This window comes from Mya arenaria, chromosome 6 (assembly GCF_026914265.1).
Source record: "Mya arenaria isolate MELC-2E11 chromosome 6, ASM2691426v1".
Classification (NCBI taxonomy): Eukaryota; Metazoa; Mollusca; class Bivalvia; order Myida; family Myidae; genus Mya; species Mya arenaria.
In genome coordinates this window covers 48,372,736-48,444,824 of record NC_069127.1, presented here as the reverse complement: position 1 = coordinate 48,444,824, position 72,089 = coordinate 48,372,736, and the positions used below count along the sequence as shown (strand labels likewise).

At 37.0% G+C, this 72,089-nt stretch overlaps 2 protein-coding genes across 6 annotated transcripts; one reads left to right on the top strand and one right to left on the bottom strand.

The window, feature by feature from the left end:
* Positions 1–26,102: 26,102 nt before the first annotated feature.
* LOC128236823 (telomerase protein component 1-like) lies at positions 26,103–48,204 on the bottom strand. Of its 2 annotated transcripts, XM_052951940.1 has the most exons (21): positions 48,115–48,195; positions 47,313–47,368; positions 46,263–46,362; positions 45,947–46,066; positions 44,698–44,853; positions 43,842–44,026; positions 43,408–43,518; positions 41,502–41,619; positions 40,076–40,171; positions 38,118–38,247; positions 35,681–35,800; positions 35,455–35,475; positions 33,675–33,793; positions 31,012–31,120; positions 30,590–30,720; positions 30,061–30,264; positions 29,358–29,570; positions 28,781–28,972; positions 28,308–28,456; positions 27,708–27,780; positions 26,103–26,761 (listed from the first exon to the last, which is right to left on the bottom strand). In XM_052951940.1, the coding sequence occupies exons 3-21, from the start codon at positions 46,335–46,337 to the stop codon at positions 26,420–26,422; spliced, it is 2,664 nt and encodes an 887-aa protein (XP_052807900.1). In that variant the 5' UTR covers positions 46,338–46,362; positions 47,313–47,368; positions 48,115–48,195; the 3' UTR covers positions 26,103–26,419. The 2 variants fall into 2 exon arrangements, with proteins under 2 accessions (XP_052807900.1, XP_052807899.1); XM_052951939.1 differs by lacking the exon at positions 47,313–47,368 and having other exon boundaries at positions 48,115–48,204.
* Positions 48,205–54,289: 6,085 nt separating this feature from the next.
* On the top strand, positions 54,290–68,741 carry LOC128238616 (uncharacterized). 4 transcript variants are annotated; one of them, XM_052954720.1, is made up of 3 exons: positions 54,290–54,425; positions 55,067–55,142; positions 66,840–68,741. In XM_052954720.1, exon 3 carries the CDS (start codon positions 66,871–66,873, stop codon positions 68,533–68,535), a length of 1,665 nt encoding a protein of 554 aa, XP_052810680.1. In that variant the 5' UTR covers positions 54,290–54,425; positions 55,067–55,142; positions 66,840–66,870; the 3' UTR covers positions 68,536–68,741. The 4 variants fall into 4 exon arrangements, with proteins under 4 accessions (XP_052810680.1, XP_052810681.1, XP_052810679.1 ...); XM_052954721.1 differs by lacking the exon at positions 54,290–54,425 and adding an exon at positions 56,368–56,471 and having other exon boundaries at positions 55,092–55,142; XM_052954719.1 differs by lacking the exons at positions 54,290–54,425; positions 55,067–55,142 and adding an exon at positions 57,796–58,103.
* The last annotated feature ends 3,348 nt before the right edge of the window (positions 68,742–72,089 follow it).

The following is a 72,089-nucleotide window of genomic DNA, read 5'->3' as shown; positions in this document are numbered from 1 at the left end:
GTTTTACGTGAAGTCGGGTAAATAGATTTTAACATTTACGTGGAGCGTACTCGTACCGAAAGTAGTACTGCACTGTTGAACACCGCTCCGAGGAGTTTACTCAGTACTGCACTGTTAAACACCGCTCCGAGCAGTGTAGTCGTACCGAAATTAGTACTGCAATGTCGACAATCGCTCCTGTGTTGACGAAAACCGTTCCCTCTTTTGGAACAAGCGTAAAATAACAAAGGGTGATACATTTTGGTCAAACGGAAATGTACACAACTTAAGTCAATAGTCAAAGATGAATGTCCCAATTGTCTCTATTGCATGTCACGTTGCACATCTTTCTCCTTTCTGTTGAATATCTCAACAACCATGACACTTTCTTGTGGGATTTATTCTGATGCCATACCTGAGAGTAATGTTGGAAGCCAAAGGTAAATCAATAGGATACTTCCATAGCGAAATAAGAGAAATTAGGAGACATTTTCCAATACAGCTGTTCTGTATGTACTTTAGACATCGGGTGAATGATGTGAACTAATCCGACTATCGGCATCATCAGTCACCATCAGTGTTTCATTCAACACAATGCTATTTTATGAAACCAACGAGTTGAAGATGGAAAAATAAAAATATGGATAATGGGGAAACTGACTATTACGCAATGATTGCCCCTTCGCAAGTTTGATTAATTCGCAAATCAAGAGCAAATTAAATGAAAATATATTCAAAAGCAAATTCTAATGCAAACGATTTGAACGATTTTTGAAAGTGATACATAAAAAGGGCTTGCAGGTAACCAAGAAAAGGAAAGGCACTAAATATTGGTTGTGTTTGCTGGAACTCTGCAACCAACAATGGATATAGAACTAAAAGAAATATGAAATCAATGAGAAAATAATTGTAGGTAAAGTTTTACAGGATGTATATATAGAAAATAAAGGGAAAGAAACGGTGTCATACAAATATATGTTAGTGATGTGCCAATACAGCCAGGCATAAACTAATGGGAGACATGTAATGTATATGTGCCAGTACAGCCAGGCATAAACTAATGGGAGACATGTAATGTATATGTGCCAGTACAGCGAGTCATAAACTAATGGGAGACATGTAATGTATATGTGCCCGTACAGTGAGTCATAAACTAATGGGAGACATGTAATGTGTATGTGCCCATACAGCGTGGCATAAACTAACGGACTAAATGTAATGTATATGTGCCAGTACAGCGAGTCATAAACTAAAGGACGGCATGTGATGTTTATGTGTCCATACAGCGTGGCATAAACGTACGGGTGACATGTAATGTGTATGTGCCCATACAGCGTGGCATAAACGTACGGACGAAATGTAATGTATATGTGCCAGTACAGCGAGTCATAAACTAACGGATGACATGTAATGTATATGTGCCAGTACAGCCAGGCATAAACTAATGGGAGACATGTAATGTATATGTGCCAGTACAGCGAGTCATAAACTAATGGGAGACATGTAATGTATATGTGCCCGTACAGTGAGTCATAAACTAATGGGAGACATGTAATGTGTATGTGCCCATACAGCGTGGCATAAACTAACGGACTAAATGTAATGTATATGTGCCAGTACAGCGAGTCATAAACTAAAGGACGGCATGTGATGTTTATGTGTCCATACAGCGTGGCATAAACGTACGGGTGACATGTAATGTGTATGTGCCCATACAGCGTGGCATAAACGTACGGACGAAATGTAATGTATATGTGCCAGTACAGCGAGTCATAAACTAACGCACGACATGTGATGTTTATGTGCCCATACAGCGTGGCATAAACTAACGGACGACATGTGATGTTTATGTGCCCATACAGCGTGGCATAAACGTACGGGTGACATGTAATATGTATGTGCCCATACGACGCGGCATAACCTAACGGATGACATGTGATGTGTATGTGCCGATACAACGCGGCATAAACGATGTGTATGTGCCCACAAGTATTGGCACAAACTAACGGATCACATTTACAAAAACAATTTTATTTTTGAGTTTTGATATTGTGTTTAACAAACCAATGAGAAGTTGATTAATGAATTTTAAACCAATTTTCGTCAGCACATAAGAAGCACTACATTTAGATTAATGAAATAAAAGTGAAATAAAATAGTATTTAGATGTGTACCCATAAAAATACACAATAACAAACGACAAAAAAGAAAGGATATTATTTAAGACATAAACTTTATGAAAATGACAAAAGGCTCGACAAGAATGTTCTCATGTCAGAGGTTTTTAAAGACAATATGAAAACCAAGAGATAATCGGCCGTAAAAAAGTAAAATTAACTCAGCACATGAAGCAGAGGAGCAGTGAAAATGTATGATTTCCTACTACATATTTAATTTATATACAATGTATATATACGTCAAAATTGAATAGAATCATAACTGCAGACCAGAACGTCTGTTCATTTTTGTGTATCATTAATATATGCGAATTTAGAGCCATTTACACACTTTCCAAATGACATTGTCGAGAGGCTATCCAGAGGAGTTTGTTATTTTAATATGCTGTTTCTTTGGATTTGAGATCGTGATAGGGCTCGTCTTGAACATTTACGTCACTCACAAGTGGTGGAAGGATAAACAGAAACTCGGGAACAAGGTGTACAAAGGTGGGCAGAACTTTTTGACTAGTTTAAAAATAATCGATCTGATCATCTGTGCTATTGTGATACCGTTTTCCGTCGCGGTTGTAGTGACGGATAGTGCTTCGAACACAGCCGTGTGCATTATCAAGGAATCTTTAGTGATGTTCGCCAGCTCCGGTAGCTGTTTCGGTGTTTTACTAATAAGCGTTGATCGGTATGTGGCTGTTGTTAAACCAACAAAGAATATTCTAACGCCGGGTCGAGTGCGCATGTGCAAAAGGTGTGTTATTTTTATAGGCGTAACTGGCTTGATTTTACCTCCATTATGTCTGCTGATGGGTAATTACTCAGAAGGTTATGTGACCAGTAAGGCGATTCTGCCTTGTAGAAATGTGTTGTGGGTTTTTAAGCCATACTATTTTTACGACATTTATTACATTGCGTGGTTCTTCATTGCCGTTGTCACAGTATTTTGTTGTTACCGGTCAGTTTTAAACGTTGTTCGAAAGAGAATGATACTTCGAACTGCATCAGTAAACGCGTCCGCAGAGGGAACCAACATGGAACGCTTCAGAAAACAAGAATACAAGGCAACGCGTGTAGCTTTCGCAGTGGTATTAACGTTTTTAATTTGCTGGGGACCGCATGTTGTCCTTACAATAATACAATTCACCGACCCTTCGAATATAATCATAGACATGGTTCAATCGGTGGTTTTGGTTATTGCATTTTTAACAACAATTATACACCCTCTTATATACACGCATGAAAGTGATGATTCTGCAAAAAGGCAAAGTGTAAGAAACCCAAATGAAACATCCGGTGGATTTGCTATCGGCTTGAGGCCTGTTGTAAAGGTATCTCCTGATCAAACGTATAGCGGTAGTGGTACAGACGCGCCTGCTGGGATTGCAACCACGACGTTGAACTCAAATACACGCATTTCCACTTGTAATTCTTATATATTCAGTGTAACAGACAACTCTGCGTAATGGTCACCACAATGGTATTTCCAATCCGCCGTACACTTACTCAAACATACTGTTTCCGAGCATAGTAAAAGCTTGATACACATGAACTCAAGGTTAATTAAATGTATTAGTGGCGAGTCATAGTTTTATTGTTTTAGTTCAAACATTATATTTTATGTATAATTTACATTATAAAGTGTTTATCTAAATTGTTAGTATGGACATGCTTGATTAAGAGTTGGTTAATGCAAACCCATGTTAAAAACAGTAAGATGTTGTTTAAATGTCTGGTAACCAATGGGCAGATTGTTCTGAAATTTGTTAAAGTAAACAGTGTGATAAATGACATCGTGAGTAACTTTAAGATATGAAAAATTTGATAATGTGCTCATATATTTACATATAGGCAAGAACCCATAAACAGTTGTCTCAAATCTTGTTATAAAAACAGCAGATCACAATTGAATTTATTAAACTTCCAGAGCAGTAAAGATTCGAAAGTTAATAACGACTTTTACAGCGTTTTTAACATTAACATTTAGAATACTGAACAATTGGCCCAGTGTGTGTTAAATATTGGTTTGTGGTAAATATTGTTTCACAAAATACTCGGCATATCATTTTGATAACATTATGTTTCAATAAAACCAGTTCTGAGTAATCTGCGTCATCATAAACTGACTTCATCTACGTCTAGGGTCTAAGGATTTGGCTCTAAAACTCCAAGTATGGTCTAAGGATTTGACTCTAAAACTCCAAGTTCCGGCTCTCCATATAATAATCTGAAGTTTAGAAATTCCCATCTCCACTAAAGAAATCAGTCCACGGAAGAAAGTCTGTATGAAAATCCAGTACACATTTTTATTATTATTTTGTATTATATTTGACATGTTATAGTCACGTGATGAGTGTCAATAAAAGTACATTATTTAACCCTTCTTAATTAAAAGTAACGAACATGTCGCTGAATTCCGCTGTTGTTTTTTATACATTCAAAAGGTAGCATATGACTTCCGTGACTAACCGAACGAAGTGGCTGTGTCAATGTATAATATTAGAATAAACACTTCATTTGTTATGTGTTTTAATAGTATTAAGTAAATATGTGGTTTAGTCATTTGCTCTGGCGACATTTACGAACAAGGCATTAAAGCACATATGACATCATTTTTTTCAGCAACTATAAAGCTTTAACTAACTTCCTTTTGCACACATCCTTAACCAACATTAAGCACATGATGCATACATTTACGATTCTGGAATCTGATAAATCGCGCCAAAACCCGCCGGCGATACAAATTGCACCTGCTTATTAAGAATTGCTGACGACGCTTTTTTAAACTTACCGCGTAGATAAAAATACTAAAAAAATGAATATCTATATACGGGGCTCTGTTACCCATGTAACTACATCCGGGGCTATGTAGCCCATGTAGCTTCAAACTGCACTCTCTGTAATCCATGTAGCTATATACGGGGCTCTGTTACCCATGTAACTACATTCGGGGATCTGTAGCCCATGTAGCTTCAAACTGCACTCTCTGTAATCCATGTAGCTATATACGGGGCTCTGTTACCCATGTAACTACATTCGGGGATCTGTAGCCCATGTAGCTTCAAACTGCACTCTCTGTAATCCATGTAGCTATATACGGGGTTATGTAGCCCATGTAACTACATCCGGGGCTCTGTAGCCCATGTGACTTCAAACTGCACTCTCTGTAATCCATGTAGCTATATACGAGACTCTGTTACCCATGTAACTACATCTGGGGCTCTGTAGCTCATGTAACTTCAAACTGCACTCTCTGTAATCCATGTAGCTATATACGGGGCTCTGTAGCCCATGTAACTACATCCGGGGCTCTGTAGCCCATGTAGCTTCAAACTGCACTCTCTGTAATCCATGTAGATATATACGGGGCTCTGTAGCCCACATAACTACATCCGGGGCTCTGTAGCCCATGTAGCTTCAAACTGCACTCTCTGTAATCCATGTAGCTACATACGGGGCTCTGTGGCCCATGTAACTACATCCGGGACTTTGTTACCCATGTAACTACATCCGGGGCTCTGTAGCCCATGTAGCTTCAAACTGCACTCTCTGTAATCCATTTAGCTATATATGGGGCTCTGTAGCCCGTGTAACTTCAAACTGCACTCTCTGTAATCCATGTACATGTAGCTATATACGGGGATCTGTTACCAATGTAACTACATCCGGGGCTCTGTAGTCCATGTAACTTCAAACTGCACTCTCTGTATCCATGTAGCTATATACGGGGTTATGTAGCCCATGTAACTACATCCGGGGCTCTGTAGCCCATGCAACTTCAAACTGCACTCTCTGTAATCCATGTAGCTATATACAAGACTCTGTTACCCATGTAACTACATCCGGGGCTCTGTAGCCCATATAGCTTCAAACTGCACTCTCTGTAATCCGTTTAGCTATATACGGGGCTCTGTAGCCCATGTAACTACATCCGGGGCTCTGTAGCCCATGAAGCTTCAAACTGCAATCTCTGTAATCCATGTAGCTATATATGGGGCTCTGTAGCCCGTGTAACTACATTACATCCGGGGCTCTGTAGCCCATGTAGCTTCAAACTGCACTCTCTGTAATCCATGTAGCTATATACGGGAATATGTTACCCATGTTACTACATTACATCCGGGGCTCTGTAGCTCATGAAGATTCAAACTGCACTCTCGGTAATCCATGAAGCTATATACGGGGCTCTGTAGTCCATGTAACTCTATCCGGGGCTCTGTAGCCCATGTAGCTTCAAACTGCACTCTCTGCAATCAATGTAGCTATATACGGGGATATGTACCCCGTGTTACTACATCCGGGACTCTGTTACCCATGTAACTACATCCGGGGCTCTGAAGCCCATGTAACTATATCCGGGGCTCTGTAGCCCATGTAGCTTCAAACTGCACTCTCTGCAATCAATGTAGCTATATACGGGGATATGTAGCCCATGTAACTACATTCGGGACTCTGTTACCCATGTAACTACATCCGGGGCTCTGTAGCCCATGTAGCTTCAAACTGTACTCTCTGTAATCCATGTAGCTATATACGGGGCTCTGTTACCCATGTAACTACATCCGGGGCTATGTAGCCCATGTAGCTTCAAACTGCACTCTCTGCAATCACTGTAGCTATATACGGGGATATGTAGCCCGTGTAACTACATCCGGGACTCTGTTACCCATGTAACTACATCCGGGGCTCTAAAGCCCATGTTACTATATCCGGGGCTCTGTAGCCCATGTATCTTCAAACTGCACTCTCTGTAATCCATGTAGCTATATACGGGGCTCTGTAGCCAATGTAACTACATCCGGGGCTCTGTAGCTCATGTAGCTTCAAACTGCACTCTCTGTAATCCATGTACCTATATACGGGGCTCTGTAGCCCATGTTACTACATTCGGGACTCTGTTACCCATGTAACTACATCCGGGGCTCTGTAGCCCATGTGACTTCAAACTGCACTCTCTGTAATCCATGTAGCTATATACGGGGCTCTGTAGCCCATGTAACTACATCCGGGGCTCTGTAGCCCATGTAACTACATCGCGGGCTCTGTAGCCCATGTAGCTTCAAACTGCACTCTCTGTAATCCATATAGCTATATACGGGGTTCTGTTGCCCATGTTACTACATTCGGGACTCTGTTACCCATGTAACTACCTCCGGGGCTCTGTAGCCCATGTGACTTCAAACTGCACTCTCTGTAATCCATGTAGCTATATACGGGGCTCTGTAGCCCATGTAACTACATCCGGGGCTCTGTAGCCCATGTAACTACATCCCGGGCTCTGTAGCCCATGTAGCTTCAAACTGCACTCTCTGTAATCCATATAGCTATATACGGGGTTCTGTAGCCCATGTAACTACATTCGGGACTCTGTTACCCATGTAACTACATCCGGGGCTATGTAGCTCATGTAGCTTCAAACTGCACTCTCTGTAATCCATGTAGCTATATACGGGGATCTGTAGCCCATGTAACTACATCCGGGGCTCTGAAGCCCATGTAACTTCATCCCGGGCTCTGAAGCCCATGTAACTACATTCGGGACTTTGTAGCCCATGTAGCTTCAAACTGCACGCTCTGTAATCCATGTAGCTATATACGGGGATCTGTAGCCCATGTAACTACATCCGGGGCTCTGTAGCTCATGTAGCTTCAAACTGCACTCTCTGTAATACATGTGGCTATATACGGGGATCTGTAGCCCATGTAACTACATCCGGGGCTCTGTAGCCCATGTAACTTCATCCCGGGCTCTGTAGCTCATGTAGCTTCAAACTGCACTCTCTGTAATCCATGTAGCTATATACGGGGATCTGTAGCCCATGTAACTACATTCGGGACTTTGTAGCCCATGTAGCTTCAAACTGCACTCTCTGTAATCCATGTAGCTATATACGGGGCCCTGTAGCCCATGTAACTACATTCGGGACTCTGTTACCCATGTAACTACATCCGGGGCTCTGTAGCCCATGTAGCTTCAAACTGCACTCTCTGTAATCCATGTAGCTATATACGGGGCTCTGTAGCCCGTGTAACTACATTTGGGACTCTGTTACCAATGTAACTACATCCGGGGCTCTGAAGCCCATGTTACTACATCCGGGGCTCTGTTACCCATGTAACTACATTACATCCGGGGCTCTGTAGCTCATGTAGCTTCAAACTGCACTCTCTGTAATCCATGTAGCTATATACGGGGCTCTGTAGCCCGTGTAACTACATTTGGGACTCTGTTACCCATGTCACTTTATCCGGGGCTCTGTAGCTCATGTCACTTTATCCGGGGCTCTGTTACCCATGTAACTACATTACATCCGGGGCTCTGTAGCTCATGTAGCTTTAAACTGCACTCTCGGTAATCCATGTAGCTATATACGGGGCTCTGTAGCCCATGTTACTACATCCGGGGCTTTGTAGCCCATGTAGCTTCAAACTGCACTCTTTGTAATTCATGTAGCTATATATGGGGCTCTGTAGCCCATGTAACTACATCCGGGGCTCTGTAGCCCAAGTAGCTTCAAACTGCACTCTCTTTAATCCATGTAGCTATATACGGGGCTCTGTAGCACATATAACTACATCCGGGGCTCTGTAGCCCATGAAGCTTCAAACTGCACTCTCTGTAATCCATGTAGCTATGTACGAGACTGTTACCACACAGTCTTAATGAAGTCAACATTTAAAATCTACGTGAATAGCCACTATAAAACCTTTAAACTTTAATCACTAGTTGCGGCCTTTAAAAAGGAAATCATGTTCTACCATTAATGGACCTCAATCTTAGCCGATGCATCATACTCTTCAAAGAGAGAGTGCATATTAGCATCAAGCGTTCCATGAAATTGCGCGCTGAAGTCTGTTCTAATAAACGTGTGACCACATTAAAATGAAGTTTGAAAAAGGTTACGTGACATTTTATCTTTTTTTGAAATCTTGTTTTATGTCTAAGGGTTTCCAATTAATCTCAGTTAAGGTTAGCCATCCATCAATCGGTGCACATAGGTTTGTGCATTTTAAAAATTAACATCGAGATTAATTATACATTTGTTTGTATTGATTACTAGACGTTTTGAATTACACCATAACGATACTACCAGTATGATAGTTTATATTATAGGGACGTAAACAAAACGATACTATGATTGTATAGCATTTTAAATAATTTGTTTCTTAAAAATCATGATGCCTTTATCAAAAACGTTATCGGTGGAAACTTTAAAAATATTTAAACTTATTGTAATATTAAATTTAATACCCGTGGCATTTTTTTGTATTGCTGATGGATAACTTAACTTTATAAATGGAAGATCTCTATGAAAAAGAAAAAAAAATATCTCAATTATCCCAGCTGGCATCAATATGATCTAACTGATGTCAACGACTTGTAGTAGTGTAGACAGACTAAATTGTTTGATGTTACGGGTAGTGCTTGGAAGAGTGGTGTGTTCAGTACTGGTTCAGCCCAGGGAAGTTGTATCCAGTGTATCGGTGCTTTACACCGAGCACGTTCAAGAACCAAGAAATCTCTTCGAAAAGAGCTAGGGTATGGCACCAGGATCTCTTGTATCTCACTCTGTTTCTTCATGTCTTCCAATGTCTGGATTTGACTGCGAATTGCTGTCACTTTTATCTCATGTCACGTATGGCATTTAAACACAATTTAAGTCGTGATGACGTCACGGCGGGGTCAAGCCATAATGCAGCCAATGGGCGCGGGCAGACCTTGATAAACTCAAATAAACAAGTAGACAAACTTAATTATTTGAGGTTACGATCCAGTGAACACCTTTGGCTAATCAATACAATATTCACTGTGCTCGCTATTCTCGGCTATATAATGAAAGTAATCTTAATTAGGGGGTCCAAAGTAATTTATTTTGACCTAGTAAGTAAGTAAGTATGCGTATTTATATTGCGATAAAAGTATTATAAACTTACGTACCAGGTCAAAATATCCTCCAAAAACAGCAAAATACTTTAACAAACCGCCATTCTGTTCCACATCTTACATTTCCCTTCCGCAAAAAATAAGTTACGTAAATAAAAACAACTATGAACTAATTGCCGTGTGCATATATATCTAGGAACTAAATCAATGTATATGGTAATTTCATACATTTTGTTTTATGGCTAAATGTTAAGATGCTCATAATATGCCACCGAGAGACAGCAGCATTATGCCACCGAGAGACAGCAGCATTATGCCACCGAGAGACAGCAGCATTATGCCACCGAGAGACAGCAGCATTATGCCACCGAGAGACAGCAGCATTGATTCCGTTGTTTGTTCAGATGTAATACGGTAACTGGGGTCCAGTACTTGCAATGACCCTCAATATATAGTCGTTATTAAACTGAAAGTCATTGAGTAATGTTTAAAGTTCATATATAACAACGTAAACGAATTTATTCCGAGGAAATGCTATCAAAGTCCAATCGTTAAGAGCAATTCATTAAATTTCAACTGATGCATATCTATATTGATGTTCATATCAATGTTTGCCCCCGGGGTGGGCGAAAGGCTATTGCGATGCATGTTCGTGACAGTGTTTTACGCTAAGTAAACCCATTCGATAACGAAGACAATGTTTTGAAATGAATGAGTTTGATTCGTGTAATAATTACGCTTGTGAGAAACTTCAAAAGGTTCAAATAAAAAGAAAACAGCTTCATTCTCTTCGCAGTGTTGCCGAGGTGTTCCGAATGAACACGTGTGTGTGCTTTTGAATTGTTATTGGAATAGCACCTATAATTTTAAAGGACAAGACCATAAGCTAAAATGCTAAATCGATAAGCATCGCATGTTTTACAAATTCACAGACACGAAGCAATACTTTGGTTCCCTGCGTGCTGAAAACACGATGCAACGTACGAAATATCATGTTTTGAAAATTCTTAATGATAACGAAGTGCGCGCTCCGTTCTCTCTTATTAGTCATAATATTACACTCTATCTCAGTGGCTCAAGGCCAAATGACACACGGGCAAAATAACAAAATCATTTCCATATCAGTATTATTATTTGAATGTATTATTATTCGAATAAAACAATAAAAAAAGGATTTTTAATTCTGATTATGATTCAAGGAAAACTCTCATGAGCCGTGCTTCGCCTATCAAATAATCTAATATAAAATGAGAGCTTATTTACTGTACAATTTTACTGGTAGATCATATATATTTAAATCATGTTCTAATAAATATCCATGTCATATATGTCCTTAGCTAACAGGTTAATTAAAAATGTCTTATGTTTTATTTGGCGCATTTATATAATCAAGCAACAATCTTAGCGCAAAGTATATCGATGTTTCCACGGCAACGGCTATATCCTCATCACTTACAACAATGAAATCAACGCGATACGTCAAACATGAATATATTATTTTAAATAATTAAACCAATGATATTATATTTCTTTTCAAGATGGTATTTAATGGGAGGTGTTAGTGCAGAATAAAGTATCTGACAGTTCATTTAAATCCCCGCACCTACCTAAATACTTGCATAAGATAAAGCAGAGATGTCACATGAAGGTGACAAATTCCCCCGCATTGTCGTATTCAGAGTGATAGCTACATGCAAAAATATATAGCAGAGAAGAAACCATTCCTATTACATGTTTATCCATTTTGGGCTTCACTGACCGCTATATGTGATTTTAAGTGAGGGCATAAATGCGATATGCAGGCTGCTTCACAACATTTATATGAAATCAATATCAGACTCAATTCACCCCTCATTGACATTTTACTGTTTGAGATGAGAGAATGCTATGCATGACATATTATCAAATGCTGCACTATCCTTTGCGTTAAGTTTAATCTATCTTTGATTGGAATTGACAAAGCTTTTAAACGAATTATTCTTATTAAATCACTATTGGGCTCCATTGACCGCTAGTATAACATTTGACATATAAAATGCTGCTCTTCAATTCTGTTATATGTTTCTGTAACTCGAGGTTCGATGGTAACGGACGGACTGATAGACGGACAGACAGACGCAGTATCGGACGGCCTTTGCGACTACTATAGGGGCATATCGATAGGGCATGCGAAATACCATAACCACAGGATCTTTATTTCAGCTTATATTTCGATTATATATTGCTTCTGTTTTCCTAATGGCTTCATTCTTCCAGTTTTCATTGCCATAACTTTACCTCAATATCCAGTGTGGGTATCATGCTTTTATTTCAATAAACATTGTCGCTACTTTGTTTCAGATTTCATTGTGGCTTCTAATTGCTGCATAATATGTGGTCGTTTTTTTTGTGGCTTCTTTTTGCTGCTACTTTGTGTCAGTTTCATTTAGTATTGTGCCGATGATCGATTATGATCGATAATTGATCGGAAAGGCATGCGTCGGCGACAATCGATAGTGAAATTTGAACAATCGATTATAGAAACAAGGGACGTAGCCGCTACCGACTAATGTTCTTTTTCTGGTTTATGCTAGTTGATATTGAAATGTTAACGTGTTACTATGTTAATTTATCTAGTCATGTTCTTATTAAGTCACAACAGTACCTTATTGCAAATTTTCTTTGTTATTGAACTGCGAAAGGATTGGTTCTCAATGTATAATGATTGTGGTTTAAAAGGGATTATAAAACATGTTACCGTTTACCTCTTACCATGTAAGACTTTAGTTTTCTCGGTTTCCTGAAAGAAACTGTTCTTGTAAAACATATTGAAAATTATACTGCTTGTTGTATTTGTTACTGACTGACTATGTAAAAGAAATTAATATCTTTTTTTGTGTTTATTTTACACATGTAGACAATACTAAATGTAAAACAAAAAATAGACCCTGTGGTGTCATGTTCTGTAATAGTGACTTGGAAACACTAAACGATAGTCGCGTTCTGAATAAATAATGTAATTTATACAAAGAAATGTACAAACAATATTGTAAAGGAACATTGGTGCTTAAAACTGGTGCATGTACTGTATCTCTTTGCCTTAACTATGATGACCAAACATAATTAAATAATGATTAAATCGATTAATAATCGATCATTATCGGTTTCATCAACCGATTATCGAAATATTTTTTCTGTCCGATTCCCAACGATTCATTGTGGCTTCTAATTGCTGCTACTTTGTGTCAGTTTCATTGTGGCTTCTAATTGCTGCATAATATGTGGTCATTTTCTTTGTGGCTTCTTTCTGCTGCTACTTTATGTCAGTTTCATTGTGGCTTCTAATCGCTGCATAATATGTGATCATTTTCTTTGTGGCTTCTTTCTGCTGCTACTTTATGTCAGTTTCATTGTGGCTTCTAATTGCTGCATAATATGTGGTTGTTTTCACTGTGATTTCTCATTGTGGCCACTTTGTGTCAGTTTTATCGAGGATACGTTGTGTAAGTTTCATTGTGGTTTCTTTTTGTCAGTTTTCTATTCGCTTCTTATGATGGTCACTTTGTGATACGGTTTCCGATACTTTTTAATATAGCTATTCGTGCCAGTTTTCGTTTCGGCTACTCTGTGCTAGTTTTAACTGAGTTACTTTTTTAAATTCCGGTTTCTGTAACATTGTTTCAGGTTTCATTTTGGCTACATTGCGGCTTCATTATGACCGTTCTCATTGTGGCTTCTCCGAGCCAGTTTTCCTTTCAACTTCTTTCTGTCAGGTTTCACTGTGGCTAGTCTGTGTCAGTTTTCCATTCGAGATCATTCTGTCAGGTTTCATTGTGACTACTCTGTCAGTTTTCATTTCGACTTCTTTCTGTCAGGTTTCATTGTGACTACTCTGTCATTTTTCATTTCGACTTCTTTCTGTCAGGTTTCATTGTAACTACTCTGTCAGTTTTCCTTTCGACTTCTTTCTGTCAGGTTTCACTGTGACTACTCTGTCAGTTTTCCTTTATAATGACTACTCTGTCAGGTTTCATTGTGACTACTCTGTCAGTTTTCATTTCGACTTCTTTCTGTCAGGTTTCCTTGTGACTACTCTGTCAGTTTTCATTTCGACTTCTTTCTGTCAGGTTTCATTGTGACTGCTCTGTCAGTTTTCATTTCGACTTCTTTCTGTCAGGTTTCATTGTGACTACTCTGTCATTTTTCCTTTCGACTTCTTTCTGTCAGGTTTCATTGTGACTACTCTGTCAGTTTTCCTTTCGACTTCTTTCTGTCAGGTTTCATTGTGGCTACTTTGACAGTTTTCCTTTCGACATCTTTCTGTCAGGTTTCATTGTGCCTACTCTGTCAGATTTCATTTCGACTTCATTCTGTCAGGTTTCATTGTGGCTACTTTGTGTCAGTTTTCCTTTCATTTGTTATTGTGGTTTTTTTTAAGCTTCTTTGAGTGAATTTTCTTTCTGTCGGAGTCAGTTATAGCCGCCTGTTTAAGTTTTAATTAAGGATACCTAGTTGAATTGCGGCCACTCCATCTTTTTTATTATTGTTTGGTTACTTTTTTTTAAAAAATTGCATAGTTTATGGTTACACACTACTAATTATGTTCCCTATACATGTCACTGCAAACATTAAACACTTCAGATCGAAACAAATGCTATTACTAGCGTTTCGCGTATATGGCAACCATTCATTTCCTTAAAATTCAGTTGAAACTTAATTGATTAAACATTAAAAAAAGGTATGTCACGTTTCTCCTATGATCTTTCACTCACTTTGAAGTTTAGCACCGTTATTCTTTTTTTCACGGAATCCATGTTGAATCAGGCCGAAAGACAGCAAAGTTTTGGTCCAGCAAATCATATTTATTCTCTGAGATATTAATGAATTTTTCTCTCTCTGCGCACAGGTATTGGGCTGAATTTAAGGAAAAACAATTTTAAATGATAATCTTTAATTAGACTGAAACATATTATCAATCTAAACGAGCATTCTCAATCTTACTTGTAGAGATGGCATCCTGTACCATATTCTGTACTTGGCATTTAGTTATTATACCGAACCTTATTTTGGATTATTTATATATCAAGCTTTTCCATGTTCTTTAAATCTTTAAATATATATTTAAATGACATGGAAAAGCTTGATTCCGCATTTTATATTCTTCCTTTTTTGATGATTTAATAAAGGACTGAAATCAAATCAAAAAGAACATCTGATAACTTGGTTATTTAGCAGTTTTTTGTTCTTGATTTTTATCTTCCATGAATTTGAAACGTTATGGTCAATTCAATTATAAACAACTAATTGGTATTTTTAAGTCCCTCAGGGCATTATTGATATGTTATTATTAATTTAATGAATATACTGGTAAGCACATCGATATTTCTTTTGTTAAATTGCAATTGTGTCGTCCACAGCTTAACATTATGTTAGGAGTTAACAAGTTCCGATTTTTGAAAGAGCTTATTATAATAACCTGCGTTGTTATTATATCCGGTAAGAAAATTAAACTTATTTCAACAGTTTTATCACTTAAAAGAGATATATTATTGTAAATCTACTGTTATGTCACACCAACGGATAAAAGTAGCACTTATAAACTATTTGCTGAAATTCCAAACGTTTACTTACTGCTTTGATTCGTGGAATTTATGAGTATCTCACTTTTAACCGTTAAATTATGTAAAAAAATAAATAATTCGATATCATAAAAAGAGTGCATATGTTTAAATAAAACTATTTTGGAAGTCAGCATAACTTCAACTGTCTATTCCGATATTTTTCCCACGTTTTCTTGAAGCTGAATGCTCGAACATTTCCTTTCGTACAAAATATTACAAACGAACACAACTGCTCGATCATATAAATTCGAAATTCGATGTAAACTCTCTGACTTTGTAAAACGAACTACCCGGAAAACTTCAACAAAAATTAACTGATAAATATACTTAAATACCCCCACCTTGTTCGGAAACACGTCACCTGTCAACAACAACACGTGGTCTTCACTCTTCACATAGAAACGCGAATCAGACCAACCTCTGATAGTAAGAGTGATTGGATACACATATATCATGAAACAAACTCTAAAACTTGGAAAATGTTTTTAATCATTGTTAATCAGCATTTTTTGTTACCACTTTTGACCTTCAAATGCATTATTCAGTAAATGGCGACCGGTGTAATTTGGTCAATGTATTCATGTCCTCCTCAAATAAGTTTGTTTCTAGCTGTACTGTTGTTATTGGGAACATCAATGGATTAATAAAGGTATATTAAAGAATATTTACAGAACATTTGCACTGAAACACGAGTAAATTAAAAACCTTTATAAGCAATTTTGGAAAACAATTTCTCCACAAAACGGCGGAGAAATGACAGTCTAAGTCTTTGGGGATTATACTTTGCGTGAGGGCCGTCCAACAGTAAGCAAAATATAGTAAAAATTGTCTTACGCTGAAATGTACAAATATCCTCTTTATATTGTACATATGGCTTCCGACATTAAACCATTAGGCCACTACTTTTATATAAATTGGTTTACAAAACCGGCGGGTCTAATTTTCCGAAATGTACAAAAAAAATAAAAAAAATGAATTTCACTTTTGTTTTCAAAATTATTTTCCCGACCGTATTGGTTTTGGTGCGAAACGAAAGAAAAACGAATAGATAAGAGTACGAATGCAGTAGATCTCGACTGGTTTGTTGTTCCGTAGCCGTATTCGCCAATTTATAGTGATAGCATATGAGCAAGTCAACTGTTATGGCAGCGATAGCAGTCATTCTCTGTATGAAATAATTAATTAAAATATGCAGGAGTTTTTAAAATAACAATAGCAATAAACATTGGCAAATTTAACAGCCGACACAAACAATAACTGTCACATGATTGTTGTTTTTCCCGCTAATTTAGGTCGTAAAAATATTGTTGTTTATAGATACAAAATAAAAGTGTCAGCGGCTGCCATCGAATAAGGAGACACAAATATCTGTAAATTATGTGTGAGAAAAACATTTTTATAATATTTTATGGTTATATATCAAATAACAGTGCACAGTGGTGAAATCGAAAGTAAAATTTCAAAAGTTGACACCGGTGACCTAGTTTCACAAGTTCGGTCGGTGGTGTTTATGGATTTTAAATCACACAATGGTTTTGAAATACTTGTCATTGTGTCTTTGTAAAGCTTGTGTTTATTCTAGATTACATGTTTATTCATGTTTGGGTTAAAAAACAAAGAAAGAGATGAACACATGTGTCAATGACATTTACTCATGCCGGGAGTTGTGTGCAAAACATTTAGATAAAACAACACGGAATAAGTCCATTTAAATTTGTAATGAACTTGATATTTCACTATAAATGAGATTTGTTGTTGTCACCAAGAATTACTCTTAAAAATGAAAAATAAACAGGCATTAAGTATAGATGCCGTGTGAACGCATGTATACACAAAATGGCGGAGTTGGGAGAAGATGAAAATATCCGATACATAATTATGGATTTCTCTGTCAGTTTACTATCATTGGTACATAAAGTTAAGCCGCATGCTAGATTTATTATTTTGCTATGTGATTTGTATGTACTGATGTGGTAATTTGCTGCAAGATTTGAATTTGAAATGGATTTGGTGAACAGCCCATGGTAAATATCCCGGTCCGAAAATATTTGCTCAATTCCTTATCACCCAAAACTATGTTGCAAATGGCGTTTGGTCTAATCCCGAAAGAGATTGCTCCTTAAAACTAGGTTAAACACGAACTTTCCAAACATTTTAATTGTTGGCCTTCACCACCAACTTTTGCATTGTGGAAGGCCCTTAACCTGCTTTCATACTATTTTCGCCTTTAATAAAAGAGACCTGAGTAAGGTTACTTCCCATTTCCTAAAAATGACAATATGTCACAATTTGCAACATAAAATGTCCCAAACATTTCCAATGAATGATAAAATAAGATTTTTGCACATGAAAGGTGGTAATGGATACATTAAAACACTAGAAGATTAGCAATGGAAATACCAAATAGATAAACTTAATTCCTCTTTGACCCATTTCGGTGTTGTTGTATATTTTCGAGTTTCATTGTAAAATCGCCAAAAAATGCCCTTAATAGAAATATGCATCCACCCATTTTTTATTTCATGGACGATGGTAAAGACACGGTAGCACTTAATCCATATTGTCCTTGTTTCAATACAATGTCCATATTTTTCTACGTGCTTTATTCGTGCGAAATTGTCTCATGAAATATACTGACCGCGTAATTACGGCAAGTATCGAGAATTGACCGAGTATCAATATAGCTAATAAACTGACCTCGTAATTACGGCAAGTATCGAAAATTGACCGAGTATCAATATAGCTAATAAACTGACCGCGTAATCACGGCAGGTTTCGAGAATTGACCGAGTTTCAATAAAGCCAATATACTGACCTCGTAATTACGCCAAGTATCGAGGATTGACCGAGTATCAATATAGCTACTATACTGACCGCGTAATTATGGCAAGTATCGGGCATTGACCGAGTATCAATATAGCTAATATACTGACCGCGTAATTACGGCAAATATCGGGAATTACCGAGTATCAATAAAACTAATATACTGACCGCGTAATTACGGCAAGTATCGGGCATTGACAGAGTATCAATATAGCTAACTATCAATATAGCTAATATATTGACCCTGTAATTACGGCAGGTATCGAGAATTGACTGAGTATCAATATAGCTAATATACTGACCGCGTAATTACCGCACGTATCGAAAATTGACCGAGTATCAATATAGCTAAGTATCAATATAGCTAAGATACTGACCGCGTAATTACCGCACGTATCGAAAATTGACCGAGTATCAATATAGCTAATATACTGACCGCGTAATTACCGCACGTATCGAAAATTGACCGAGTATCAATATAGCTAATATACTGACCGCGTAATTACCGCACGTATCGAGAATTGACCGAGTATCAATAAAACTAATATACTGACCGCGTAATTACGGCAAGTATCGGGCATTGACAGAGTATCAATATAGCTAATAAACTGACCGCGTAATCACGGCAGGTTTCGAGAATTGACCGAGTTTCAATAAAGCTAATATACTGACCGCGTAATTACGGCAAGTATCGAGAATTGACCGAGTATCAATATAGCTAATTAACTGACCGCGTAATTACGGCAAGTATCGGGCATTGACCGAGTATCAATATAGCTAATATACTGACCGCGTAATTACGGCAAGTATCGGACATTGACCGAGTATCAATATAGCTAATATACTGACCGCGTAATTACGGCAAATATCGGGAATTACCGAGTATCAATATAACTAATATACTGACCGCGTAATTACGGCAAGTATCGGGAATTGACCGAGTATCAATATAGCTAAGTATCAATATAGCTAATATACTGACCGCGTAATTACGGCAGGTATCGAGAATTGACTGAGTATCAATATAGCTAATATACTGACCGCGTAATTACGGCACGTATCGAGAATTGACCGAGTATCAATATAGCTAATATACTGACCGCATACTTACGGCAAGTATCGAGAATTGACTGAGTATCAATATAGCTAATATACTGACCGCGTAATTACGGCAAGTATTGAGAATTGACCGAGTATCAATATAGCTAATATACTGACCGCGTAATTACGGCAGGTATCGAGAATTGACCGAGTTTCAATAAAGCTAATAAACTGACCTCGTAATTACGGCAGGTATCGAGAATTGACCGAGTATCAATATAGCTAATAAACTGACCGCGTAATTACGGCAGGTATCGAGAATGGACCGAGTACACTCGTAGCTAATATACTGACCGCGTAATTAAGCACCGGTGATAGTCAAAATTAATATGACAATACCAGTCTTCACAATCAGGCTTACAAAAATAAATGTAAACGAATTAAATAAACTTATTAAATAGTACTTCAATGCGGTGCCTCTATCTTCCAGTCTGCTTACTGGGAGGGGGGAACGTTGACGAAAAGGAAAAGGCCAAAGACCCAGTGAAGACGCATGTGCCAATGGACGAAACTATTCCGCTGAGAAATGGTTTTGAACCAGATATACATCGTGATTTTCCTACAATCAAAGACGCCAAAGTGAGCAAAATACCACACATAATGCACCAAATGTGGATATCAGATGATAATTCGGAAAATGTTGGTTTGAATAAAGACGGTTCCATTTCCGTGCCAAAAAAGTACAAAGAATCAGTACAGTCGTTTTTCACGCATCATACACAGTGGTCTTATTATTTCTGGGACGCAACAAGCTGTAGAAATTTAGTCAAGACAGCATTTTCGAGACTGCTAAACATTTATGACAGCTATACCAGCAACATACACAAAAGTGATGCGATTAGGTATATGATTTTGTACACGATCGGAGGTGTTTATGCTGATCTTGATATTTCATTCAAAAGATCCCTCGATAAAGTCACTATCAAATACCCGTGTGTGCTAAATCCGGCCCCGTTTGAGCATCCAGCATTACTGAACACAGGCCAACCGTTCAGAATAAATAACAATTTAATTTTTTGCCGACCCGGTCATCCATTTTTGAAGTTCGTTGTTGACAGCCTAACAAGTGCTCGAGTGTATGTTCACACACTTGATATAGCCGGACCAGGTTTTTTAACAGCCTCAATGGTCAGGTATTTTAATTTATCTGGCAGTGAACTATTCCATGCGTTCACTGAGGACTATAGGGACGACGTGTCGCCATATTTCTATAGAGGAGACATGTCGCCGACCGATCAGCGCTATATTTATGTCGCGAACTCGCAATATTTTGGACTACCAATTCAGAGAAACTATGAAGCTATGTGTAAAAGTAAAGATATAAGTGATTTGAGCGTGAAAATTCGCATGTGTCATTATTTAAAAAGATTCGCTTATACGAGATCGCTATCAAAATTTGCTTTTACTTTTCACGCTTGGACAAACAGTATCAGAAACCTTGACAAATATAAAAGTTACAGTAACATTGACAATACATATTCGAATAGACTTTTAGCTTACAGTATCACATAGGAATCAGTTCATACTTGTATCTCTTACATACATACATATGGCTTTGTAAATATGTTAGCTCCCTGTACTTTAATTAAGTATTTCATGCATTTTGTGCTATATGAAGATTGCCACATGGCAAAGTCAAAGACCTTGCGACTGGAATAAATGTCGGCATTTTAAACGGTGTAGTCGTTTTTATTGTTCTTAAACGCAAGAAGTACTGCAAGCTTGCTTTACAGAATCTAACAGGAAGGGCAAACATCTGACATTTATTGGCATCATGGTATTTGGCATATAACAACAGTAATGTTTTACGTTGAACTGCATTTAGTTATATGTCTGAAAATTGAACTATTTTCATTTTGTAAAAACGATATTTGATATTCATTTTTATGTACACAAGATTGTATTGTTTTGTTTTGTTTTGTTTCATGGGGAGGAGGGGCATAAACTGGCACAAAAACACTAACACGAAGTTTTGGAATAACGAAGATGTTCTTACTTAAAATATACGTTATCAATTTATTTAAACATTATTTTAAGATGTTAAAGCAGAAACTTCTGTTAAGTGCGCTATCATGATTTTTTGCACTAAATGTCCAGACAATATTTGTTTGTGTAAAAGCCGACTATATGTCTAAACTGATACAGTCCGAGGGGACAAATTACTCACGTTAAACGGTTAATCATTCTTTCACAATGACTTATGTTTACATATTACATAGGACTTTTATGTACATTTAAACCAACCTGATTGGGGTTGTCTTTCGTACTAACAGGTTATGCGTTGTGATTGTTTTTTCATTCAAATGAAGACAATTTACTTGTAGCATCAGATAATGGTCCGAGGGCATTAGCACGAGGGCCTATTTAAATTAGTTTTGCCATATTGGAAAGATGGCAAACCCGCGCTGGTTGGTTACATTTTTATTGCTAATATTTTGGGCTAGCAACAATATGATATCAACAATGTATGCTATGGATTGTCTGTCATGTTTTATTATCGTAATAATTAGTAAGTCGTAACCTTATTGAATTATAAGTTTAAAGTTTACCAACTCTGTACGCATTGTTTCTTAAAGGAGAAAACACACTTAAAACAGACCAATCGCCGAGTTGTCCTGTTTGAGACGCCGCTGCAGTTCACGTTCTACTAGAATGTGTATGAGTTTGATGGAGAATGCGCCCAACCGGTATTTATACGGCAGGGAACTCATGTCCGCTGTGCTGTATTTTCAGTATACATGAAGCATAACATTCTTCGGTATAGATGTAACGGTTATTAATAAATTAAGTTCAGTAGGTATTTCATACCATCAGAATCATGGCAGTCCAGATCCCCAATTCCCGTAAGTTTTTAAGCGTTACAAGCTTAAGAAGCTTATTTCATTAAGCCAAATTTCTTAGTTAACCTTGAAAATAATCTGAAAAGTTTGTATCATAACGATTATTTCTTATTAAAGTCCAACATCTCTTAAAAATGCAAATATAGCAAACACAAAAATAGTGCAATTACCTTAATCCTATTACAAGGGACTTAAGACGTTTCGAGGAATTGGGGCCATAAACGTCTGTGATTCAGCACTATCATCATTGGCTGTGTTTGTATAGGCATTTCTACTCCCTCTAGCAACATTTCTTCCACAAAGTTCACCGGAAATCAAAACAAGAAGGATCCACTGCCACTGGTCTTCGTAAAAGTAGCTTTTTGGGCCGCATGGTTGCTTCTTCACGGCACCAACATATGTTTTGTGTAGACGCAGAAAGAACAAGACGTTGTATGTTCTCGCCTTCCAAATTATACCAAGAATAACTAGAAATGTTATTTTCGAAACCCAAAATCGAATAAAGAGGTCTGCTCTTTAACGGATTTGAATTCATGAATGTTATTCGAGAGAGATTCAACTGAAAAGGTAATATTGTTCAAGAGTTTTGCCAATTTTATCTGGTAGTGTCCAAGTTTTTCTCCGGGCAAATTCATCAGAAGTATCAGAATCATACCAAAGAACTACTAGAAAAGATGTTTTCGAAGCGCAAAATCGAAAAAAGAGGTCTGCTTTTAACCTGATTTGAATTCATGAATGTTATTCGAGAGAGATTCAACTGGACATGCGACAGTGTGTGTATACCACGTGATTAATTGCGTCATAAATGGTACGTCAGAAGGCAATATTTTGCTTCGATTGAAGATTTTTAACAAAGATAATTTCACTATTCCTTCACCATTTTAATTGTTCAAAACAAAGCGCAGTCTACGCCGCATACGGAGCCCCGCATTTTGTATTTTACCAGAGTTTGATTGAAAGTTTAGTTTCTTAAAACCCTTCGACAAACCTTTTCACAAAACGGCCGTCGACGGAGCACTGTCAAAACATTATTTTGGAAACTGGTTTGTCGGTTTGATGAAACTAATCACGTTATCAAACTCCGGAAATAAAACGAAGGCGTTGCTTTTCAAGCGGGATAGACTGCCCTTTGTTTCGTTTAAAATGGTGTAGCAAACGAAAAGTTACCTTTGTTTTAAGTCTTCATTTTAAGCAAAATGTTGCCTTCCGACGTAGCATATACGACGTAATTTCTCACTTGGTTTGCACACGCTGATACGATATTGACCAATAGTTTTGTAATGCACTTATCAAAAGTTCGCAGTGTCTCTTTATCGTCTAAGTATCATTTAATGATTAACTAATATATTTCAGTACCCGTGCTTTTCAAGTTAAGTCCTGAAACAAATGCTGGGTTAAAATATAATAAAAAGGGGGCATATAAAACTATATATGCAACACTTTTTGTGGGTCCATTGCTTAACATACTTGCGTTGTAGATTCCATATCATTGTCATTGTCATTGATAAACTGGAATGACTTTATAGAGCGTTGCACCTGAAAATGATTGCTTTGTTTTATAAAACAAGCAAAGGCAACGTAGTATGCCCATGTTCAAAATCTTTCGCTGATATACCGTCATATTGCTATAAAGCGTTATATTAAGTTTACTTTAAGGGTACAATGGAAACAAGAGGGACAAGACCAACAGCCAAACATTGTTAATTAGTTACATTATAATGGCTCCGGACGGACTACGTTCAGCTTTTCCCATTGAGTTGTCACTCTAGGTAATAACTCTTGTGTGACTTTTCCGATCTAGAAGAATCTTGCACGTGCACTAATACACTATGGGGGTTATTGAAACTTCAAATAAGCTTCATTACATTCTGTCGGTTAGTTACATAGTTATGGCTCCGGATGGACACATTTTCGCTTTCTTCATTAATTCAATGGCAACAACTCTTGCGTTACTGACCTGATCTAGATTAATCTAGCGCGTGCATAAGCGTATTATGGTTGTACAACAAAAGCGGACATCCAAGTTTCATGACATATAACAGTTTTACAATCAGTAAATTAATCAGACTTTAAATAGCACCATGATTAGTTCTTCTAAGCAAACTTCAAGAACAATGCTAGCATTGCGTGATTGCGTTTTAGACTATGACATCTAGGGCTTAACTTCACTATATCTCGAGCGTGAGCTAAACACTAAGATCCAGAAAAGTGAGGCTTAAATAAATAATAGAATAACTAGTCATATGTATGTAACAATCAACATGAATACATTGCCTATACTTATTTAACAACAAACGCAGGACTAACAGTATCGAGTCTTGACATAATGTGCCTCTAGACAGGGAATATTTGAGAGTTTCACTAATGGGCTTGTCCCTGTAATTTTCATTGTATTAGGTGACTATAAATTAATTGCTATATTTTCGTCCCCGCCCGCCCCTTCTTTAACCGCATCCACTTAAAATGTATTGACTCAATCACAAATGTTGAACATGGGTCTGGTTTGCGTATCGGTCCGGTACTGTCCGGGAACGGCGTTTATTCATACCTACGGTGTCGATGTATAACATTCACGTGTAAAAAAGGAGAAGTGTTTCAATGGAGTTCGTGGTTCGTCTAGAAACACATGTTTATGGTCCCTTATGCATATTCAACGGTGAATCAGTCAAGTAAGAAAAAAAATGGATGAAAATATAGCAATTAATTTATCTTGGCCTTTTCTCTCAAACTACGACTCAGGCGATATCGTTTTGGTGTTATCTAAACACAAAGAATAAGTACATGTACTGATGGAAAGTGGGAGTATACAAAATAAAGAGATTTTTTGAATTATAATACGTTGCAATTAAAACTTAACCGTTTCTAGAAAAACTATTAGCTGCATGGTGGTTAACAAGGAATCTTTAATACAAAATGCATCGACTCTTATGGCAAAGACATCTAAACAACCACGCCTGGCATAACACTGGTTTTACTATTGTCAGTATTAAAGCTGCACTCTCACAGATTGAACGTTTTGACAACTTTTTTTGTTTTTTGTCTAGGAACGATCCATATTTTTCGAAAATCCATGGAAACCAGATATACAAGCCTGCTGACAAAAAATTAGATCGCTGATTTTAAAAACTGATGTTTTATGCATTTTTCTTAAGCCACAAAACATTTTCGAACGGAAATATGAAAATCTACGATCTGATGTTTTGTCAGCAACCTTATATCATTGGTTCACAGATATTTACGCAAAATATTGCTCTTTCAAAGTCAAAAAAAAATAATGTTCAAATGGTTTATCTCTGAGAGTGCAGCTTTAAAAGCTGAACGCAATGCTTAATTCAATCTTTGATCTTTTGAGAAATAAATGTAAGATGTGTTTTCGTTGTCCTCTGTGTTCGAATAAGCGAAGTATTTTTAATTTTAACCTCACATCAGTTATACCCTTTGATGCTCATTCTATCCTGATATTTACATGTTTTCGTCTCTTTAAATTGGTAAAATTCTACAATATACAATATGTCAGGTAATATAAAAGTTGAAGATCTGTTATCACCATTTAACGTCTGCTGAAGGCCCCCCGGGGCGTTTGAACGGTTTGTCAAATCACGTCGCGCTTACACAATCAGAGCACAGCAATGAAAATCATCACACCAAGCGGTTCATGCGAAATGAACATCAGTTTCTCTTTCTATAGAAACGACAGAAGGCAGTGTGAAAGAAGATGTGTATTTCGTTTTAGCAACATGTACATTTGTGTATAGAGATAGATAGATTTTTTGCATATATACATCAACAAATTACATATTGCAACTAATTATCACAGATATGCACAAAAAGTTAGCATATATAGCATGCATACGGATCAGATAGTATTGAAATAAATACAATACACGTATTCCTTTATTTACTAGTTTCAGGTTGTTAAAGTATCACTCTGCAGTTTTTGTTTGTCCTTGCGTCAGGAATAACTTGTTTCCGCATTGTCCGCGTGATGCCACAGTTAAACGCTACGTCGGTTAACAAAGAAGTCTACTTGACTTCCACAACGCAACACCGTTTGCCATTGTTATGGAACTGACAGTGCATACACAGTACAGCAGGGGACATAAATTCCTTCCCTTGTATTTTCCCACATAGGAAACACTTCGGAGATTCTGGTCGAATGTGAACACCATGAAAATTGCACAAGTGTGCATCTACATTTCGTCCAGGTATGGGCATTGTAAACCCTCCACAAACCACGCACATTCTCTCATTCAAGTGCATTCTAGAAGGGTGGAACACAGCCTTTCCGTGCCTACAAAATCGACATATCTGCGCTGGGTGGACACCCTTGATCACGGGGTCAGCCAGATGTCGGCATCTCATGTCCTGTAAAACATACACATCCAGCTGTTGTTATCGAGTATAGATCTTATATTGCCAATTACATGTACTATATGGCCTTGACAATGTGGGGGCCATTGTATCAAAACGTTCAGTACCGCCGTTTTGTCAATTGCATTTTTCCTTCATGTGATTGCCTTTAATATCAAATTTTAAATAAAACATCTTCTTGAATTAAATGGAACTTAGAATACAGCCTATAATTTCAGCCAATGAAATTGCAGATAGGCAAACATTTAGTACTAGGCTTATTCATTAAGAATTTCAACTTTTGCCGTGTTTAAAGGCTAATCATCTGATGCACATTCCCTGCGTCAGATTTTGAGTTGGCAATGTGTCAGCCAATGAGGTTGTACTTTAAGTCAGTTAAATGACCTGAATTCAGATTTAAATGATTATTAAGGCTCCTTGGCTAAGCTCACTCTGCCCGTTCTTAATCATTAAGATTTAATTCATGTCACTTAACTATAACTATAATTTAATTACATTACTAACCTTTAATTTACAAATATGAATTAATCTTAAGACATAAGGCACACACATAAGGCACGCACATGAGGACACGCATCTGGCGTCAACTTGAACACGAAATGCTTCCATGTTTATACTCAGCACAGAGTCTGTATTGCTTTTTACAAAAGAAGATTCATAAGGAAAAACGCCTCTAAATCATTGTCATATAGTATTTAGCTTTCGTCAGGCTTAAAATGTGCACGTTTAGTTACCAACATTTCATTTAACATCAAACAAAAATTAGTGAAGAAAAATATTAATTAGATGCATGTATCTTTTCATGCATATAATACAATATCATATAAATAAAATATAAAATTAAGATAATGTAATTAAGCTGAATAAGCTATAGACATAACCATAAACAACTACGAAAGCAACTGAGTTGTTTCTACAAAAAATGAGGAAATGCAAGTACATTTATAAAGCTACTTCTTCGGAAGCTTGGAATCTTGCTGGAGTCGAGGTCGTTTCTCAGAAAGTTCAGCAATCTGAAATAAATAATTAATGTATGCGAAGTGGTCATAAATCTCTCTTCAGATACATAATTATTATTTTATATTATTTAAATGAGAAAACTATAAGAATATTAACGAAGTAATATCAGGCAAATGAGGTATTATGATAAGACTGGAACAAAATGTCACGTTACTAGAGAATTTCCCTTAATTAAAGAATATCGGTGACATCAACAACACAACTGCACACGCGCCCATTATAAGCTTTCGTTCATATAGCACCGTACACAACATTATTCCGATGAACAATTTAGCGCACAGTAGATAACAACATTCATCTATCAGCATTCAAGTGATGAACAATAAAGCATTCTTAAGATAATCTTATAATTATTTAATGTTATAAATTTAGGTAATATCTCAGACACCTGCATGTAAAATGAAATACCAATATTGAAAATATACTTGTTTCTTGTTATTCATCGGTTTAAGGCTGCATGCGTACAGTAGCCATTATCAGGTGCTAATGAAATTTCACGGCAATATTACCGCGGCGTTACCTTTTATGGAGATTTGCTTTCACCATATGGAACGCGAGAAAGTCTCGCCTCAAGAGCGTGTTTTCACACCAGTGTTCGATGTAGTCACACAATTTAGTGTGGTACCGCGATATGTCATCCCTGTTCTTCACAAAACATTCCTGTATCACCTGAAGTATTAAAAAACATGTTACAAGAGGTCATACATACGTAACGCACGTGTTCTACACACAATGGTATTCATTAACAAAGCTGGAAATCAAATATAGACATATATATAACTATAATCATAATATCAAAATTATATCAAATTATTAGTATTATTTTACAATCGTTGTTAATAAAAGTGTTGTCAAGGAGCGGCAGTTCAATGTAAATATACCAATCCCTATTTCAATGCATGTGAGTGCGAATTCCGCGTAATTGCGTAAACCTACTGAAAAAATTATAAAAAAATACACGAGTATGAGGTTAATACTAGTATATTTCTTTACACGTTTAATGTCAGCATGAACGAAACTGATTGTGTCAGAGCCATCCAGGATGCGGAGATAAGCCTTCAAGTGCCGCCGCACACGGGACCAGGTCATCGGCGGAAGAGCTTCACGAGCGGATATATCGCCGAGCATCCGCTGCAAGTCGAGGCACGTGATGACGTCATCACTGCATGCAATAAGGCACAAGGTCTGAAATGAAATAATTCAATCTATATCATTGTTTTATTCCTCATATTATTGTGAGGTATTGAGAATACTTGCACCCAAATTTTATTTCAAAATCCTGTAATAGCTTGAAATAAGGTATCACTATTTTCAAAAGCAATCATACTACGATACAATATACGAATGTTTAATAACTGTGCAAATACTTTTTGTACAACAGACGACTGGTCAAAAGTATTATATAAAGGTATATTCTCTAAAACAAAACATATATCTTCCGAATATTCGTTAATGATAACGTTAACAGCTTTCCTCCATCAAACAATCAACATCACCATCTATACATTCTAGTTTCAACTCTTATTTACATTTTAGAACTGTTTTATTGAATAAACTTGATACATCGTACCGTTTTCATAGCGCCTGTATCATCCTCGTCCACAAGTCGGGTTAATATCGCCTGGAGAGCAGCAGCCATGCTGGTTGTTATCGCCTGGACGCGGTGTGTCAGGGTTCGGAAATCGCCATAGATACGTAACTCCTCGCAGATCAGGTACAACCAAAACGGACTCTCTGAACACTTCGAATCCAGAATCAACTGTAGCTGTTTGGGGTCAAGCCTCTTCAAAGAATTCAACACAATTTGACAAATTCTCAATTGATATTAGATGAGAACACATAAAATTACCAACATCGCAAACTAGCGTTGAATACAGTATTGTATACCAGAACACAACAGAACAGAAGTTTATTTCTACTTATGCAACAGAGCATTTCCAAATATACCAATATCGTTATAAACTTAAATTGTTATCAACACTAATATAAATAGTAATAGCATATTAAATGTAACGAACATTATTAAGTAATTGTTTGCGGTAATCAGTCCTTCACTGCCTTATTGCCATGAAATGTATGTTTTCATTTTTGTTTTTGATGAACAATGCAAAATAAAGAGCATACACTGACAATAATATTGTTTTTGTCAAATCAATGGTCATAACCCTGAGTGACTGGGACTTTCCAGCTTGTTATTTAACTTGGCCATGTTTTTTGGCAGTTAAAATTTGAAGACAGCAGGAGCTTACGAGCGCAAACCTTTAAACACCAACCTTGTTAAACTTTCCAAGAAAAGTTTCAACGATTGTTTGAGCGTCATCTCTCTGAAGGTTGTTGATTTGCAGGAAGAGATGCGCGTGTTCCTGTATGCGATTAAGGGTAGGTGGGTGGGTGGAGGTGCTTACAATACACCGAACGTTCCCCGGCAGATGGGGAGGTAACCACGATAGGTGGAACATGCTGTTAGCATCTGTAAGCTATATTGGATCGCACATTAAAAAATAAATGTTGAACAAAAGGGTTATTTTAACAATAGTGATTACACATTTCCTATTCGTTAACAATGAGTTTTATTTCTATATAATAAGCACACGTTCTAAAAAGTATTGTCGCAAAAGCAATAACAAACTTCCTAATTAGAAAATGTGAAATGAGAATTGTGATATCTGGTTCACGATGACGCATTTGTAGTGTAACAAATAAACATAAGCAAGCGTAACGACGCTTTAACAGCTTTTATATTGAATTACGAATAAAGGTTATATTAAGATAAATACCAGATATAAAATCATTCAAACACACCTGATCAAGACCATCAAATACAAACACAAGTTTCTCTCTACGGTCTTCATTTGTTGCCATGGTAACCAAGCATTGTTTGATTTTCTCTAGCAGAATCGAATTGTCGCTGTCATATAAGCTATCTAGAAATTCTGAAATTAAATGCGACAAGTCTAACAAATACTGTGTGTTGAATCGCATTACGAATCAAATCAGGAGATCAAGACTTTTAGTCTATATAAGGGATTTATTTCAATAGTGTTATATCTCATTATGACATCGTATTTTAATGATATATTAACAACGTACTTAATTTGTAACTTTATATATTATTACGTTATAATAGTCCCATCTATATGTATGACGGCATACACTCCTTTTACTCTAAAACACCATACTAAATAGCAATACTTCATTGCTACTTTATGAATATTTTTACAAACCCTTGGTGTAGTCTTGTGTCAGAAAGGCCAACAATCGCTGTAACAAAACAGACAGGACACTCGCCGACCCCGAACAGCCACAAAAATGATAGAACACGCGACACCCAGCCTAAAAGAAACACAAACGTTATTGAACAACACTGGATATAAATAGTATAACAGGCGACGCCCTGTCTGATTAACACACCCTGCTTTTCTAGATACTGAATAACATACCATACTATTAAAACACGATATAACAGGTGGCACCCTGTCAACATAACATACCATATTTTTTGGCTTCATTGGAAAGAAATGGTAGAACAGGCGACACCCAGTCCTTAAAACACACCATACTTAGAGCAACGCTTTGAAGAAATGGTAGAACAGGCGACGCCCCGTCCTAATATATCACATCATACTTTGAGCAATGCTTTGAAGAAATGGTAGAACAGGCGACGCCCAGTCCTAATATATCACATCATACTTTGAGCAATGCTTTGAAAAAATGGTAGAACAGGCGACGCCCAGTCCTTATAACACACCATACTTTGAGCAATGCTTTGAAGAAATGGTAGAACAGGCGACGCCCAGTCTGAATAACACATCATACTTTGAGCAATGCTTTGAAGAAATGGTAGAACAGGCGACGCCCAGTCCTAATATATCACATCATACTTTGAGCAATGCTTTGAAGAAATGGTAGAACAGGAGACGCCCAGTCCTTATAACACACCATACTTTGAGCAATGCTTTGAAGAAATGGTAGAACAGGCGACGCCCAGTCCTAATATATCACATCATACTTTGAGCAATGCTTTGAAGAAATGGTAGAACAGGCGACACCCAGTCCTTATATCACATCATACTTTTGAGCAATGCTTTGAAGAAATGGTAGAACAGGCGACACCCAGTCTGAATAACACATCATACTTTTGAGCAATGCTTTGAAGAAATGGTAGAACAGGCGACACCCAGTCTGAATAACACATCATACTTTCAAGCAATACTTTGAAGAAAAGATAGAACAGGCGACACCCAGTCCTTATAACACATCATACTTTTGAGCAATGCTTTGAAGAAATGGTAGAACAGGCGACACCCAGTCCTCATATCACATCATACTTTTGAGCAATGCTTTTAAGAAATGGTAGAACAGGCGACACCCAGTCTGAATAACACTGTCACCCAGTCTGAATAACACAACATACTTTCGAGCAATTATTTGAAGAAATGATTGAACAGGTGACACCCAGTCTGAATAACACATCATACTTTCAAGCAATACTGTGAAGAAAAGATAGAACAGGTGACACCCAGTCCTTATATCACATCATACTTTTGAGCATTGCTTTGAAGAAATGGTAGAACAGGCGACACCCAGTCTGAATAACACTGTCACCCAGTCTGAATAACACAACATACTTTCGAGCAATTATTTGAAGAAATGATTGAACAGGTGACACCCAGTCTGAATAACACATCATACTTTCAAGCAATACTGTGAAGAAAAGATAGAACAGGTGACACCCAGTCCTTATATCACATCATACTTTTGAGCATTGCTTTGAAGAAATGGTAGAACAGGCAACACCCAGTCCTTATATCACATCATACTTTTGAGCATTGCTTTGAAGAAATGGTAGAACAGGCAACACCCAGTCCTTATATCACATCATACTTTTGAGCATTGCTTTGAAGAAATGGTAGAACAGGCAACACCCAGTCCTTATATCACATCATACTTTGAGCAATGCTTTGAAGAAATGGTAGAACAGGCAACACCCAGTCCTTATATCACATCATACTTTTGAGCAATGCTTTGAAGAAATGGTAGAACAGGCGACACCCAGTCCTTATATCACATCATACTTTTGAGCAATGCTTTGAAGAAATGGTAGAACAGGCGAAACCCAGTCCTTATATCACATCATACTTTTGAGCAATGCTTTGAAGAAATGGTAGAACAGGCGAAACCCAGTCCTTATATCACATCATACTTTTGAGCAATGCTTTGAAGAAATGGTAGAACAGGCAACACCCAGTCCTTATATCACATCATACTTTTGAGCATTGCTTTGAAGAAATGGTAGAACAGGCAACACCCAGTCCTTATATCACATCATACTTTGAGCAATGCTTTGAAGAAATGGTAGAACAGGCAACACCCAGTCCTTATATCACATCATACTTTGAGCAATGCTTTGAAGAAATGGTAGAACAGGCAACACCCAGTCCTTATATCACATCATACTTTTGAGCATTGCTTTGAAGAAATGGTAGAACAACACTGAACAACACACCATTTTTGAGTATCACTGGAAATAACTGATGTATCAGTTTTAAAACCCTTCCAGTTTGACCACAGTGTAATATGTGCTATACAACCATTTCCCAATGTCAAAGTATGAGTTTCTTGTTGTACATCATTACATTGTTTGAATCAACAGTACACTCAGAAGATCTAAATGAATTGGTGTGGGCATTCTTCATAACAAAAGTTTGAAAACACTTAAAAATCTATGTCTTATTTCTAGTGTTATTTACATAAATAATGTACATGTGTACATATTATTACCAAACAAGGAGGCAGAATAGTTCTTACAAAACAATTTGCTGAGTATCTGTAAAATAATGATAAAATATCGTTTATAATAGCTACTACTTAATTGAAAATATAAAACCTTTATCAAGTGTTGTGTAACCCAAGCCATTAGTGTTGTCTTTCCATGGCCAGCCTTTCCCTGGACACAAAGGAGTTCATTCCCATGGCAACCAAGATCTCCCCAAAGTTCTGGCTTTCCTGCAAGACAGTAAGTTGAACAATGCCTACAATAATTGCTAAGCTTACTGAGTACATTTGCAGGGGGAAAGTGTTCATAATAATAATTGGAAATTTGCTACTGAAGTTCTGAGGCCACTAAAAACAGGCATTGTTTGTGTTTAATTTCATCTACTGCTACACTGATGTCCCCACTACAGAGCAATTAAAGCAAATCATCTTCATTTTGCTGACATACAGTCAAGTCATGTTCCTAGACATTTGGTATTGCTGACAAACAGTCAAGTCATGTTCCTAGACATTTGGTATTGCTGACATACAGTCAAGTCATGTTCCTAGACATTTGGTATTGCTGACATACAGTCAAGTCATGTTCCTAGACATTTTGTATTGCTGACATACAGTCATGTCATGTTCCTAGACATTTTGTATTGCTGACAAACAGCCAGGTCATGTTCCTAGACATTTAGTATTGCTGACAAACAGTCAAGTCATGTTCCTAGACATTTGGTATTGCTGACAAACAGCCAGGTCATGTTGCTAGACATTTGGTATTGCTGACATACAGTCAAGTCATGTTCCTAGACATTTGGTATTGCTGACATACAGTCAAGTCATGTTCCTAGACATTTTGTATTGCTGACATACAGTCATGTCATGTTCCTAGACATTTGGTATTGCTGACAAACAGCCAGGTCATGTTCCTAGACATTTGGTATTGCTGACAAACAGTCAAGTCATGTTCCTAGACATTTGGTATTGCTGACAAACAGCCAGGTCATGTTCCTAGACATTTGGTATTGCTGACATACAGTCAAGTCATGTTCCTAGACATTTGTTATTGCTGGCATACAGTCAAGTCATGTTCCTAGACATTTTGTATTGCTGACAAACAGTCATGTCATGTTCCTAGACATTTCGTATTGCTGACAAACAGTCATGTCATGTTCCTTGACCTTTTGTATTGCTGACATACAGTCAAGTCATGTTCCTAGACATTTGGTATTGCTGACATACAGTCAAGTCATGTTCCTAGACATTTGGTATTGCTGACATACAGTCATGTTCCTTGACATTTGGTATTGCTGACATACAGTCAAGTCATGTTCCTAGACATTTGGTATTGCTGACATACAGTCATGTTCCTTGACATTTGGTATTGCTGACATACAGTCATGTTCCTTGACATTTGGTATTGCTGACAAACAGTCAAGTCACGTTGCTAGACATTTGGTATTGCTGACATACAGTCAAGCCATGTTCCTAGACATTTGGTATTGCTGACATACAGTCAAGCCATGTTCCTAGACATTTGGTATTGCTGACATACAGTCAAGCCATGTTCCTAGAAATTTGGTATTGCTGACATACAGTCAAGCCATGTTCCTAGAAATTTGGTATTGCTGACATACAGTCAAGCCATATTGCTAGACATTTGGTATTGCTGACATACAGTCAAGCCATGTTGCTAGACATTTGGTATTGCTGACATACAGTCAAAGCCATGTTGCTAGACATTTGGTATTGCTGACATACAGTCAAGTCATGCATCTTGATTTAAGTGACCTCATACCTTAACTGTATAAGCTCAATAAGACTAATCAGCCCTGATAGGCACCCATGTACAATTGTGAGCGTAAGATATACATGTTGTGATGGCTTAGGTAAAGAAACTGACTTACTTGATACTGGGTCTCCTGTGCCTGAAAATCACCAGCAACATTGGTTAGACTTTAAAAATACTGCCATATTCATGTACATGATATAGTTATGCAGTATAACAAACTGTAGTGAGAATATGATGGCATTTTACAACACAGTACAATGTATTTTGTGAAACTGTGGCATACTTTATTCATGGTTCATAATTGATGGTATACTTATGATTAGGTTTGATAAAACACTTACCCAATTTCCCTTTCTCCAAATTGGATATTTCCCCATTCACATAAGCCAGTATTTTTTCAGCATCTGATTTTCGACCAATCAAATTGTTTGAAATCTCACTGACAAACCTTCTTTGGTTGGCTGGAATAAAAGTAAATAATTTAACTTATAGCTATTGGCATTCATATCAATAAACAAGTACATTTGAACCAATGTTAATACAGTACATGTTCCATAGTTATTTAACCCCAAGTATCAGATATTGTACGGATGAACATGTACGAATGATTGGGGTCTTGGTGTTTTATGTTCAACTGCTTGTTCAATTTGAGGTTATTTTTCGAGGGCCTGCACATAAGCATGCAAAATAAGCAATGAAACATTTATAGAAATTATGATTGGGTATTTGTATGGTCTTTTAGAATACGTTCAAGAGACATTTGTTACAATGAAATATGAGACTAAATAGCTAAATCAGAACAAAACTAGAGCTATCACTGAAGGTGATTAATACCCCTGAACGCCGCCTCTCATTATGATTTATCATTGTATGAGGTTTTATGAAATTCCATCTAGTAATTTTCAAGTTACTATCCAGACAAAAGTTTGACAAAAAAAAACACAGAAAAAGGCAATAACTCTGTAATTTGCTAAATAAGTGTAATGAATTATGTGCACTGAACTCCTTCCCATTGTGCTGTACCATTGTATAAAGTTCTATTACATTCTTTCCGGTAGTTTTCAAGTTATGCTCCGCACAAGAAAAAAGTAACAAAGGGCAATAACTCTGTAATTGGCTGAAATAGAATTGCAGTTCCTGTAAGCTGCACTCCCTCTCATTATGATTTATCACTGCATGAAGTTTTATTAAATTCCATCCAATAGTTTTCAAGTTATGCTCCGGACAAGAAAAAGTAACAAAGGGCTGTAACTCTGTAATTGGCTGAAATAGAACTGCGGTTCCTGTAAGCTGCACTCCCTCTCATTATGATTTATCACTGCATGAAGTTTTATTAAATTCCATCCAATAGTTTTCAAGTTATGCTCCGGACAAGAAAAAGTAACAAAGGGCAGTAACTCTGTAATTGGCTGAAATAGAATTGCGGTTCCTGTACACTGCACTCTCTCTCATTATGATCTATCACTGTATGAAGTTTTATTAAATTCCATCCAATAGTTTTCAAGTTAAGCTCCGGACAAGAAAAAGTAACAAAGGGCAGTAACTCTGTAATTAGCTGGAATAGAATTGCGGTTCCTGTACACTGCACTCCCTCTCATTATGATTTATCACTGTATGAAGTTTTATTAAATTCCATCCAATAGTTTTCAAGTAATGCTCAGGACAAGAAAAAGTAACAAAGGGCAGTAACTCTGTAATTGGCTGAAATAGAATTGCAGTTCCTGTTCACTGCACTCCCTCTCATTATGATCTATCACTGTATGAAGTTTTATTAAATTCCATTCAATAGTTTTCAAGTTATGCTCCGGACAAGAAAAAGTAACAACGGGCAGTAACTCTGTAATTAGCTGAAATAGAATTGCGGTTCCTGTACACTGCACTCCCTCTCATTATGATCTATCACTGTATCAAGTTTTATTAAATTCCATCCAATAGTTTTCTCAAGTTATGCTCCGGACAAGAAAAAAGTAACAATGGGCAGTAACTCTGTAATTGGCTGAAATAGAGTTATGGTTCTTGTGCACTGCACTCCCTCTCATTATGATCTATCACTGTATGAAGTTTTATTAAATTCCATCAAATAGTTTTCAAGTTATGCTCCGGACAAGAAAAAAGTAACAAAGGGCAGTAACTCTGTAATTAGCTGAAATAGAGTTATGGTTCTTGTGCACTGCACCTCCTCTCATTGTGCTTTATCATTTTATCAAGTTTCAATAAATTCCATCTAGTAGTTTGCAAGTTATTGTCTGGAAAAATATTTGACAGCAAAAAAACAAATAAAGGGCAATAACTCAGTAATTAGCTAAAGTAGAGTAATGGTTCTTAAACACTGCACTTCCTCTCATTGTGCTTTACCATTGTATGAAGTTCCAATGAATTCCATCCAGTACTTTTCAAGTTATACTCCGGACAAAAAAAAAGTAACAAAGGGCAATAACTCAGTAATAAGCAAGAATAGAGTTATGGTTATTGTACACTGCACTTCCTCTCATTATGCTCTATCATTGTATGAAGTTTAATCCAATTCCATCCAGTAGTTTTTAAGTTATGCTCCCGACAAGGTAAATTGCAACAGACTGACCGACAAACCGACAAACCGACGGACCGACCGACCGACCACAGGGTGACTCCAATATACCCCCTTCAAACTCTGTTTGTCGGGGGTATAATGACCAAAATAACCCTTTAGACCAAATAGCTCAAAAGAACAGTGTTTGAACTGCATTAAAACATTAGCTATCTTATTGAGTTCACCAAAACACTATTGAGTTGACCTACCATCTTCTGTCAATATAGTTGAGAAGTTTACCGGCATGGCTTCTGAACGGTTTGGGAACATTCTGGTTACTGCTGTTTTGAAAAATGTCAAAACCCTCTCTGCAAACTCTTCCAGTTCAACGACATTTACCTATCAGAAGAAAGTAGAGCAGGTCAATACGGATTGTATCATGTTACTGTACACAGTAAATTAAAGAAATTTGACTACTGCTGGCAAAAACACTTAGCAGAAAATGTGTGTCAAACAGTAATTCAAATTCTTTTTTGCATTACAGTTCTGCACTGATAATGAGGTCATCTGGTATATGTATATTGCTCATATAAGTCTCTTTTTCAAAATCACTGTGCCATGTTGGTATCGCAGTTGTGCCTGTTGTTGGCTGTTAATGATGTATGTGGCACACCCAAATGTCTTAGATTGAAGTTTCAGTGCAGTCTGGCAGTTTTGTCACATGACACTTATACATCCATTGTTTTTTCATGCCAATATAAAAGCAATCATAATAGATTGCTTCAGAGTTAATATCGCCACTTTTCAATGCCTTGAAACCTCGAAATGCTAAACATTGTCTACAAACAGTAGTACGCGTACATCAAAATATCTACGTTTATATTAATTCAATATCTAAGGCTTAAAATTTTGACTTTTTATATTTATGAAAAATTTGAATATTGTGACTTCTTTAAAAGACAAACTTTATGATGATCTCACAAATCCACAACTACAACCTACATGCATTATTCTCATAATGACTATTATCATTAAAACACTCAGAAATATGATAGTCCTTAAAAAGCTTAACAGAACCTAGTAAAACCTTCACCATAGGAAACACAATAATTAATATCATAAGGGTTCAAGTAACCTACATACTTGTATTACTGGAAACGTATGCCATGCTATATAACAATGTAGCCAGATGTTCATGCCATGAAAATCAACAATTCCTGACAGTGTTGGTGTTTATGAAGGTTTTTTTTTGCTTTATATTAATTTTGATCTGCTTTTTGTTGGCAGACATTTTCATGTCCAAAAATGGTTCAGGTTTACCAGACATGAACATAATTATTTTTTATACCAAATTAATTACATTGGTGCTAAAAAATGTAGCATGCAAAATATCATTCAAGTATTTTCCCCATCAATATATGAATGCTATTAGGAACACCAGAAGAAATGGGAGGCCAAAAAGTATTTTGCTACACAAACATTGTAGTGCTAGTAAATATGTTCATTGTCAAAGGAATATGTAGGCAGAAAAAAATCAGAAAGGGAGTACCATTAGTAGTGTGGTGAAAGTATCAGAAATACCAGATAGTGTTAAAGGATATGTAAGAACGGTGGTGAATGCAGGGCAACTTGGGTGTGTTAGTTTATTTATACTAGCACTCGGACAAGGCCCATTTGGCGAGTGCTCTGATAAGATTGTTAGTCATATTAGGTTTTTGGAGCATAATGTAGGACAGTATGACATCATGGTTTGAGCTAGCCTTGTTCTTTAACGTGCACCAATGTATAGCACTGTCACACGGGACCCCCATTTAACATCCCTCCCAGAAGGCAATTAGTATTTTATTTAGTGTAGCGGCGGGAATCGAACATGCAACCCCTGGATTGGCAGTCAAGTATGTTACCACCTAGACCACAGGGCAATTTCTGGAGTAGAAGCATTTATATAGTAAGGGCAACTGTTACAAAATGCTCACCCAAAGCATTTTTAGAAATGGAAGAATTAAAAAAAAAATGAATACTTGAACAAGCAAGAGATGTAGTAGATAAAGAAGAGAAAGAAGTAAATAACAGTAAGCAGAAGAAAACACACAATAAGAATCAAAGGAACTAGTAATTACTTAACGGTAGTAGCATTTGCAATAACACAAGTAAGAGTAACAACCAAGAAGATCAAGAACCAAAATCCATAGTTGTAGCTCTAACATAAGACTAGTTTAAAACTCACAATTTCTTTTCCAAACTTGGTAACAACTCCATCCACTTTGCACTGGTAATCAAATATCTGAGCGGAAAACCTCTCCTGGAGCTGATGTTTTAGTTCCTGAAAAAAAGACACATTATGTCCATTTACTAACATGTATAAATCCTCATAACTAGAGTTATCATAGGAGTGAAAAGGGCCCCCGATAACAGAATAATTGGAAGAGGGTGCAATTTGAATGTATTTGATTGAGTATATAACCAATAACCTATATATCAATCGTCATCAACCATTCAGAATTTCGAGGTATGCAAAGGGCCATAAATCTGACAATATTTAAGCATGAATTACATAACTTGTTACAAAAAGCTTATTATTACAAGTATTGAAAGTTTAAACTTAATATCTCAAACAATTTTGAAGCAATTAACAAAACCATTAAAACAATCATAATTAAACCATAAAACAATCATAATTAAACCATAAAACAATCATAATTAAACCATAAAACAAAAAACAATCATAATTAAACCAAAAAACAATCATAATTAAACCATAAAACAATCATAATTAAACCATAAAACAATCATAATTAAACCATAAAACAATCATAACAAAACCATTAAAACAATCATAATTAAACCATAAAAACAATCATAATTAAACCATTAAAACAATCATAATTTCTATGTATAAATAGGGCCATAAATATGACAATACTTAAGCATAAGATACAAAACTTTACAGAAATGAACGTATTATTACTGTTAGCAAAAAAAGAATGTTTGAACTTAATATTTTGAATGGTGTCATAGTTTCAAAGTATACAAAGGGCCATAAATCAGTCAATATTTGAGCATTTAACAAAAGAGCATATTGTTACTGTGATGAAGTTTAGAAAGTATGAATTTGATATCTTGAACAGCTTATAAGTTACATTGTATTAATAAAAAACACATTGAAATATGAAGACAGACAAACAAACAGACAGACAGACACGGTGATTAGTATACTAGGGCACTCACACATTTTTGTGGGGGCCTAATTTAAATTATTATACAATGTAGTATAAATTGGCTCATTTCAATTTACATGACCAAACAAGACACTTTGATCCTTAATATCTCATTGTCTTGAGTCTGACATGGTTTTCACATATCAAAATAAAAAAATATTATATGTCCTGCCTTGATGTCAGTCATGTTTGGCAGGAAAACTGTCCGTCACTTTATATATGCAACATGTTTGTCAACTTTTTTCAGGTTACATTTTAAGACAAGAAAACATGGATAACAGACCGGTCCAATTGTAGATTCAAATACCCGGTATGCACTTGCAGTTTACCTTGGCACTCACTTGCAGTTTACCTTGACACTCAAAGTAGAAGTTATGCTTTAATTTCAACATACTTCAATCCTAATGACCAAAACACTACAGTACATGTACATACCTTCAAATGTTCAATATCTCTGGGCTCCGAGCTTTTGTATCGGGATAAAAGGTGACCAGGAACATCCTTAATAATGGAGTCTGTTCTTACAGCAAACTGGGCATTATTGTTCTGCATTCTGCATTAAAAAAGGAAACAGATCTACTCTAAAATGGCCATTCCAAAAGTTAAATTTCACCAGAACCAGGGGGCCATCTGATCAATGTGCGAATAACAAAATATGGTAAGATTAAGAGTTTTAGTTAAGTATTTAAAGAGTGTCACAAATCCAAAATCGAAACTTTTATTTGATAAATCAAAAACACTTACCTAAACTGAAAAATACAGCTCTCCGTTTCAAATTAGTTATTTAAACTACTCAACAATATTATTTCAAAAAAGTGATCATACCATAGTATGAGGATGCGATAATAATAGTTTTGGTCGTACAATAGTGCAAGGATGCGATAATAATAGTTTTGGTCGTACAATAGTGCAAGGATGCGATGGTAATTGTTTGGGGCGTACAATAGTGCAAGGATGCGATGGTAATTGTTTGGGGCGTACAATAGTGCAAGGATAAGATGGTAATTGTTTGGGGCGTACAATAGTGCAAGGATAAGATGGTAATTGTTTGGGGCGTACATTAGGGCAAGGATAAGATGGTAATTGTTTGGGGCGTACATTAGGGCAAGGATAAGATGGTAATTGTGTGGGGCGTACAATAGTGCAAGGATAAGATGGTAATTGTTTGGGGCGTACAATAGTGCAAGGATAAGATGGTAATTGTGTGGGGCGTACAATAGTGCAAGGATAAGATGTCAATTGTTTGGGGCGTACAATAGTGCAGGGATAAGATGGTAATCGTTTGGGGCGCACAATAGTGCAAGGATAAGATGGTAATTGTTTGGGGCGTACAATAGTGCAGGGATAAGATGGTAATCGTTTGGGGCGTACAATAGTGCAGGGATAAGATGGTAATCGTTTGGGGCGCACAATAGTGCAGGGATAAGATGGTAATCGTTTGGGGCGTACAATAGTGCAGGGATAAGATGGTAATCGTTTGGGGCGTACAATAGTGCAAGGATAAGATGGTAATTGTTTGAGGCATACAATAGTGCAAGGATAAGATGGTAATTGTTTGGGGCGTACAATAGTGCAAGGATAAGATGGTAATTGTTTGAGGCATACAATAGTGCAAGGATAAGATGGTAATCGTGTGGGGCGTACAATAGTGCAAGGATAAGATGGTAATCGTTTGGGGAGTACAATAGTGCAAGGATAAGATGGTAATCGTTTGGGGCGTACAATAGTGCAAGGATAAGATGGTAATCGTGTGGGGCGTACAATAGTGCAAGGATAAGATGGTAATTGTGTGGGGCGTACAATAGTGCAAGGATAAGATGGTAATTGTGTGGGGCGTACAATAGTGCAAGGATAAGATGGTAATTGTTTGAGGCATACAATAGTGCAAGGATAAGATGGTAATCGTTTGGGGCGCACAATAGTGCAGGGATAAGATGGTAATCATTTGGGGCGTACAATAGTGCAGGGATAAGATGGTAATCGTGTGGGGCGCACAATAGTGCAGGGATAAGATGGTAATCGTTTGGGGCGCACAATAGTGCAGGGATAAGATGGTAATCGTTTGGGGCGCACAATAGTGCAGGGATAAGATGGTAATCGTTTGGGGCGTACAATAGTGCAGGGATAAGATGGTAATTGTTTGAGGCATACAATAGTGCAAGGATAAGATGGTAATTGTTTGAGGCGTACAATAGTGCAAGGATAAGATGGTAAGGGTTTGGGAAGACAAGTAGAAATTGACATTTTGTTAAAACAAATTCAGCTTTTACAATATTACATGGAATATGGCATTGTAAGTATTTAGTACCTGTGTATTTTCCATGAATACAATGTTTAGTACCTGATTGCACCATGTAGAATTTCCATAAATGTAATGGAGGTTTCTGGGACCCAGTCAAAGCGTGACCGAACTTCATCTGATAAATCATCATCAGCCGGGCACCATCCATACCTGAACAGAATCATAGTATTGACAACTGTGCACAACAACATTATGAAGCTGTCATTTATATCCCTCATAAACAGTTCACTTTATTATAGTTTACGCTATATGTGGTTTAAATCCAAAAAGGCGTTATTTGCATCCAAAGCCTAATTTCGGTGTAAATACTAAATAGATTTGTAGTAAAAAATGAATTAAGGATAAAAACTTGGTGTTTAAATATATATATTACTTTACATTATTCATTTAGGACCATCTTCCTTTAAAAACAAAACAGTGTTGTATAGAGTAACAAATAGATATAACTTAATGTTTAAAGTGTAAATGGATACTTTTCTCCAAGAAGATTTAGGAAGAACGGCTCTCCTCCAGTCCCCTCCATACATCGATCCAGTTCATCCAGGCATATTGCAATTGTCTCTGCTGTAGTTGCGTCATGAGGAACGCCCCAACGTAGGTCACAGTCCACTAAATATAGCTTACGAGTCTGCAGCCACTCCCGAAGTTCAGGAAAAACCTGTCAATGGTGGCATTCAGTTTTATCAACTAAACATCAATCAATAAGCAAAGAAAAAATTCCAGCAGCATATGGTGTGGAAAACATTAGTTCAATTCAGTATATTTTTCTGCCATTAGATAAAATAAACATTACAAACACCATGTAGAGTTGAGGTTACCTTACAGGGGACATTACATTACATTTATTATAATTAGAAACATCAGTTATTATATTTGAAAAATTGAATGTTTTTGTGTATGAAAACATTCAGTGAGTGTGCTGTCAGACTTCATGACTATCAGTGCACTGAGCAAATGAATTAAACCCAGATATTCAATGTTAATATTTGCTCTCATTACTTGCAAAGTCTCTCTCAAATAATCCAATTACAAAGCTATCCAAAACCATTACAGTTGTGTTCTTCTTGAACAAGATCCATGTGTACTCTCATTAATATTTAGAAGTCAGACTGATTAAAGATTTAAGTCTATTATATTGCAAGTCTAAAATGTCAGTTTTGTCTTCATTTGTTTTAACCAGCCCAATCGCAAGCATCATTGTTGTGCTATTAGAAGTATTCCGCAGATGTTGCATTCATTGAATTTCAAATATGAATATACATGTAATCTAAAAGATATGCATTCAGAAGGCTGAATAAGAGTGTAAATATTGAACCATGAATTTCATACCTTCTTCACCAGGACCTCTCGCTCACAAAAGAAGTCTGTGAATGTTGAAGAAACAAACACACGAATGGTTTTCCAGTCTCCATCATCTGGTTCCCGACTTCTAGCCTGTGTTCCATTGTACTTTGAACACTGGGAATCAACTGTGTCCCAACATTTCTGAATGTAAAAGAAATCAATATTTGAGATCAGTTTAACTTTGTGTAGTTTTATTATCTAATATTTTTGTAACAGTCAGTTATTAAATCCAAAGTCTACCCAAAAGCTCAGTTACATATTTCTTTCACATTGCTCTAAATAACAATTTCAAAAACATGAAACCTCACAAAACTTGCCCAGACCAAAAAATAATCTAAAGAAAGAACTTTTCATTCAAGGTTTTCAGTAACTATCCCTCACAGACAGACGAGTGAAAAATTGAATTACATTACACATGTATTTGAGTTAAATGTGGCATTGTCAGCATTTATACATTCAAAGCAAGATAACTCTTACTGTAACTTTGACTGTATTGCTTAACTGATTTATTCCCATTAGAGCCTGGCCAATGTACTTTTATTAAATTGATCAAAAAATAAATAAATTCATAGTTAATAGAATAAGGCAATTAGAGTACTTCTCATTACCCAGCTAACTGATAGCAAGAACTGCTACAGAATTAATAAAAATTGTTCATGCAAGTATGCTTGACCATCCATAAATAATAAACTTTAATAACATATAAGCATTCAATTTATGGCAACTTTTGTTTCAATGTTTACAACTATGCTGCAATTCTGATTTTTGTTATAATCATAATCATATTATGATGCCAAAAATCACAGTTATCGCCTGCGCATACATGCACGTACGCACAATGTCATGTTAACATTTTGTTACAACAGACATTTCCCTTTGTGACAAAGAGGATAATCAATGTCCATTAGAACAGACCTACAGGAACCGAGTTAAAATCTTGCTTCTGACAGAAAACTATATTTATTTCTGTCTTCATTATTTTCCTTTGTTATCTTTATATTTATAGAATTTGTTTCAAGCCCAACCACCCAATGACCTATCTTCGATTTAAGTGTTTTATAATCTGCCATATTTGATTACTTCAAAACTGTAGCTAATTAAATCCGACCTTAGGAAACACTGCAAGTCTCTTAACTGGTTTCTGCAAGTGTCCTTGGGTCAGATATTTTAACTGGAAACACATAGTAGCCGTTGTTAAGGAAATGTGTTATATTGTACTAAGAACTAGACTCACCTGTATCTCCTCCGCTAGAGCACTTTCAACATGAATGTGGTCAGATAACTCTGACACAAGCCTGACTGTGTCTGATGACTCAGTCACATCTCCTAGCACATCTTGACTCTTCAGGTCTGTCTGTCAAAATATTTCATGGAAGAAAGAACAGTTGTTAGAAGGAAGCATACTCTGTTTCAATAACTTTATGTGTTAAATTTACCCAGTTTAAGATTTTAACAACTTTAATAAAAGTAAATTTTAACACTCTATAATATCAATGCAATTTGATCTGATTTTTATTGAAATCCTTGAACTGAAAGTCTTCATGTTTTACCACTGAAAGGTTTGAGAAACTTTTCTCCAGTAGTTGATCCACGGATTGTTGACTGCTTCGGTATTGCTTGTACATAGCTTCATAAGGTCATTGTCAATATCTGCAATCATAAAAGTTTCCATGTAATCACTAATTTTCATCTCTTCAGAGATATATTAAACTGAAAAGTTGACCTGGAATTTATGTTTCATTGATATATATGCAAACATAATTGTCAAAATCCATTTATAATGGTAATAGAATAAAGCCACAATGCCATTTTTACACCATTTTGGGAATTGGTCTGGTGCTTTTCTGAATGAAAAAAGGAGTAATTTTTACTTAAACTAGGAATTACAAGCCTAGAAATGAACAAGAATGCTTTAAAACACTATTAAATATTTAAGAATACACCAAAACTTTTCTTAAAAAAAAAGAAAAATGGTGTGGGCATCCAATTTCTTAATGAAAAAAAGTAAAATAAAAATTTAACTAGAAGTGCCGCAATGCGACGAAACCAGGTTTTTGTTATGGGCAATCAGAAATTATAGCCAATTAATTTGTTGTATGACTTTATCTTTACTTTCATCAAAAAAGAGACGAAACTGAAAATTACTGTTGGCAGAAACCATTTTTCTATTTTTAGTTACAGGCAACCTTGACCTTAGCCCCACCCCCTCAAAAGCAATCCCAAGCTAGCTCTTCACATAAACTACCTACACACCAAGTTTCATCAATATCGGTCAATGCTAACTAAAGTTATTGAACAGAAACCAATGTTTGACGCCCACCCGACCGCCCAACAACAACCTCATTCTAATAACCTGGTTTTCGTTGAAAACCTGGTTAAAAACATATTTTGGAATTTATTTTCACATGTTATGATTTACGTTATTATTATTTTATTACGAATTATTCTGCAGATGTGTGAGAAGTTTAAATAATAAATCAAATATTTTACTCAAATTGGGCTTATCCTTCTAAAAGTCAGAGATTTACAAGATTCTACATTGTACATGTACTGTATGTTTGACTACATTGTGTTACAAAAAGCTAATTCATACAACAAACCTATAAACAATGGTCATACACTTGTGTAACAATCAATATGCCTTTATTTGATGAAACTGTAAAAAAACATGTACAAAATTATATTTACTATTTTCTTTAATTTAACAGTGTGATCCGTTGTCAAACCAAATACAGAATGAAGATAAATAGGGAAAAATAACAAAGAAAATTTGAGTTCAAGCCCAAAAACAAAAATTAAACCAAAAAATGTTATTCTATGAAGAAAAGGAGTTCCAAAACAAAATTCAAAATCAAGACAAAGAGGAACATTCATCCAGATAATGGGTTCCCCAGATAAGTAAGTTATTTTATAGCCAAAATAAACTAACTTTGTACGTTCAAAATATTGTTATTCATTATAAATGGTTACATTGTGATCTATGTTAATATGTATGTATGTATATTGTTATTACAATACAAAAAGCCAATTATACAGTATTGTTCAACAGTCAAAAGCACTAGAGAATGCCGTTGTTCATTATGGATCATAGCCATTGAAATCTACATGTATTTAAGCGGCTTAAGCCTGGACTGCTGGAATCTGTTTTGTCTTATTTAAAGTTTATGTACATGTACATTTGCGAACTTTAAGTCAGAAAAACGGAAGTTAGTGAAAATTTATTAAATGCATAAATGAAGATCGGTAAAAACCTAAGCATGCATGTACATTTATGTAAACCCGGAAATCACATGTAGTTATTTATTTTTAACAGTTTTACAATCACTGAATCAGTTTTTTATTGAAAAATAATGCCAAGAACTGTTAAAAATAATATACTAAAGATTGAATCTGTTGACTTACTATCAATATATCACTGCTTTACACACTTTTTTGACATTGTTTATTAATGTAAACAGTCGTCTCAACTTGCCACAACTTGACATATGGCGGGTAAACATTGATTTTCTACCTCCTCGTGAAGAGTACTATTTAAAGGTTACACACCACCATGAATGAAACGATTTAAAATGAAAACATCACTGTACATTCAAGTCATTGGGCCCGTTTCTATAACGAATCGTAGTATTACCTTTAAAACATATAAAGTTACATGTACGCGTTTTCAAATAAAAGTCTAGTTTGGCAAAAAATGTCTTATCGAACAGAGAGCATTGTTTCAATCCCGTGTATACTGTAAAGAGAATGGAATGAAAATACCCGTAAAGTTTAAGTTTTAAAGCATTCATTTTTTTCTTATATACTCTGACCAAGATTATGTCGATGTTATTTTTCTCATTTAATCTTAAAGTAACTCTTTTTTTAAAAAAAATCCGGAAAAACTATTAATTCCGGCAGCATCATCCTTGTGAGAATTCACTTTTTAAAAGAAGTAAGATTTTGAACCATGTACATTGTGTATTTTATGTTAAAAAAAGATGAGTTAATGAGTAAATATCAAATACTTGTGATGCTTGGATTTCGGTAAAACTGGAGTAATGATGATAACTTTTTCTTGTACAATTTGGAGCAATATCTGCATAATCTATTACTGAGTTTGGTTAGTGGTCACCAAGCTAGACAGGTAGGTTTTCAAGATCAGGTTGCTCCGATTTTCCCCCACCACACTAGACCACACTCTCGCGTCAACGAGAGTGACGTACGTACGTAGTACATGTATTAGTTATCATAAGTTCATAACGCTATTCACAATCGTTGTGAATTAAACAATGTTTAAACTGTATTTTACCTGAAAACTATTTCTTAAACCATGTCCTTGATTTCAAGTGTCATATTTAATATAATTTGCATTTTGTTTGTCTGTTTGCATGTGATATAATACAAACTTGGCGATGGAATTAGGTGGACTGCCATATTTGTACGTGAAATAACACAAACTTGGCGATGGAATTAGGTGGACTGCCATAGTTGTACGTGAAATAACACAAACTTGACGATGGAGTTAGGTGGACTGCCATAGTTGTACGTGAAATAACACAAACTTGAGGATGGAGTTAGGTGGACTGCCATATTTGTACGTGAAATAACACAAACTTGAGGATGGAGTTAGGTGGACTGCCATAGTTGTACGTGAAATAACACAAACTTGAGGATGGAGTTAGGTGGACTGCCATAGTTGTACGTGAAATAACACAAACTTGGCGATGGAGTTAGGTGGACTGCCATAGTTGTACGTGAAATAACACAAACTTGGCGATGGAGTTAGGTGGACTGCCATAGTTGTACGTGAAATAACACAAACTTGAGGATGACGTTAGGTGGACTGCCATAGTTGTACGTGAAATAACACAAACTTGACGATGGAGTTAGGTGGACTGCCATAGTTGTACGTGAAATAACACAAACTTGAGGATGGAGTTAGGTGGACTGCCATAGTTGTACGTGAAATAACACAAACTTGACGATGGAGTTAGGTGGACTGCCATATTTGTACGTGAAATAACACAAACTTGAGGATGGAGTTAGGTGGACTGCCATAGTTGTACGTGAAATAACACAAACTTGACGATGGAATTAGGTGGACTGCCATAGTTGTACGTGAAATAACACAAACTTGAGGATGGAGTTAGGTGGACTGCCATATTTGTACGTGAAATAACACAAACTTGAGGATGGAGTTAGGTGGACTGCCATAGTTGTACGTGAAATAACACAAACTTGACGATGGAATTAGGTGGACTGCCATATCTGTACGCGAAATAACACAAACTTGACGATGGAGTTAGGTGGACTGCCATAGTTGTACGTGAAATAACACAAACTTGAGGATGGAGTTAGGTGGACTGCCATATTTGTACGTGAAATAACACAAACTTGACGATGGAGTTAGGTGGACTGCCATAGTTGTACGTGAAATAACACAAACTTGACGATGGAGCTAGGTGGACTGCCATAGTTGTACGTGAAATAACACAAACTTGACGATGGAGCTAGGTGGACTGCCATAGTTGTACGTGAAATAACACAAACTTGACGATGGAGTTAGGTGGACTGCCATAGTTGTACGTGAAATAACACAAACTTGGCGATGGAGTTAGGTGGACTGCCATAGTTGTACGTGAAATAACACAAACTTGACGATGGAGTTAGGTGGACTGCCATATCTGTACGTGAAATAACACAAACTTGACGATGGAGTTAGGTGGACTGCCATATCTGTACGCGAAATAACACAAACTTGACGATGGAGTTAGGTGGACTGCCATAGTTGTACGTGAAATAACACAAACTTGGCGATGGAGCTAGGTGGACTGCCATAGTTGTACGTGAAATAACACAAACTTGACGATGGGGTTAGGTGGACTGCCATAGTTGTACGTGAAATAACACAAACTTGACGATGGAGTTAGGTGGACTGCCATAGTTGTACGTGAAATAACACAAACTTGACGATGGAGTTAGGTGGACTGCCATGGTTGTACGTGAAATAACACAAACTTGACGATGGAGTTAGGTGGACTGCCATAGTTGTACGTGAAATAACACAAACTTGACGATGGAGTTAGGTGGACTGCCAAAGTTGTACGTGAAATAACACAAACTTGACGATGGAGTTAGGTGGACTGCCATATCTGTACGTGAAATAACACAAACTTGACGATGGAGTTAGGTGGACTGCCATAGTTGTACGTGAAATAACACAAACTTGACGATGGAGTTAGGTGGACTGCCATAGTTGTACGTGAAATAACACAAACTTGAGGATGGAGTTAGGTGGACTGCCATAGTTGTACGTGAAATAACACAAACTTGAGGATGGAGTTAGGTGGACTGCCATAGTTGTACGTGAAATAACACAAACTTGAGGATGGAGTTAGGTGGACTGCCATATCTGTACGCGAAATAACACAAACTTGAGGATGGAGTTAGGTGGACTGCCATAGTTGTACGTGAAATAACACAAACTTGACGATGGAGTTAGGTGGACTGCCATAGTTGTACGTGAAATAACACAAACTTGACGATGGAGTTAGGTGGACTGCCATATCTGTACGTGAAATAACACAAACTTGACGATGGAGTTAGGTGGACTGCCATATCTGTACGTGAAATAACACAAACTTGGCGATGGAGTTAGGTGGATTGCCATATCTGTACGTGAAATAACACAAACTTGGCGATGGAGTTAGGTGGACTGCCATATCTGTACGTGAAATAACACAAACTTGGCGATGGAGTTAGGTGGACTGCCATAGTTGTACGTGAAATAACACAAACTTGAGGATGGAGTTAGGTGGACTGCCATAGTTGTACGTGAAATAACACAAACTTGAGGATGGAGTTAGGTGGACTGCCATAGTTGTACGTGAAATAACACAAACTTGGCGAGGGAGTTAGGTGGACTGCCATAGTTGTACGTGAAATAACACAAACTTGGCGATGGAGCTAGGTGGACTGCCATAGTTGTACGTGAAATAACACAAACTTGACGATGGAGTTAGGTGGACTGCCATAGTTGTACGTGAAATAACACAAACTTGACGATGGAGTTAGGTGGACTGCCATAGTTGTACGTGAAATAACACAAACTTGGCGAGGGAGTTAGGTGGACTGCCATAGTTGTACGTGAAATAACACAAACTTGGCGATGGAGCTAGGTGGACTGCCATAGTTGTACGTGAAATAACACAAACTTGACGATGGAGTTAGGTGGACTGCCATATCTGTACGTTAAATAACACAAACTTGAGGATGGGGTTAGGTGGACTGCCATAGTTGTACGTGAAATAACACAAACTTGACGATGGAGTTAGGTGGACTGCCATATTTGTACGTGAAATAACACAAACTTGAGGATGGAGTTAGGTGGACTGCCATATTTGTACGTGAAATAACACAAACTTGAGGATGGAGTTAGGTGGACTGCCATATCTGTACGTGAAATAACACAAACTTGACGATGGAGTTAGGTGGACTGCTATATCTGTACGTTAAATAACACAAACTTGAGGATGGAGTTAGGTGGACTGCCATATCTGTACGTGAAATAACACAGTACGTTAAATAACACAAACTTGAGGATGGAGTTAGGTGGACTGCCATATCTGTACGTGAAATAACACAAACTTGACGATGGAGTTAGGTGGACTGCCATATCTGTACGTGAAATAACACAAACTTGACGATGGAGTTAGGTAGACTGCCATATCTGTACGTGAAATAACACAAACTTGGCGATGGAGTTAGGTGGACTGCCATAGTTGTACGTGAAATAACACAAACTTGGCGATGGAGTTAGGTGGACTGCCATAGTTGTACGTGAAATAACACAAACTTGACGATGGAGTTAGGTGGACTGCCATAGTTGTACGTGAAATAACACAAACTTGACGATGGAGTTAGGTGGACTGCCATAGTTGTACGTGAAATAACACAAACTTGACGATGGAGTTAGGTGGACTGCCATAGTTGTACGTGAAATAACACAAACTTGAGGATGGAGTTAGGTGGACTGCCATATCTGTACGCGAAATAACACAAACTTGAGGATGGAGTTAGGTGGACTGCCATATCTGTACGCGAAATAACACACACTTGAGGATGGGGTTAGGTGGACTGCCATAGTTGTACGCGAAATAACACAAACTTGAGGATGGGGTTAGGTGGACTGCCATAGTTGTACGTGAAATAACACAAACTTGGCGAGGGAGTTAGGTGGACTGCCATAGTTGTACGTGAAATAACACAAACTTGACGATGGGGTTAGATGGACTGCCATAGTTGTATGTGAAATAACACAAACTTGGCGAGGGAATTAGGTGGACTGCCATAGTTGTACGTGAAATAACACAAACTGAACGATGGAGTTAGGTGGACTGCCATAATTGTACGCGAAATAACACAAACTTGGCGAGGGAGTTAGGTGGACTGCCATATCTGTACGTGAAATAACACAAACTTGACGATGAAGTTAGGTGGACTGCCATATCTGTACGCGAAATAACACAAACTTGACGATGGAGTTAGGTGGACTGCCATATCTGTACGCGAAATAAAACAAACTTGGCGAGGGAGTTAGGTGGACTGCCATATCTGTACGTGAAATAACACAAACTTGACGATGAAGTTAGGTGGACTGCCATATCTGTACGCGAAATAACACAAACTTGACGATGGAGTTAGGTGGACTGCCATATCTGTACGTGAAATAACACAAACTTGACGATGAAGTTAGGTGGACTGCCATATCTGTACGCGAAATAACACAAACTTGACGATGGAGTTAGGTGGACTGCCATAGTTGTACGTGAAATAACACAAACTTGACGATGGAGTTAGGTGGGTTGCCATATCTGTATGTGAAATAACACAAACTTGACGATGGAGTTAGGTGGATTGCCATATCTGTATGTGAAATAACACAAACTTGACGATGGAGCTAGGTGGACTGCCATATATGTACGTGAAATAACACAAACTTGACGATGGAGTTAGGTGGACTGCCATATCTGTACGTGAAATAACACAAATTTGACGATGGAGTTAGCATATGTAAACGTGAAATAACACAAACTTGACGACTGAGTTAGGTTGACTGCCATATGTGAACGTGAAAGAACACAAACTTGGCGATGGAGTTAGGTTTACTGCTTTGTTTGTGCGTGTTTTAACACAAATGTAAAGAAAATACCGTGGACTGTCATATAAGTGCGTGTCTAAACACAAGCTCGACAGTTTCACGTTAGGTATACTGCCATGCTGTTGACGTCCAATTGTCCTACAGCTCATTGTTTTTAGAGCCTACCAGAATTGTATATATTGACAAAAACTAAACTGTTCTTCGTGGTATTGAAACATTTTACGAACTTGGCCTGACAATGAATTCCCCTGTGGAACAGATCATTAGTGGAAATGAACACTTACGCGGAGGGTAAAAGAGTAAAGTTCACTGCTATGATTATAGCTACATGACATGATGATTCATGAATCATGGATATTGTATTTTTCATGAGTTGCTGTTAATCTAGACGTCAATATCCCAAGGCAATGCGTAATGGGAAACATATTGCTGAAAAAGTTGGATTTGGGTGAAGGCACGCTAGCTTGGGATTGATTAAAATCTAATAAGTGTTCTCTAAGAATGATGAAGATTTGTTTATATTTTACTAACGAAATACAAGAAAACGACGGTCTGGATTTATTCAAGAACAGTAGTAAATAAGCATTTTTAAAATGTTGTCAATGTATGATATATGAAACTCAAACTAGACATATATCATTATATTATTAGTGAAAATTATACAGAATTGGAATATTACGATCCATAGTCAATTCAACGTACCAAATTAAGTGTATGTGTAAAATTCTCAATTATGAAATGATAGTTCCGGAAATTAAGACGTCACACAATAGGAATTCATTGTATTGTGAATATAAAACGGATATAAGTGACTAAAATAAATGTCAGACTCTTAAAGGCGCACACTATAGGTTGATGCAACAAATAATAAATTAATGCATTATCCTGTTAAAGTCATTTGACTTGAATGATCAAAAGAAAGATAAAAAATATATGATTTAGGTACATTTTTTTTAATTAGCCTTTATAAAAAAATAATAGTAACATGGCCACACCCTAACCCTCACTCAGTAAAAAGGCGCCAAAACATCGCTATTATTTTTTTATCTGCATACCTAAAGCATATGCACTTTTTTGTTTTGATCATTATAGTGAAATAAATAAAACACGATAATGCATTAAAATTGAAAAAAAAAATGCATCAACCTAGAAGTGTGCCCCTTTAAGAACTAATGGCGAGGTCAATTAAGGCTTTCCTGCTTCAATTACTTTAAGGCGGATACAACAGCTGTACATGAGTTTATTTCCCGACAGAATTCAACTGGAGTGGGATATGTTGCATTTTTTTGTGGTAAGTTAGTAACAGTATAATATGGCCGTTTTATGTAAAAAAAATAGTTGACATTTCAATTGAGTTGTCGTAGTATAAGTAGTCATATGAGTAGTCGTAGTAGTAGCTGTATAATAAGGAATAGCAGTTTGGGTGGTAGACTGGTACAGTCGTTGTTGTTGTTGTTGTTGTTGTTGTTTTTGTTGTTATTGTTGTTGTCGTTGAAGGTGGAGGTGGTGGTGGTGGTGGTGGTGATGGTGGTTGTTATTGGTGGTTGTGGTTGTGGTGTTGCTGCTGCTGCTGCTGCTGCTGCTGCTCCTGGTGGTAGTGGACATAATGGTGGTGGTTGTTGTTGTTGGTGGTGATGGTAGTGGTGGTCGTTGGGATGATGATGGTGGTGGTGGTAATGGTGGTGATGTTGTTGGTGGTGGTAATGGTGGTGGTGCTGGTAACTGTGATAGCCTGAACTGTAGCTGAAGCATCGTAAATATAAAATGTAGAAATGACAACAGTTGATGATAAGTATTGGCATTTTCATGAACAGCCACCAAACCTGCTATTGTTTCAAAACAACGTTCGTTACTGAGACCTATTATATCAATTGAACGCCTTCGATCAATTCAGTTGTATAATTCATACGTAATTAGATTGGTTACAACCAGAAACACATACATCTGTATGTTCAATAGCCTGACTAACAAAACGGATCGAACTGTGTTGAATACCAACATTAGCGAAAGCCACTTCTGCTGTCATCCGTTATATTGCGTGAACAAAATAAAACTAGTTTTGCTTCTTTATTTATGTTTTGTGCTCCTATTACATGGGCGGTATTCAAGCATCCCTGAATTCATCATTATTCAAAGCTTGTCGCATATTGGTCTTAAAGCATGACTCACACATTGGCTGTAGGATTTCTATTGATTTTGTCTGAACCAAGACTGTCTATTTCTAGAACATCGTAATCATTTAGTTAAGGTATCAGAACAAACAGGTTATATTGACTATTTCTAGAAGAGTTTGGTGTTATGGGTGGAATAATTTTATGTAACCACACATTTAAGTGCCGATTTATTGCACAATATATTCGATCGTCGTGATACGTATTTGAAAGTCCTCGAGATCTTCTAGTTTATTTTTATGAAAATGTTCGTGACACAATAACTAGTTACTTCAAAGTTCATAACCGAAAACAAGTCTATGCTTTAAAAATGACATTATACACAACATTACAATATCAATCCAGGGCACGCTTCAGACGTTAAGATTTGATTGATACCGCAGCCAGAATACCACATAAACTTCCATTGTGTGGTCGCACACTTCGGCACCAGACTCACTCAGACTGCGGTATGTGCAACTTAACGTTGGGTTCAAACTACTTGTCCGGTAAGCGCAGTGGTTGGCACACTTGCTTTACACCTAGGCCTGGCCTGGACGCATATGGGTTCGGTTTTTGGTGACCAGGCCGGACACGTGGGTTTTCCTCTGTGTACTCCGGTTCCCCCCCCCACACACACCACAAGACACCACTCTCGCGCAACTTCGTGCCTCGTGCCAACGTACGAGATTGACTTAGTATTAGTTATCAAAACTTTCTTCACAATCGTTGTACAATATATAATGTTTATACAACAAACGCACAACAAGACCATGTTCCTTTCTCCATTTAGTCAAATCACGTACTTTAACTAGAAATAACGTATCATGATTATCGTAAAGATAATTTCATTAAAAGGTCTCAGAACTCTTCAAAGTAAGAATATTACAGAAATTATACCAAACAAAAATATTTGATAGCTTGATCCTTAAAGAAGTGACACAAGATGTTTTAAGAAATTGGGGCCATCAGATGCACATGGTTTCAATCCCGATTAACCAAATTCATTGTCTTTATGTTTTACAAATGAGCTGGTATTTGAGAGCATCCCCACACGTGTAACTCTATAATTAATTCACGAACAGAACACGTCAATATTCTTCGTTTGCTGTAGCCGTTATATATAATCTAAATGACACAATACCATTAAATTCGCAGACAATGCAAAATTATACCATTTGCTGTCAGGATACTTAATGTGATTAACACTACTCTCCGATGATTCTGTGGAAATAATGACGTGTGCATACAAAAACACAACATCGACATTTTTTACTAGATCCTTTTTTTAACAGTTTCTTTTTTCGAGTCATATCACATTCGTGTGGCACTGCTGTTTTAGTCAAGCGATCTAGAGACTATATATTAACAGATGCTTCCTTTCGTTGTCTATCATCGCATCTTAAAATCTTCCACCGAAATATGAAAAGCAACTTTAAAGGTACTCAACTTCTGATAAGTTTATTAATCATTAATTTCAATTGAAAATTTAAACGGTGTTGCGGCTCCTTTAAAAAAGGTAGTCGTCTGAAGTGAACTAGCCGCTTTAAAGACTTTACTTGTGTTTCTTGCATGTTTCATTTTGCGTCAGACTTTTCAGTGTCACCATATAAAACAACATTGTCACCGGATAGAGAGCTAGCAGCTTTAAAGGGAGTAAATGTACTTGAGTTTCTTAATGCATCTGATTTCTCAGTATCTTTATACTTTAAAATGTAGTCAGCGGATAGTGAACTAACAGCTTTAAAAACAAGCGTATTGCATGATTCATTTCTGCATCGGAGTTCTCAGAGGCACACTGTACGGCTTGTTGATGTTGATTTTTTATGTGGGTGAAAAACACGCTGGGATATCCCTAGATGTTTCATTCATTGCAAATTCTTTCGCGGTGGTGAAAATGTGTTTTCGTTATATCATTTTTATGATCAATTGAAAAGTGCACGAAAAGGATGTAAAACGGTTTCATGTTTTATGAGTTCATACTTTCGCACGCATGTTTGATTGTGAGAAATGTTGTTATATTGAAGTGTGTGTCAAAACAAATATTACAGATAATAGCAAACTTTAAACATCACATTGTAAATGATGGATAATGATAAATGGTATGTATATATTTATTTATTTTTTTGTTATTAAACTTTCAGACGTGTTAGTTGTAACAAATCCGTGTTCGAGCACGTACCATTATATCACAATTTCGATACAATTGTTAAATTTGCGATCACATATTTCACCAATCACACATTTCACAAATATCTTAAGATTGTACTCAACTGCTGGCATACGAATTAAAGTATATCTTATAAATTATGTGAGTCGTGATACCATTCCTCTCATTGTTATAGGCATGATATGTGCTGCTCGTGATACCATTCCTCTCATTGTTATAGGCATGATATGTGATGTCGTGATATAATTCCCCTCAATGTTATAGTCATGACTCGTGAAGCTCGTGATATCATTCCTCTCAATGTTATAGGCTTGATATGTGATGTCGTGATATAATTCCTCTCAATGTTATAGTCATGACTCGTGAAGCTCGTGATATCATTCCTCTCAATGTTATAGGCATAATATGTGAAACTTGTGATATCATTCCTCTCAGTGTTATAGGCATAATATGTGACACTTGTGATATCATTCCTCTCAATGTTATAGGCATAATATGTGAAACTTGTGATATCATTTCTCTCAATGTTATAGGCATAATATGTGAAACTTGTGATATCATTCCTCTCAATGTTATAGGCATAATATGTGAAACTTGTGATATCATTCCTCTCAATGTTATAGGCATAATATGTGAAACTTGTGATATCATTCCTCTCAGTGTTATAGGCATAATATGTGAAACTTGTGATATCATTCCTCTCAATGTTATAGGCATAATATGTGAAACTTGTGATACCATTCCTCTCATTGTTATAGGCATGATATGTGCTGCTCGTGATACCATTCCTCTCATTGTTATAGGCATGATATGTGCAGCTCGTGATACCATTCCTCTCATTGTTATAGGCATGACTCGTTAAGCTCGTGATATTATTTCTCTCATTGTTATAGGCATGATATGTGAAGCTCGTGATACCATTCCTCTCATTGTTATAGGCATGATATGTGCAGCTCGTGATACCATTCCTCTCATTGTTATAGGCATGATATGTGAAGCTCGTGATACCATTCCTCTCATTGTTATAGGCATGATATGTGAAGCTCGTGATACCATTCCTCTCAATGTTATAGGCATGATATGTGAAGCTCGTGATACCATTCCTCTCATTGTTATAGGCATGATATGTGCAGCTCGTGATACCATTCCTCTCATTGTTATAGGCATGATATGTGCAGCTCGTGATACCATTCCTCTCATTGTTATAGGCATGATATGTGAAGCTCGTGATACCATTCCTCTCATTGTTATAGGCATGATATGTGCAGCTCGTGATACCATTCCTCTCATTGTTATAGGCATGATATGTGCAGCTCGTGATACCATTCCTCTCATTGTTATAGGCATGATATGTGCAGCTCGTGATACCATTCCTCTCATTGTTATAGGCATGATATGTGCAGCTCGTGATACCATTCCTCTCATTGTTATAGGCATGACTCGTTAAGCTCGTGATATTATTTCTCTCATTGTTATAGGCATGATATGTGAAGCTCGTGATACCATTCCTCTCAATGTTATAGGCATGACTCGTTAAGCTCGTGATACCATTCCTCTCAATGTTATATGCATGATATGTGAAACTTGTAATATCATTCCTCTAAATGTTAAAGACATGACTCGTGAAGCTCGTGATATTATTTCTCTCATTATTATATACATGATTTGTGAAGCTCGTGATATCATTCCTCTCAATGTTATAAGCATGACTTGCGAAAGCTGTAATCTTAAACGTGTTTAAGGTTAGCCCTGAGCACGTGTGCCATGCTACTCTGTAAAGAAAGAAACAAACGGAAAGAAAGGTGCTTATACTGTTTGCCATGATTTAGTGGTATACATATTGCCTACCGAAATTGTCTGTAAATAACTCATACAACTAAAATTCAATGAATCGATCCTATGGAATTCATCAGAATATCTTGGGTTCCTCAATGAGGTAGGTTTTGGTTGTAAGTTATATTACCCTTCATATGAATACATGATTCACAGTAGAATATAAGTCGCCGACTTGATGTGTCTCTTTGAGAGTCAAATAGTTTGCATGATTTGAGAAGCCAGCTGCTGCAGCTGATGGCTCACGTTCACTATCATATTATCTTTATTGGTACAAGATGGTTGAATAATCAAATCAAATAAGTTAAAACATTTCACAAACATTTTGGACACATGTTATGGCGTGATTGGTGATTGCTTATTACTTAAATTTATCATGTAATGGTTATTGGATCTGTCCTTCTTGACAATTCAAATTGATTATTACACAAGATTTCTCTCTGTTTGTCGATTATTCTGTTGAATGAATATGCAGACATTCTCTGAAACTCTTCCCTCGGGAGATCCAATATGCCATCAAATACTCGTTAGTCTATACGTTATGTCTATTGCGCAATTGGGATTGTGTATTTTGTTTATCTAAACCACGTGCACGCACATGCAGGGCTTTCATCTCATACGCCTTCTGGCTGAAAATCTAGGATGAAAGCGAAACTGTTCTAGGTGACATGAAATAAAGAAGCTGATACAACGTTTTCGCTTTCTCTCCTCGAAATAGTCTCGATATTGTTTTCAAAGAAAGCGGTTGATTCTTTTCAATGTTTGAAGGGAAAATGTTCGGAATCTTTACCAATGCATTGTTGTATACAGGTAAACTACGTAAACAAGCGTTTCGTTTAGAACATTTGTAAACACCACTGAGAGTTGTAAAGGAAGAATAATACACCGAACAAATAATCGAATATCACGGTTTTAATTAATAAAAGCAAACAATTTCTGAAAAGGCGATTTGTTTTCACTGAATTATAAATATGATATCCTTTGGACCACCAGGCAGTCATCCTTATTTTACACTTAATATAGTCATATAACCGCTTAGTTGCTTGATCGTGGGTGCAGGCGAAGGGTGGACTGCATGGGTTGTGATATGTGCCAATATGACTGTAACAATTGTTTCTAGTCCTTAAAAGACATTTAGCAAAAGGAGACGAAGAAGCTGTGTGTTTTTCGCTGACATTCTCTGACATGGTAACGTAGATGCTTAAGTGTCATTGATTGTTAAATGTGTAAAATATTTATTTTTATATTACTGTAGGGGTTAATATTACAAAATTACATCACTTCGCACATTCGGCCTGTTCGACACAGCATGTTGGCATTTCAATTTTAGTGAGTTAACCTTTTTGTGCAAAGTATACCATTTTATCCACAAGAAATCTTATTCTCAACTCAACACGTACCTCAGACTTCTGTTGTTGTTTTTCAGACAGTAGTGTTTAACTCTGCATCCTCAACGCGTTTGAAGCAAAAACGTTTTTTCTTCATGTGTTTTTTTGGATTTTTTAAATTCAAATATACAGAACATAATACTGGGTTTCTATACAATCAAATCTAGAATTTCAACCATGCCTCTACGCTTGATAGTGTTTGTTTAATGGAATACACACAGGTGGAGGTAGTTAGTACAAGTAGGAGGGCGTTTTCAAGTATGCCTTTATTTTCATAGAATTGTGATTGAACAGTGGGATTAGTTTCTTATATTGTAGTTTCTGATTTAACGTATATTGTTTTGGGTTTCGATATAGTAAACAGCCACCTTATATAAGCACAATAGATATAGCATGATGTATAGCATTCATATCGATCTCCATGCAAGGATGCAAGGATGCATATTGCAATGGACTGATGTAATACAATTAGAACATCAAAGGCAAATGGATAGTGAGACAAAATAATTAGTGTCGCCATGAGTACGTTAGCGGAAACAAAACAAGTCTAAAAACTCAAGCTCGTAGCAAACAAGTTGTTACTAAACGAGCTTACACAACGCATGATCGAAATCACAAACTTAAGATGTATATTTGCTCTCGACGGGAAACGGCTGTTGCCAAGATATGTTCTTATCCCATTCAAATCTCATATGTACGTCAATATATGTAGCTAGAACTTGCATTTTTCACAGAATCTTTCTGGTAACTTGCATGCGCTTGAAGCGCAACACTTGGAAGATGTAGTTGAGATTCGAATAAAAACCATAGTTTATTCAGTTTCCATTTGACTATTTTCTCTAATTATCTGCTTCGATCTATTTTTCGGGGATGTACTTATATAGATTGCACAAATTACATGTTTAGCAATATGTGAACATTATCATGACTTTAATAGTGTGGAAAAATGAGCTTCTATTCGTGGATGCATTTAGAACTCGGAGAACAATGTGCATAACATATGTGAAACATATCACCACACATTTCACAATCGTGTAAACTGTTACCATGTTTTAATCATGGTGATTTGTGAAATGTTGTGATATTACAATACACCGAATCGTTCCTTTATCTGAATAAAATATGACCTATATGAAAGTTACACAAGTTTTAAGTTTTCCTACAAGTCCGGATTTCCGTACTTTAAGTATATTTTCTCTCGACAACAAATTCAAAAACGTTTGTTTACATATTGGTCCCGAAAATGATCATTTCCACAAAACAGGTGCCGAAAAAAGTTGTTCTGGAAAAGTCGTAAATGTTGTTACTGTCTGATGGTATGGCAACAACCCAGAGAATTACAACATAGTCTACAATAATAACTGATTCAGACGAAAGGGAATGGTTCGCAACTTCTGTGAATACGCGTCTGATCGAATTAAGGAACGTTTTCGTCAATATGTTTGAATTGTCTGCCTAGCGCAGAGTCGCATTTTGTTATTTCCGAAACACATCTCTTAATCAAAGTGCCGAGAGCATAGGTGCGGTGTGGGCGTGGTAATTAAAATTATAGCTTTATACTATATAGCTATAATTTAGTTAGGTTCGTTCTCAGATAAAGGTGGATGTTAACACGTGTATGTCCAACCCGGGAGCCGGAAAAACTTCCATTGACTAAAACCCCCCATGCCATTTTTGACACGGTGGACAAAACATCCAACATCATTTTGACACGGTGGACAAAATATCCAACATCATTTTGACACGGTGGACAAAACATCCGACATCATTTTGACACGGTCGACGAATCATCCGACATCATTTTGGCACGGTCGACAAAACATCCGACATCATTTTGACACGGTCGACAAAACATCCGACATCATTTTGACACGGTCGACGAATTATCCGACATCATTTTGACACGGTCGACAAAACATCCGACATCATTTTGACACGGTCGACAAAACATCCGACATCATTTTGACACGGTCGACGAATCATCCGACATCATTTTGGCTCGGTCGACAAAACATCCGACATCATTTTGACACGGTCGACAAAACATCCGACAACATTTTGACACGGTCGACAAAACATCCGACATCATTTTGACACGGTCGACAAAATCTGTTTTGCGATCCTGGACATAAAATCCCATGAACATTTTCTGTAGTTCCAAGTTTCCAAGTTCTCAAATTGACCTCTCGTTGCTAATTCCACTCTTAACTAATTGTAAATTAAGTGTTAGTGGGTTTTGAGTGCCTATTCACATTGTCATTGAAACAAAAACACTAAAGTTCATGTTTCTATATACATGTACTCAATAATGAAAGAAAATATACACATACACAGTAAACGGCATGGTGGTTTTAAAAAACAAAATATAATTGAATAGTTGCTCATGGTGTTCGATTTACTTGTATATAATAATATTTAATCTTTATATTGGGTTTTGTGCTTATAACGATGTCCTTTAGGCTTAACTTAATGAACATTCTGTTCTGCATATATAAGGAGAATCAAAATGTAAATGATTTTGATAATGTGGAAATACAACTGGCAAAAGTTATCTGGTTTAAATTGTTGAAAACAATTTGAAGTTCTTTGTATTATACTGCATGTTGCATTATAGATTGTATTTATGAAACTGAAACAGTTTCTATTATGATAGGTTTATGTGAATACAAAAGACTAGATACCTGCCAATACACACAATACAAAACATACATGGGCCGCCTCACATATTTCTACTTATTATTGCTCTAATATATCTTTCAAGAGTTTTGTATGTTGTATCAATAGTGTGGCAGACTAATACTAAATATTAAGATAAGGTGTCAATCAAAAAAAAACAATTATTACAGTCATTGAGCATTAATAGAAACACCAACCGAAAAAAGATCAGATGAAGATTCTTGTGGGGATATATATTTGTCTAGAGTGATATATATATATAAGTATATACAAAAAACGTTTATGGAATGGTATGTCCATGATGGCAATACAGAATGAGTTTTGTCCACCGTGTCAAAAAGTTCATGGGAGGTTTTTTCTACGTTCGTCCAACACTTTCACCAGCAATACATATTCGTATGAATGTTGCAAGTCTAAAATAATCAGTTATTTGAATGGGTGTGTATGAGTGAAATATGGAACAACTGGTATGGCAGTTAGATGTTACATTCAATTTACTAAAACTCTTCAATCAAATATGCCGCAAAATGATACGATTAGCCTATCACCATCACTTTATTCCAGACTTGATGATCATACATGATAGATGTGTGTCACATTTTCCATCCAAATGTATTTTAAGAACCCATTAAACGTTTCATGCATGGCTTTCATTTTTAGTACACAGTAACATTGAACATTGACTTGTTATAATTGGACCGACTTTTCACTGAAAGTCACTGACATGCTAGTCTTATCAAAGACCAAACTTAAGCTAATGATACAATAACATGGAACAACTTCCTGCCTGTAAGGCTATACAAATTAAATCTTAAATGTACTATAATATCTGCCATTACTACATTAGTTTCATGAATTATGTGTGTGTCTGTGAAAATTATAGCGACGGAAGTCACATTAATAAGACAGACGCTTTTTAAGTGGCCATTTTCATTATTAAACAGTTTAATGAAAGCATTGTTTTGTATGTAAAATGTGGTAACAAAATTGCCTGTTTCCCCATACAAATCTCAAACATATGCTAGAAGATATAAGCAAAATTGGAAGCTAATTTAATTTTAAATATTTTTATTCTTTTTACGACCGGGCTAAGGGTAGGCTGTTGCAATCCAAGCTACGCCTTACTATGACAAGATTAGGCGCGACTAATGCACTGAATATAAAACAGCTCTGGGAAACAATGGCATGATAGTAAATATTAAAACTCTGCGTTTAGATAATAGAAAAAGGTTGATAAATGGCATTATGTTTTAATAAACAATTTCAAGTGTACATTTTGCTGATTATGTGAGTGTTGTGTACCGAAAAAGTGTTCGTATCTGATGGAAACTGAAACTGAATGTAATTCGTCATCTTTATCAGATCTGTTGCAAAAGGGTTATTTTAAGAAACAAAAATAACAACACATTGCAGACGGTGAATAGGAAGCAGTAAAGTTTGTTCTAAACAATTTTATATATATATATTCCAGAACGTGAAATGCCAAGTGAGATAAGCATTGTCTGTTTCTGCAAATTTATCAACAAGTTACACTACATGTAACAAGCTGGATTGAATGTAGCAGTTGGCCATTCAGACTATATCAATGGAATGGCTGCATTTTTCCATCTACCAACTTGTACATTGTTTTGTCCTTAGTCCGCATCACAAACGTATTGAGTTTGAGACTATGAGCCAGAAAAAGCGAAATCTTATTTTTGTTGTAAAAATGCTATTATAGGAAATTAACACATGTTCAAACATACATCTTTTGTAACAAAATGTTATACCATAGATATTTGGAACAAATAAGATTTCAGTTTTCTGAACATGAGTCTCCAACTCAGTCTCACGACGTTAATACGTACCGGGATAGTGAGAAGTCAATGGACACCGTGTACCTACAGACACGTGTCATTTTGGCCACACGACCAGTGCCACAATTATGATCATGAAACTTGTGCACCAAACAAAGAATATTATGTAATTTGTTTAGGTAAATGATAATAACAGTTTCAGTTACCTATCCCAGTACACAACCTTAGTACGTAGCAGGAGAAAAACAATTTGCAACGTTGGTATTATAACATTGAAGTTAGTTAGTTACGATGTTTAGTCTCAGAACGCCTGAAATCTTGCTGGCTTGTCGATTGAAATGTCGTTGGTGCCAAAGCAAAGAAGTCCGTACAAGTTACGTTTCAGTACGTGCTGTTGTAACACACGTGGCAAAACCCACATGGAAAAGTTGGACAGAATTGCATCTAGCGTTGTTATAGTTGCAGTGTTCATGCATTTGCATCTAGAATACCCCGAAATCTCGATTTTGTGCGATAAGCGATTCGGAGTATGAGTTGATTTTGTGGAAATCCTCGGCTGACATCTGGAAATTTGTGTATAGTAGAGTTTAGATCCATCTGAATTGTTGGGATATTTGTTACAAGTGTTGATTACTTAATGGTATGCATATGTATCAGACTGTTTTCCGATGTAAACGGCGTTTAATTGTTTAATGTCTAAGAAATTCAGAGATAAAAAATGCAGCATCATATTGGAATGACATATTACAATGTACTTATTGATTCAGTATATTGGCTTCTTGTAGTCGGAAGTGATATGATGAGTTCATCTAGCGTGGTACGACCAAAGACTGCTATGTAGAATATGTTTTGTGCATATATGTGGAATAAGACAATTGTAAGCAATTGAGAAATTTAAATATTATACAAAATGTTGGTATTATTGACGCTAATGGTATTGAACATGTTATCATTTGTGTCACTTTCTCTTTTCAGAAACGAATGAAATATTGCTGACACACCGGCAATGCTAAAACACAGAGTTTCAAATGCTGGTCAACACGGCGCAGCGGCTGCCGCCGCCAAAACCGCCCTTGGAAACCAAACACAGCCACCCCCAAACAGCAAAGTCGCTAGCGATCCTATGCCTCCATTCCAACCAACTGGGTGTTCTAGTGACACGATGCCGGGACATCCTCAGATAGGCCACGTTAGCAATATGGAACCGGGACACAACCCAACAGGTCAGGCTAGCAAAACGATTCCGGGACATACTCCGATTGGTTATGCTAGCAATACGACGCAGGGACACAATCCGATAGGTCACGCTAGCAATACGGTATCGGGACACAGTTTGGCATATAGCACTGCTCGCGGAACAGTATCGGGACACACTACGGGAAATAGCCAAACGTACAGTGCTAGCGGTACGGAGTCGGGACAATCTCAAGCTTACGATATAAGTAATGCGTCTGCCCGAAATGAATTCGCAACACCGGTGCACACCACCAGTAACACCGGACGGATACCGGTGTTACAAAATTCCAATGACTACAGCAGTGGTTATCATGTGTCATCACAAATGTGCAATAGCGGTAACGAAGGAATTCAAAATGCTTCAGGCGTAGGAGAATATCAACAACAATACAATACCAAATATGCCTATCCGGAACAAGTTGGCGATGCTAATTTAGGTCAGGAACAGAGTGCAACTGGACAAAATATAAGCGTGGCAAATCAGTCAAAAGTGCCTTTGATTATAACAACGGCGTCCACTGCTAAAGAGGGTGTTCGAATCATAGATGAGAAGTATGACTCATTGGGACATCTATCGGCGAGTCCAACAAAATCTCCCCTGGGGTCACCGTTGAGCGATGGTGGGCAATTTTCGTTCACTGATATTGTCATGTCACAAAAATTCCGCGACGGAGTGAATGAACAAGATTTACTGCAGGTGGATACGTTTTACAGAAGTCACAAGTCTGAAGTGTTCGTCTGTGGGTGCCTAGCAAATCTGTATTTTGGTTCTACGAAAGCCTCGGTTTCCAATGATCAGTGGTCATTTTCGTCAACAGGAATCCCGTTACTTTTATTAAACTCTGGGGAACACCATAGAGAAAGAAAGCTCTTTATCATACTGGCTGAAAAGGGAACGGGGTTTACTTTATGGCGAGATGTTATTGATAACCTCACCAGTTATAAAACACCAAATGTAAACTTCCATACAATGCATCTTTCAAAAGACCACACGAAACTTGCTGGACTTAGTTTCGATGACGCTGGTAAAGCAAAAGAGTTTTATGGTCACCTAGAAAAGCTCACGGCAGACCCTGATGACGATTTGTTGAAAATTGGTGGGTCGAAGAAGAAGAAATCTGTTAAAGATAAGAAGAAGAAAATTAAACTACCTAAGAAAACAGAAATCTCACAGCCATGCTGTTTCGTACACGTCACAAAACTTGACAGACCAGTCTCTGAATCGGATTTAACAACCCATACCAAAGGAACTTCAAACGAAATATCAGCTCCTTTCAACTTTCAGCACGTCACAGGAACTCCCGGAAATGAACCACATTCTCTTTCCGGAAGTTTGCCAAATATAATGGGGAGCAAATTAACTTTGACGAGTACAAATAGTATAGATTCTGGGTTATCTGACGATAGGACTTCTTCTCGGACGTCTAAGTCATGATTGTTATGATTAACTGTATGTTTATAAATGGTGCCATAAATGAAAGACAATTCCAGCGATATACAGAATTATTTCAACCGAAAATTCATAAAGACAGGCCACTAAACTGAAAGAATCACTTCGTCAGTTAGTTTTGAGGCTATGTGTTTTTAAATATATGTATCAAACATAAGTTTGCCAATATTAAATCTGTCGCATACCCACAAGAGCATTTACCATATATTACAAAATATACTTTTAGTTTCGTATACGTTGTCTTCATACACGAGTCCTCTACGTCATAAGACCTACATAAGAGGTGTGTATCAAGTTATCAACTATACTATCACACGGTCATCATCTTGCAATTTATGGACAGTCAACGAGGTTGTCAATAGAATGGTTACTTCTCGATGGACAGATCCTAATGTTTGCTTTATCAGCTTTTACACGTTGGCGGTACTTTTCATATCATGTGGCAGTTGACATGTTCAAAAGTGCCTCTTCAAAAAAAATGAACATGATAAGTTTGAAAATCAAAAACCTATCTGTGTCATTTTTGTCATGACATTGGAGGTAAAATTGACAAAATTAAAAAGGCAAATAGCTTCATTTTTATAAATAAGGTTGGATTAAATTGATTTGTTTCGTATACTTTTTTGCAATTTATTTTGTCGTTGTCATGGTATATTAAAAAAAAAATGTTTAATTTGTGATAAATATTGTTTTTAAGAATTCATTTTATTCGTACGGCTTCGTTCTTTTTTTGCAATGCTATATAGGGAAAACCGTATACGAATGCAGCCAATATTATATTACAGTATATCATATAAGCCTGCTTTACATCTTATTATATATTTACTAATAAGAGTGATGAAATGAAATGTGTTTCTTTTGTTTAATTAAGTTAATTGTATCCTTGGTTAATCCATATTAATTTATAATGAAGAAATGGTGCCAAAATATCTAGGGGTAAAATGAAAGAATTGAGAATATCGAGCATATCGATCAAGTCTGTACAGAACTGGTCAGTTTATGGTTTTCTCGCGTGTTTGGTGCTGTCCAAGCAATGAGGGATGTGGAGGGGGGGGGGGTCTCCAATTTACAAGTAACGGCCTGAAGACAAATAAAACGGTTGTTCCGCTTAAATGGGGAATATATATCACGAAAGGTCAACTGATAATGAGAAAATTTCATTTCAAATAAATGAGCACGGCTATTACGGCTTAAATGATGGTTAAACAAGAACTAATAGTAGTGATTGCGAGACACGAGGTGCACGTGTACTTGTATCGTACATGCCATTTTAAACTTGTACACGTACACATACCTGGATGACGGAGTGCACAAATAGAAGCCCACACATACACGTACATGGATGACGTGGTGCACAAATATTAGCCCAAACATACACGTATATGGATGACGTGGTGCACAAACAGTAGCCCACACATACACGTACATGGATGACGTGGTGCACAAATATTAGCCCAAACATACACGTATATGGATGACGTGTTGCACAAACAGTAGCCCACACATACACGTACATGGATGACGTGTTGCACAAACAGTAGCTCACACATACACGTACATGGATGACGTGGTGCACAAACAGTAGCTCAAACATACACGTACATGGATGAAGTGGTGCACAAACAGTAGCCCACACATACACGTAAATGGATGAAGTGGTGCACAAACAGTAGCTCAAACATACACGTACATGGATGAAGTGGTGCACAAACAGTAGCTCAAACATACACGTACATGGATGACTTCGTACACAAACAGTAGCCCACACATACACGTACATGGATGACGTGGTGCATAAACAGCAGCCAAAACATACAAGTACATGGATGAAGTGGTGCACAAACAGTAGCTCAAACATACACGTACATGTATGATGTGGTGCACAAACAGTAGCTCAAACATACACGTACATGGATGAAGTGGTGCACAAACAGTAGCTCAAACATACACGTACATGTATGATGTGGTGCAAAAACAGTAGCTCAAACATACACGTACATGGATGAAGTGGTGCACAAACAGTAGCTCAAACATACACGTACATGGATGACTTCGTACACAAACAGTAGCCCACACATACACGTACATGGATGACGTGGTGCATAAACAGCAGCCAAAACATACAAGTACATGGATGAAGTGGTGCACAAACAGTAGCTCAAACATACACGTACATGTATGATGTGGTGCACAAACAGTAGCTCAAACATACACGTACATGGATGAAGTGGTGCACAAACAGTAGCTCAAACATACACGTACATGTATGACGTGGTGCACAAACAGTAGCTCAAACATACACGTACATGGATGAAGTGGTGCACAAACAGTAGCTCAAACATACACGTACATGGATGACTTCGTACACAAACAGTAGCCCACACATACACGTACATGGATGACGTGGTGCATAAACAGCAGCCAAAACATACAAGTACATGGATGAAGTGATGCACAAACAGTAGCTCAAACATACACGTACATGTATGATGTGGTGCACAAACAGTAGCCCACACATACACGTACATGGATGAAGTGGTGCACAAACAGTAGCTCAAACATACACGTACATGGATGATGTGGTGCACAAACAGTAGCTCAAACATACACGTACATGGATGACGTGTTGCACAAACAGTAACCCACACTTACACGTACATGGATGACGTGGTGCATTAACAGTAGCTCAAACATACACGTACATGTATGACGTGGTGCACAAACAGTAGCCCAAACATACACGGACATGGATGAAGTGGTGCACAAACAGTAGCTCAAACATACACGTACATGTATGACGTGTTGCACAAACAGTAGCCCAAACATACACGTACATGGATGACGTGGTGCACAAACAGTAGCCCAAACATACACGTACATGTATGACGTGGTGCACAAACAGTAGCTCAAACATACACGTACATGGATGACGTGGTGCACAAACAGTAGCTCAAACATACACGTACATGGATGACGTGTTGCACAAACAGTAGCCCACACTTACACGTACATGGATGACGTAGTGCAAAAACGGTAGCTCAAACATACACGTACATGGATGACGTGTTGCACAAACAGTAGCCCAAACATACACGTACATGGATGACTTCGTACACAAACAGTAGCCCACACATACACGTGCATGGATGACGTGGTGCACAAACAGTAGCCCAAACAAAACGTACATGGATGACGTGGTGCACAAACAGTAGCCCTCATGTACACGTACATGGATGACGTGGTGCTAAAACAGTAATCCAAACATACATGGATGACGTGGTGCACAAACAGTAGCCCACATGTACACATACATGGATGACGTGGTGCACAAATAGTAGGCCAAATATACACGTATCCGTTCCATTAATGTATATAAATCACTCTAGAGTAGCTGTGCATTGTTTGTGCCCCAAACTTATAAACATGACATATATGATATTGTTGTTTGCTAGGCATCAGATGTCAACTCAAGATATGTATAATTGCTGTAAACCACGCGAAAAAAATTTTGCTCGAACTTCCTGTCCGGAAATTAATCA

Coding starts and splice junctions, on each gene's coding strand:
- LOC128238616 (XM_052954720.1), top strand. CDS start 66,871: ATGCTAAAACACAGAGTTTCAAATGCTGGTCAACACGGCGCAGCGGCT.
- LOC128236823 (XM_052951939.1), bottom strand. CDS start 46,337: ATGTACAAGCAATACCGAAGCAGTCAACAATCCGTGGATCAACTACTG. Junction 46,067..46,262: donor GTTTCTCAAACCTTTCAGTG/GTAAAACATGAA, acceptor ATATTTTGACAG/ACAGACCTGAAGAGTCAAGA. Junction 40,172..41,501: donor GAGATATTGAACATTTGAAG/GTATGTACATGT, acceptor TCTTTTTTTCAG/GAACTAAAACATCAGCTCCA.